The sequence below is a fragment of the Helianthus annuus genome, chromosome 2, assembly GCF_002127325.2.
Source record: "Helianthus annuus cultivar XRQ/B chromosome 2, HanXRQr2.0-SUNRISE, whole genome shotgun sequence".
NCBI lineage: Eukaryota > Viridiplantae > Streptophyta > Magnoliopsida > Asterales > Asteraceae > Helianthus > Helianthus annuus.
Genome location: NC_035434.2, coordinates 34,243,562 through 34,315,650, shown reverse-complemented (window position 1 = coordinate 34,315,650; position 72,089 = coordinate 34,243,562). Strand labels below are relative to the sequence as shown.

At 40.6% G+C, this 72,089-nt stretch overlaps 2 non-coding genes across 2 annotated transcripts; one reads left to right on the top strand and one right to left on the bottom strand.

Annotated features, from left to right (window-relative positions):
- The first annotated feature begins 35,719 nt into the window (after window positions 1-35,719).
- LOC118489884 lies at window positions 35,720-35,826 on the top strand. Its single transcript, XR_004887897.1, has one exon. It is a non-coding gene; the product is annotated as a small nucleolar RNA R71 (small nucleolar RNA).
- Window positions 35,827-40,608: 4,782 nt separating this feature from the next.
- Window positions 40,609-40,715, bottom strand: LOC118489883. The gene has a single exon (XR_004887896.1). It is a non-coding gene; the product is annotated as a small nucleolar RNA R71 (small nucleolar RNA).
- Between the last annotated feature and the right edge of the window lie 31,374 nt (window positions 40,716-72,089).

Genomic DNA, 72,089 nt, shown 5'->3' with positions numbered 1-72,089 from the left:
GCAGAAATGTTTGGATCAAAAGATGAAAATGACGTGAAACTGCTTTTGCTTTTGGACCCAGATGATGAACTTCCAGATGAATTTTTGGCACTGTAGGCAGTCTCAACTTTCGGAGATAGATGCGAAGATTTCTTCTCATTTACCCCTGCTTTATAATATAGTCTGATGTCCTGTTCTCCATCGAAATCTTTCATTCTGATCACTTTACGTTGTTCCATTTCCTGAGCCTCTATCTTTTCAATGAATTTACTGAGCGTCAGATTGCTAAAACCTTTCTTGTTCCTGAGCATCATCAGATATGTGCCCCAAGTCTCATATGGCAACGCATCAGCAAGTTTCTCTATCAACTCATCAGCACTCTTCTCAATACTCAACCTTTTCATGTTGGCAAGCAAATTACAATATCGTTCAATAATCTCTCGAGTACTCTCATTTTTTAACCCTCGGAACAAATCGAACTCCTTTTTTAGAAGTGACTTCTTGCTCTTAACCATTTCTTCACTTCCCCTAAACTTCGATCGCAAAGCTTTCCAAATCGAATAGGATGTTCCATTGTGTTGCAGAAGAACCATGATATCTTCTTTCACTGCTTGTTGAAGAAGACTAAGCATCATCTTCTCATCTTTGTACTTCTTCCTAGCATCAGCAGTTAAGTCTTTAATTGGAACGGGTTCTTCATCATCATTCAAAGGTCGAACATACTTCGTCTCTACACATTCCCAAGCATCAAGATAGTTTGCTTGCACCCAATTCTCAAACCGACCTTCCCAACCTTTAAATTCTTCGATGTTCATTAATTTGGGAGGTTTTTGCATCGTCCCTGTTTCGTTTTCGAGCATTGTGGTTTGAACAGCAGTGATTGGGGTACTCGGAGTAGCGAATGCGTTGTAGAAATCCTCGTCCATTTTCAAAATTTTCGAAATTTGTTCAAATCAGCCTTAAAAGCGAACCAGTTAGTTTTGATGATCACAAAAGCGGATCTCATATGTGACTTAAAAGCAGACCAGATTTTGCAATTCGAGCGAACCAGAATTGCAGTTCGAGCGGACCAGATGTGCACTTCGAGCGGACCAGATTTGCACTACGAGCGGACCAGAATTGCACTATGAGCGGACCAGAATTGCACTATGAGCGGACCAGATTTTGCAGTGGACACAAAAGCGAACCAGAATTGCACCTTCGAGCGAACCTTAAAAGCAGATCTCTTAATTGACCGTAAAAGCAGATCTCAAACGGACATCATTTTAACCTACTTTCAGACTGAATTTTAACACCAAACTTTCCAGGATTTGTTACTATAATATCGTGCACAATCCTTGAAATTTTGAGCAGTTTTTGACCGTTGAAAACGTCTGGAATGATGAAAGAAGGTGTAGAAAGAAGAAAACTTAATGTATTTCAGCTATTCTATGCAGAACTCCTCCTCCTGAAGCTCTGATACCACTTGTAGGATCGTGTTTTGACCTCAATGAGTCGTTCAGAGAAGTTTTCGTCAATTACAGGTGCGGAAAACAAGCAATTAACGTAAGAACAGCTAGTACTTCAGTTTAAACACCTTTCTATTAAGATATAACAGATTACAGGCAAATCTCGATCCGGCAGCACCTCGGTACGAGTTTCAGTCAACGTTACTATGAGATTCGCTGATGTGACCCTTTTATAGGTTGTCAGGTCCGCTCCAAAGGACCATGTCCGTATAAGCGGACCTCCTTTGGACATAAAAGCGGACCTAACAACTTGACATAAAAGCAGACCTAACATGTCCACAAAAGCGAACCTAACTCTAAACTCCTATACAATATCCTATTTTCTTGTACAACGTGCCCTGATCTTACACTATAAAACTATGACTCGATCCAAGACGAAGTCAACAGATGAAATGCACCAACATATATATATATATATTTGATGATGAAGTTGGAAATAAACAAAAAAAGCTCATCAAACAAAGGCTTGTTTGAATAAATACTTCATTGAAAATAAAAAGTCAGAAAAACAAATTTTTTTACGAAAACCGACGCTTTTTACACCTTTCGACCTTTTCTACTAACCACTAACCCAACCACCCACCTTTAGCCCAAGCCTAACCCTTCACCCAAAAAGTCCTCTTGATATCTACGAAGGCATAAAGTTAAAAAGGAGGAGGATTGATTGCTTGGCAAGCTTATGGTAGGAATAAGTGCCATGCCGCTCTCGAGTGATTCACTAAAAATACACCTTCGGCCGAGTGTGAGTGATTTCCCCCGTGAGGTATGTGAACTTGTATATAAATGGAATTTTTAAAGGGGTATGTTATGGCTTAATAAATAATTTATCTTATGAAATGTTTTTAATAATTCATGACGAATAAGATTGTAAATAAATAAAAATAAAACCTAAACAATCTTGGAAAATCCCGACACTCTATGAGAAGTCCAAAAACCTTCTCTTCTACCCATTCCATTTGGGAGTGAATAAAGCCACATTATAAAGAGTTTTGCTTGAGGACAAGCAAAGATTCAAGTGTGGGGGTATTTGATGTGCACAAAATACAACATATAAATTACATCAATAATGGCTTAAAACTAACCCTTTTTAGTACTAATGTTGGAAAAAGTGTGCTTTTGTCCTCCTTTTGCATTTTCAGGATTAAATGAGCTCAAAATAACAAAAGAAGCAAAAAGACAGCAAAATCTAACATAATTACAAGAAAAGGAACAAAAGTGATATGCCGACCCTCCCGACAGCATCTTCCCAAGCAAAACAAAGAAATCAGAAGACTGAACACGCTCCGTGCTCAGCGAGTACGGGGCCGTGCCCAAGAAGCAGCAGAAAAGACAAACCTATAGAAGCTTCTATTGCCCACCACGGGGCCGTGCCCAAGAAGCAGCAGAAAAGACAAACCTATAGAAGCTTCTATTGCCCACCACGGGGCCGTGCCCAGCGGACACAGGGGCATGGTCAGAATGTTGCAGGCGCATTTATTGTAATTGCGAATTACAATTAATGAAGAGAGAGAGTGTTAGACGGACACGGGGCCGTGCCCAGCGGGCACGGTGCCGTGCCCAGGCTTCTGTTCAGCCTATAAATAGGAATGCTTGGAGCCATTTCAACTCATCCATTGGCACACCACCTCTCTCACACTTCACCCACCACCCACCACCATCACAACACCATCATCCACCACCATCATCCATTGTCCATCATAGAGTGTGTGAGTCGTCTCGGGATCCAAGATTGATCGTAAGAGTTCTTGACGATCAAAGGCCATGTTTTCCTAAGTATCTTACATCACTTGGTGAAGACAAGTGTTTAGTGTAATACTTTTTATTTTTAATCTTTTGCACTTTTTAATTGGTTTTGTATTAATGACTTTATTTACTAGTTTCTTATGTTGAAGGTGATTCTTCCTTATCGTTTGTCCGTGGTGTCTTGGCATTATTTTACTGTCTATATAAAATAAAAGATTTTCACCATTCATATCTCCACGGTCTATATGGAGGTATGTTGGCTACCTGGTCGGGGGTTAAGGGAATGGTTTGGTAAGAGTCTTGGCATTGTTCAGTGTATAGATCCTGCAAAGGACCTGGATCAAATTTAGTAGGACCTCCTTCAATACTTAAATGTATTGGATAGCGGGGGTCCAAACTCTTTGATCCCCTCATAAGTTAAACTACTATTAAAACTTTAACCCAGCTACTTAGGACTGTATCCCTGCTGACTCAGACTACTTAGCTGAGGGTAACGTCACCTTCAAAAGAGGGGCCTACAACATTATGCATTAATAACTTAATTAATTATCTTTCAATAATCCGACCCTTTAGGATTGTATCCTTGCTGACTCAAACTACTGGGTTGAGGGTAACGTCACCTTCAAAAGAGGGGCCTACTGCAATAACTAAGATAATCTCTTAAACAAGTGCAAAAGTGCGAAAATAATCAAAGGTTATACTAACACACGAGTCGGATCCAAGTGATTCATCTTGTCTATCTGTTTTTATTTTTATTTTCTTTTTCAGCATTTTAGTTAGTTTTATTTTCCTAGTTTAAAAAAAGAAAGTCTTTTCTAACATTTTGATTTGATTAGACGTTGAGGATAAACCGGTACTAAAAGCTCTTGTGTCCTTGGACGACCTCGGTATCTTACCAACACTATACTACGTCCACGATGGGTGCACTTGCCCATATGTGTGTTTAGTGTTAGTAAATATTGTGTTTTATAAATTTAAAACTTGGCTAAAAAGTGTAAAAAGGGCTTAAAATATATACCTAAAACATATATACACTAACACGCATCATTGCTCAAAGGAGTGGCAATGTTTATGTAGTTGATCTGTCAAAAGAGAGCCCCAGAACTGATGTCTGTCTGTTCTCAGCTGCCTCTAACAAAGAGACAGAACTTTGGCACAGGAGATTGGGGCACACAAATCTCAAGACAATCACTACTTTGTCAAAACAGGGACTTGTAAGAGGTCTTCCTCAAAAACTGTTCACCTGTCCTGAGCATTGTGTTTCCTGCTTAAAAGGAAAACAACATAAAAGCTTATTTAAGCCCACTGAAGAGTCCAAAACAACCAAGTGCTTGCAAATGCTGCACATGGATATGTTTGGCCCAGTAAAAGTCATGAGTCTCAAAAAGAAAAGATATTGTTTGGTTATTGTAGATGACTTTTCTAGGTTTACATGGACTTATTTCTTACATTCTAAAGATGAGACTGCAGGCATTCTGCAAGACTTTGTCAAATAGGTTGAAAAGCAGTTTGACTTGCCAGTAAAAGTCTTTAGGAGTGACAATGTCACAAAATTCAGAAATAGGGAGTTGGATGAGTTTTGTGTATCAAAAGGAATTGTAAGACAGTACAGCATTCCAAGGACACCAGAACAAAATGGAGTTGTTGAGAGAAAGAACAGAACACTGATAGAGGCTGCCAGAACCATGATTCCTGATTCAGGTTTGCCATAACTTTCTGGGCAGAGGCAGTAAACACTGCTTGCTATGTCCAGAACAGAGTTTTGATCAACTCCAGGCATCAAAAGACTGCCTATGAAATTTTGTATAAAATCAAACCACTGATCTCATACTTTAGAGTATTTGGCTGGCCATGCTTTATTTTGAACTTAAAAGACTTAATTTCAAAATTGGCAGCCAAAATAGATTGTGGTTATCACCTGGGATACTTAACCACTGCTTAGGCCTACAAAGTGTTTAACACTAGGACCAAAACAGTGGAAGAGACTTTGAATGTGAAGTTCAATGAACTTTCTTCAATGAAAATCCCTGTAAATCTTGCTGAGTTATTTGATCTTGATAAATTTACCTTTGAAAATGTTTCTGTCAAGACTAACAGTGTAGGTCCATCTCAAACTCCTCCATCAGACTATGGCTATGAAGTGATCATTCCACAACAAAAGTTCGCATCCATGGCCAGAGCAGCAGATGTTCAAAACAGGTGTCAAAGCTCAACCACTGCTACATCAACAGTTGTTGACCAAAGTAGCCCTAAAACCCCTACTTCCACATCATTAAACACTGTTGATAAAAATCTTCAAACAGTGGTAAAAGTCAACATGTTTCCACACCACTTCCTCCAATTCCTTCACCACCATTCCAAGACATTGTTGGATCATCAAAGTCACCAACAGTTGTTAGCTCAGATGATTCACATCTGCAACCTTCACCCTTAAATGCCATTGATCCATACAAAGGAGATTTAATCTTCTTGAAGTCTCATCCACCTGACCAAATCATTGGCAACATCAGTGAAGGGGTGCTCACAAGAAGTCAATCATAAAACATCTGTCTTTTTGCTGGCTTTCTATCTCTCCATCAACCAGTCAAGTACCAAGAGGCACTAAAAGACAACAGTTGGGTAGAGGCAATGCAGGAAGAGCTCCAACAGTTTAAAAGACAACAAGTATGGGAGCTTGTACCACTGCTAGAAGGTGTGAGTCCTATTGGCACAAAGTGGGTCTTTAAAAATAAAACTGATGAAAGGAGCATTGTTATCAAGAATAAAGTAAGGCTAGTGGTTCAAGGCTTCAGACAGGAAGAGGGCATTGAATATGATGAAACTTTTGCCCCTGTAGGGCATTGATTATGATGAAACTTTTGGCCCTGTACCAAGACTAGAAGCTATCAGACTGTTCCTGGCCTTTGCTGTCAACCACAACATAAAGGTGTTTCAAATGGATATCAAATGTGCTTTCCTCTATGGTAAAATTCAAGAAGAGGTATATGTTTGTTAACCTCCTGGCTTTGAGGATCCATTTTATCCAAATCATGTCTACAAGCTAAATAAGGCTTTGTATGGCTTGAAACAAGCACCTAGAGCCTGGTATGAAACTCTTTCCACCTTTCTTCTTTCCATTGGTTTCACAAGAGGTAAAATTGATAAAACTTTGTTTCTTAAATGGAGAAGGAAAGATTTGATGATTGTCTAGATTTATGTGGATGACATCATCGTTGGAAGCTCATGTTCTAAAATGTGTGTAGAGTTCAGACAACTCATGACAGCTGAGTTTGAGATGAGTGTAATGGGTGAACTACAGTGCTTTCTTGGTCTCCAAATAAAGCAACTGCAAAATGGTACTTTCATTCATTAAGGCAAATATGCCAAAGAACTTTTAACAAAATTTGATATGAATGACTGAAAACCATGTAGTACACCCATTGCAACCACTAAGTTAGTCATGTCTGATGAAAAGGATGATTTGGTGGATCAAACTCTTTATAGAAGCATGATTGGGTCTTTATTGTACCTAACCGCATCTAGGTCAGACATTATGTTTGCAACATGTGTTTGTGCAAGATCCCAATCAGCCCCTAGAAAGTCAAACCTTTTTGCTATAAAAAAGATATTCAGATACCTCAAAGGTGCTCCCACACTTGGTATCTGGTATCCAGCTGATGGAAATATCAAGCTTTCAAATTTCTCAGACAGTGACCTTGCTGGATGCAATACAACAAGGAAGTCCACTTCAGGAGGGTGCCAATTCCTAGGCAATTGTTTAGTGTCTTGGCAAAGCAAAAAGCAAGCAGTTGTTTCACCATCCACTGCTGAGGCAGAATATATAGCTGCTGCAAGCTGTACAGCCCAACTGTTATGGCTTCAAAATCAACTGCTGGATTTGTGTATCACTGCCTTGAAGACACCTCTCATGTAGGACAGTTAGGCAGCAGAAAATATCATCAAAAATCCAGTTTCACATTCAACCACCAAGCACATTGACACCAGACATCACTTTGTGAGGGGTTGCTATGAAAAAAGGTTTGATTTCTCTGCACCATGTTCCAACTAAAGATTAGCTGACAGGTGTGCTAACAAAAGCTTTAGACACATCCACCTTTGAAAGCTTGATCTCTAGGATTGGCATACTGAACATGGAATAACAGGCAAAATCTTGTTTTTCTAAGAATAAAAGCATTACAAATGTTTTTAGAAAATCAAAAATTCATCCTTAAAAATAGCTAAAAATGAAAATTTTTCATTAATCCTTAAAGGTATGCCATAACCACTGTTTGGTTCAAACATCTGTTTTGCTAACAGTTTTCCACTTCTGAAAGTCAACCTCTGTTCCTTCATTATCCTTGTTAAAAACTGTTGTCAAACATCAGTGTTTTAATCCACTGATAGGCTATCCACTGATAGTTAAAGTCAGCCACTGTTTTCATATTCACCACTGTAAACCACTGATATTGTTCCATCAGTGGTTCCTAACAACTGTCATCCATTATTCATCAGAGGTTGTCACGTGGACAGTACTTAGCCGTCAGATCTTTTGTAACCACTGCCATGTTAGCATGCACTTTTTGTTAGTGCACTACATCTGTTGATTGCGTCTAGGTGTCTAGGATCAGGTCTTATGTCGTAATGTATAGCATAGGGCACGTAATACGAGAAAACAGGAGTCTGTATAGATTTTATATGCTAGGTCCGCTTATATGGTCTTTACATTCTAGGTTCGCTCATATGGCATGTTGGTCCGCTTATGTGGACTTGCCTGGTCCGCTCTTATGGTCATATGACACATAAGCGGACCCAACTGCCTATATATAGGAGTCGTTTGAGCGGACCTCATAACGTTGTTGTTGGATTCCACGCCGAAGCTCTGCCGGTGTGAAGATTGAGCTGTAAAACGTTTTAAATCAATAAAACAAGCAGTTAGGAGGAAGAACAATCTATATCTACTTGCATTTCTTATTATTCCGCATCTGAAACGCAAGAGACAACCTCTGAACGACTCGTTCGGGTCAGCAAACGATCCTACAAGTGGTATCAGAGCTTGGGAGGAGGTTTTCTGCAGATTGTAGCTGTTTCTCATCGTTTCTTCTTACTTCTACACCTTCTTTTCTTATTTCGAAGAGATTTCACGGTTGAATTTCGGTCAAAAACTCACTGATTGTGCATTACCATACAAAGACAAACCCTTGGAAGTTTCAGGTCAAAATACAGCTTAAAAACAGGTCAAATCATGTTCGTTATGTGGTTCGCTCGTACTGACGTCATCGAGATCCGCTCTTAGATCACAGTCTGGTTCGCTTTTCTGGTCGTGGTTGGTTCGCTTATTTGTACACGTTTAAGTCTGGTTCGCTCCAAATTAGTAGTTTGGTTCGCTCGAGTGTACATTTTTGCTTCTGTTTCGCTCAAAAATCAAGACAGGTCCGCTTATTTCTCAAAACTGGTCCGCTCTAAGGAAGTTTTTTAGGGTCCGCTCCAAAGTACATTGTCGGTTCGCTTTTGTGACAAAGTTAGGGTCCGGTCCAAAGAAATTTGTCTGGTTCGCTTGTGTGTACCTTTCTGGTTCGCTTATTTGATCAGAGTTGGTTCGCTTTTCTGTCATCTGTTTAGTTCACTTATAAGTCAGTATGGATTCAGAGTTTTACAACACTTTTGCTACATCGACTACTCCAGCCGCAATTGCTCAAGCAATGAATTTAGAAAACGAGACGGGAACGACTCAAAAGCCCCCTAGATTGATGAGCATTGAGGAGTATTATGGGTGGAAGGATCGGTTTGAAAACTGGGTTCAGGCCAATCATCTCAGATCATGGGAATGCATATTGAAGAAGTACACTTTGCCTCGAACAGATTTGCAAGTTATTAAAGAGATATCCGAATTCACTGATCAAGAACGAGCAATGTATAGAGCCGAGAAAATGATGATTAGTTTGTTGCAGCAGGCGATAAAGGAAGATATATTCATCTTGTTACAACATGACAAGACTGCTAAATCAATTTGGGATGCTCTTAGGGTTAAATTCGAGGGAAGTGAAAACATGATCAAGAGCAAGAAAGCATTGTTAAAGAAAGAATTTGATTTGTTTAGTAGTTTGCCGGGAGAGGATACTAAAAAGCTAATCGAGAGATACTGTCACTTGGTGTGATCGTTATCGATGTTGGGAGTTGAGAAAGGTCGTGAGGAATGGGTGGATAAATTGGCTGACGCGTTACCTCAGAAAGAGTGGGGAACGTATTTGATGATTTTAAAGAATACTGGTGTGTATGACGGGCTGACTATTTCACAGTTCGTTGAGAAAATAGAAAGTCAGGATCTTGAGCAGCAGAAGATCGCAAGGATGAATAGTCCGAGTGGTCAACAGGATGTGAAGATGTACTATCGGGGTAGTGTTCTAGTCACGGAGTCTGAAAGAAGTCCGAAGATTCAAACTGCGTTCAGTGCTGGTGATTCATCTGAAAAAGCTGATCAGGGATCGAATAAGAGTAACAGCGGGTTTTCATCGTTTCCGAGTGTGAATCCGAAAGAGACTAACATGAGTTTTCAGTCTCAGAGTACAAAAACCGGAAATGGATACATAATTCAGTGCAACATAGCTCTTAATCTTCCAGAAGGTCAAAGTTTCTCTGAAGACACTGCGAAAGACCATATGGCACTTCTTGGTTCCGTACTGTTATCTTATGAGGGTCTTGTTGCTGGTCGGATCAGAAATCCTATGCTTACCAAAGAGGATTACGATCAGATAGACGCCGAAGAAATGGAACTCATGGATATTAAATGGTGTCTTGCTAGTGTTCTTCGACGAGCTGAGAAGTTCAAAACCATTACTGGGAGAAATGACTTTCTTGATGCACATGTCTCTACTTTAGGTTTTGATAAATCTAAAGTTACTTGTTTTCGATGCAGGGAGAAAGGCCATTTCAAGCGGGAGTGCAAAGGAAGAGAAGCTAGTGGAGCACAGAATCCATTCGGGAAAGATGATTATTATCGCAAAGCTATCTATCAGCAAGTTGGTCAATCCCAAGAACCGCAGACAGCTCACGGAAGAAAGATTGAAGATCCCAAAAGAGCATGTTTGGTAGATTTCAGCTGGAGTAATTACATATCATCTGAAGCTACAGCAGCACGCATTATTAATCAAGATGATGAGAAACTACCAGAAGGTTTCAGTTGGGATATGTTTGTGGATGAGAAGGGAGAGTTCAAAGCCTTCATTGCCAAGATCGTCCGAGAGCCAGATCTGTTTGCTACTTGGATGAAATCTATTGGAGAGACTGTGAAAAGTGAAGATGAAAAGTCTGTGTCATCTGAAAGTTCAGATAGTACTGATAAACTTTCAGAACATTCTGGAGAAGTGTCAGAAAGTTCAGATGAAGGTTTACAGGGTTCAGATGAAGATTTACAGAGTTCTAATAAAAGTGTACAAAATGAAAATGTTCAAGAAAAAGAAGTTGTTTTTGATAAAACACCGACTGTTTCTGATGTATCAGATGATGATTCTGATAAATTTGTAAAATTTGATCAATCACCTGATCATAGCAGCAGTGATGATGAGGAAGAAAAACACATAAATATTGCAAAAACTCATCTTTCTCCTGAAAGTTTTCATTTCTATTTTGCAGAAAGAATGGAGAAACTGAAGGAGAAACGAGCTGCTAAAGAACAACAATCCGAATCTGAAGGTGATATTCAAAACGCTGAGAATGTTGCTAAGAAGATTACTGAGGTTGTGAAAGAAGAAGAAAAGGTGATTGAAGTAGAAAAAGTGGTTGAAGTTGTTAAAAAAATCGAAGTTGAGAAGATTATTGAAGTTGTTAAGCCATATGAGAAGTGCTTGGAAGCTTGCAAGAATTGTGCAGCCAAAGACGACATCATAGCTGAGTACGAGAAGAAAAAGGAGCAGTTACTGTTCAATCTCAATTATGTGAAAGAATCATACGATGTCTTGAACAAAACAGTAACTGGTCTTCAAAAGACAAACTCAGAGAGAGAACAAGCACTGACGATGTTGAATGCAGTTTTAATGACAAAACAAAAAGCAATAAATTTTTACATCGAAGAGAGTTCTAAGTGGAAGCAAGAGTTGGAGACAGAGAAAATAGAGAATGAGAGAATTAGACGTTTATTGCAAAGTTATTCTAGTTCTGATTATCTCATTGACCGTATTTACCCAACTGTTGCAGGTATGGAAGCTTTCAAAGATGAGAAGCTGAAAGAGAAGAAAGACTGTGGTAAGAAATCGACTGTTAGTTATAACAAATGTCCGCCTCCGATTTGGGATGGTTATTCACCTAGAAGACCAAATGAGGAGCAATTGGAAAAAGCAGTCAATATAAAGCTTAAAACCGACACAACTGATGTTTTACCAGATAACATTGATGTCACGTATACCTCGTCCGATACTGATCATGAGTCTGAATTAATCAAAAAGGTGGTCGATCAGGTGTTGGATACCGATGAGGAGTCTGAGTCAAAAACTGGGTCTGGAAAGTCAAAGTCGTCAGTCAACAGGCAAAATTCGTCGGATAAACGGTCTTATAGTAAAGAATTTTTATTGTCAAAGGCAGATTTGAATGATGAAACATTCGAAGTTGTGTATACTTTGAATGGTTCGGACAAATTATATTACAATAAAGAGTTCCCAATAATAAGTATTAAAACGGAACTAGTAAACAAAACTTTCAAACTAATAGAAATTAATATTCCAGAATTAAAAGTTTTGAAAAGTTTTGAAAAACCTAAAAAATATACTTCTAGAGTTCAGCAACGTTTAAATAAGAAAAAGGGCAACAATTCTGGTCCTGGTTTTCAAAAGAAATCTAACCAGAATCGTAGCTACAAAAATAAAGGCCTTGGTTTTGTTCCACCAGAAAATGATAAAAATATGAAAAATTCTAAAACAAAATCTGAATTTGTGTCAGGTGGAAGTGCTGAGGAGGAACAGTAGAAACCGTTCTGGAGACAGTCTAATAAAGAGTTTCTTGCTGAGAGAAAGAAGAATGGAGCTGATATATGTTATCTAAGAGAGACTAGAACCTGTTATAGATGCAATGAAACTGGTCACATTGCATGGAATTGCTCAAAAAGTGTCCAATCAAAACAGGGAGTTTCTCAGAAGTTGAAAGAGAAAGTTGTTGATGTTGACACACCAACCAATAGACGTAAATTTTTTGAGAATTCAAAATTCGAGGTTGGTGAGTGTTCAAAGAAGAATAAATATGAGAAGAAAGGAAAAGACAACCAGGTGTGGGTTGCGAAGAAAGGTGAAGTGAATGTCGGCGATGAATCTGGTTCCACAAAGCCAGAAGAGCCACAGGTTGAGGAGAAAATTTCAGTGTATGATGAAGAGTTTCCATCATTGAAGTTTGAAGAAGTGAAAAAGAAAGTTGGAAAAACTGAGATTTCGAATCAGTTCTACAAAGAAAAGAATGATTTTGATGTCGAGAAAACATTCAACGGGAATGTTAAAAAGATTTTTGGGAAAATCTTGAGTGGGAGAGCTAAGGGGGTAAAAGATTTTTATGCAACTAAAAAGGCGACATACAACCCTACTGCGCAAGAGTTGAAAGCCATCAAGTCTGAAAAGACTTGGATGGAAGTCTGCTTCCCATGATAGTCGAAGGACTATGCCGGAGATCCCAAGTTTATATCGTGGATCAGGAATCGGCATCTTTCTAGTGTTTGAACAGTTTGTTTTGAAAGATTTTGAATAGTGTTTTTAATGTTTTGTAGGTTGAAGGACTACGCCGGAGCTTCCAGGTTGTTAATTGAGAAGCAGGAATCGGCATCTTTCTGAATAATTCGACAAAATGGTAAAAAGGTTTCTGTAGAAGTGTTATTCCTACAGCATAACCTACAAATGGTAGTTTTTGAGTATCTTCAAGTGGTAATCTTGATCTTACTAGTGGTATTTGTGGTTATATTTTGAGATGTTTGTATTTTTACAAGTGGTAAAGAAAGTTCTGAAATGCAAATGGTAAATTAGGGACATTAAATTGTACTTGATTTACTATTCATGGCAAGAGAAGCACAAGATGATGAACCACATCCCCGTTTTAAAAATGATAAACCTACAAATGGTTTTTATCAACACAAATTCATTTTCCGGAAAAATCATTTTGATTAAAACAAACTTAAGTGTTTTGAAATCTAAATGAGAAAATGATTTATGATAAGGGGAGTTCAGATTGTTTATGCCTAGTGAATGGCGATTTGATGTGATTCGATGTCAGTTGTCAAGTTTCTGTACAGTTTGTTTTACTTTTCATGTTTCTATTGGGTTAGAGTCTAGTTGTTTTCAAACTTCCTTTGAAATGTGTTTGCATTTTAGGGGGAGTAGAAATTTTAGAAAATCCAAAAACATTTCAAAATTTGGAAAAGCCAAAAACATGATAAAATTCAAAAATGAGTTTCGTTGTGAAAAGAGGAAATGATAGTACATCAGTGGACTATCACGGCACGCTAAAGAAATGTAAAGTTAAAATGTGATAAACAATCTTACTGTGGATGTGTCAGTAGATTTTCGCACATTTAGTAAGTTGAAACGAGATATAAACCTAAATTCAAACTTGCTTGATTCGTGGGTAACTATTCTTGAATATATGGGTAACCCCCGAAATCTTGTTTGAAAGGTCCCATATTCTGAGATACTAGGTCTTTATACTCAGTGATATCTGGGGTATTATTCCGGGACTTCTGCTGAATGGAAGTTCTGACCTAGTCCCTGGATAATACTTTCTGCTAAAGCTTTGAAACATAAGCTTCGCCCTCAGCATGCTGATGAAACAATAAAATTGATGTGTGTAAAATGCAACATATAAATCACATCAATTAAGGCATAAAACTAACCCTTTTTAAGTACTAATGTTGGAAAAAGAGTGTTTTTGTCTTCCTTTTGTATTTTCAGGATGAAATGAGCTCAAATTCACAAAAGAAGCAAAAAGACAACTAATTCTAGCATAAATACAAGAAAAGGAATAAAAGAAGACTGCCCGGACCCTCAACGGCATCCTCCAAAGCAAAGAAGAGAAAACAGAAGCCTGAACACGCCCCGTGCTCAGCCAGCACGGGGCCGTGCCCAAGAAGTAGCATAAAAGACAAACTTGTAGAAGCTTCCATTGCCCACCACGGGGCCGTGTCCAGTGAGCACGGGGGCGTGGTCAAAGTACAGCAGGCGCATTAATTGTAATTGCGAATTACAATTAATGAGGAGAGAGACTGTCAGACGGGCACGGGGGCGTGTCCAGCGGACACGGGGCCGTGCCCAGCCTTCTGTTCAGCCTATAAATAGGGGTTCTTGGTTTCATTCCATCTCATCCCTTGGCACACCACCTCTCTCACACTTCATCCACCACCCACCACCACCATAACACCATCATCTATTGTCCATCGTAGAGTGTGTGAGTCGTCTCGGGATCCAAGATTGATCGTAAGAGTTCTTGACAATCAAGGCCATGTTTGCCTAAGTCTCTTACATCACTTGGTGAAGACAAGTGTTTAGTATAATACTCTATATTTTTAATCTTTTGCACTTTTTATTTGGTTTTGTATTAATGACTTTAATAACTAGTTGCTTATGTTGAAGGTGATCTTTCCTTATCGTTTATCCGTGGTGTCTTGGCATTAGTTACTGTCTATATAAAATAAAAGATTTTCACCATTCATATCTCCACGGTCTATATGGAGGTATGTTCGCTACCCGGTCGGGGGTTAAGGGAACGGTTTGGTAAGGGTCTTGCCCTTGTTCAGCGTTTAGAGGTCCTGCTTGGGACCTGGGTCAAATTTAGTAGGATCTCCTTCAATGCCCATAGGTATTGGATGGCGGGGATCCAAACTCTTTGACCCCCTCATAAGTTAACTACTATTAATACTATAACCCGGCTATTTAGGACTGTATCCCTGCTGACTCAGACTACTTAGTCGAGGGTAACGTCACCGCCAAAAGCGGGGCCTACCATAATTTGCATTAATAACTTAATTCATTATCTTCCAATAATCCGACCCTTTAGGATTGTATCCTTGCTGACTCAAACTACTGGGTTGAGGGTAACATCGCCTTCAAAAGAGGGGCCTACTACAATAACTAAGATAATCTCTTAAACAAGTGCAAAAGTGCGAAAATAATCAAAGGTTATACTAATACACGAGTCAGATCCAAGTGATTCATCTTGTCTATCTGTTTTTATTTTATTTTATTTTTCAGCATTTAGTTAGTTTTTATTTTCTTAGTTTAAAAAACATTTTTCTCACTTTTTGATTTGATTAGACGTTGAGGATAAACCGGTATTAAAAGCTCTTGTGTCCTTGGACGACCTCGGTATCTTTCCAACACTATACTACGTCCACGATGGGTGCACTTGCCCATATGTGTGTTTAGTGTTAGTGAATATCGTGTTTTTATAAATTTAAAACTTGGCTAAAGGTGTAAAAAGGGCTTAATTATACATCTAAATTATATATACACCAACACACATCAAGTTTTTGGCGCCGTTGCCGGGGACACAAGGATTTTAAGAAAGTTAGGAATCAACGGCCTAATCATATTTTTATTTTTCTTTTTAATTTTTAGGATTTTTCTTAGTTTTTCAGCTTCTGCAGAGCTCAGCACGGGCCGTGCCTGGTCGGACACGGGCCGTGCCCAGCGTCGTTACTGGCAGTTTTTAGTTTTCCAAGTTACAGAAGGCTGACCATGGGGGCCGTGTCGGTGCAACACGGGGCCGTGTCCAACTTCCAGTAACTGGGGTCTGGAAAATATTAACTGAAACTCCGACCACGGGCCGTGTTCGCTGATACTATATCTCGCCTCATCTTCGACACTGAAAAGAAAAACTCGGAAAGATTTCTACAATTAGAATCAAATTTTAGAAATCAACAAGCTAGCATTCAAAACATAGAAAAACAATTAAATCAAATATCTCAAAATTTTGCCGAGAGACCGCAAGGCGCATTACCTAGCAATACCGAAACAAACCCAAAAGCGCAAGTTCACCTCATCACGCTACGAAACCGCACCGTAGCACCACCAACAGAAGAAACAGTACCCACACCTCTGCAGGAGAAGAACTCCCCTCCGTCACCAGAGCCTACCAAGGCTCCTCGAGTTCCATACCCCGGTAGGTTAATTCGTCAAAAGACCAATGAGCAATTCGCAAAGTTCGAAAGTCTGTTAAAACAATTGCATGTCAATATTCCTTTTATCGAGGTCCTAACACAAATGCCCAAATACTCTAAATTCATGAGGGACTTCCTTACGCATAAAAAGAAAATTGAAAATTTGCAGTTAGTTAATTTAGGCGAAGAATGCTCTGCACTCGTACTCAATAAACTGCCCCAAAAGAAAATCGATCCCGGAAGCTTCACAATTCCCTGTTCAATAGGGGAATCCCCCGTTCGTAATGCTCTAGCCGACCTTGGGGCTAGCATTAACCTCATGCCCTCATCTATGTTTAAAAGACTCGGCTGGGAACCACGAGTCCCACAAAAATGAGCATACAACTCGCTGATCGCTCCGTCAAATTTCCACAGGGTGTCATCGAAAACGTTTTGGTAAAGGTAAGCAGATTCGTCTATCCAGCCGACTTTGTCATACTAGATATGGAAGAAGACACCGAGGTTCCCCTCATATTAGGAAGACCCTTTCTTGCCACCGCCCAAGCGGTGGTAGATATGAATGACGGAACACTCACTTTGAGATATGGGGATGATGAAGTAAAATTCGGAGTCGGGAAAAGAATAGAGGACGACGACCCGGTCAACTACATGAAGGTTATTGATTCGAGCTTGGATGCTGCTCACCGACGGTGTAACATGGGACGCCAAGCATCCCACTCAGAAAACATATAACCTAGCATTGGGTCTAGCCAAGGACCCTTATAAACGTGGCGCACCATGGAGGCATTCCGCGGAACTATCCTTAGTTTAGTTTAATCTTTTAGTTTTAATTTGCAGGAATAAAACACATTCATGGTGGTAATGGATGAAAAAGGGAACGAGAAAAATGGCCCCATGCACAAAGAACAGAGCAACCCGACACAAATCTCCATCACAGAAGGCTCAACACGGGCCGTGCCCAACCAACACGGTCCCGTGCTGAGCCACCTGCAGAAAAACGCCCAGTTCAGGTAACTGGACACGGGCCGTGTTCACCAGACACGCCCCCGTGTCCAGGCTTCTGTCTCATTTCTTTAATTTCTGTTACTGGCACCTGACCACGGGGCCGCGCCCGGTCACCACGGGGCCGTGTCCAGGCTGCCAGTAACATAAATCTTTGCATTTTAACACCACACCACACATCCAGTTAACCTAAAAATTTATTTTTGGGACACATTGAGGACAATGTGTAATTTAAGTGTGGGGGGGGGGGAAGCTAACACTTTGAAATTTTGCAAGTCCTAACAACAAGCCTTACACAAAACTCTATTGGAACCGCTAAACACCCAAAATTTTTTCAAAAATCCTTTCATTTTTACTTGTCTAAAGTTTAAGTTGGGAATCACAAGATTAATAAGGCTATATTTTTAAAAATTTACAACCGAAAGCGTCGTGATAACAAGAACCAACATAAGAAAATTACAAAACGGCATAACAAGTCTAGTTAAAATTTAATTATATATACTTGATCACATTAAAAACCCATTCCCACAAAAGTGAGTTTTGACCCTTTATTGAGCATACAAATTTACATCTTTAGACTAAATGCTCATTTTTCGTTTCTTGTGTGAATAGCCGCTTGGTTCTTACAACTCTAGAACTTGCCATGACGATTCATTCCCGGTCCTTACCAACTTAAACCCAAGTAAGTAAATGATGGAGGCATTAGGACTAACCATTTTTCTTTCTACACCATTATTTTTCAATTTTTTTTTACCACCTACCCAAAATCCCCCTAGTTAACCCCTTTGAGCCTAAACCTTTCATTTCATTACCCTAAATCTCTTTTTACCCACAAAAAACCTTTTTATTTTTCACCCTTTATTTTAGTATCAAGCTCGGTTTCTCGCAAGCTCGTTCTTTTATGTGACTAATATATATATATATATATATATATATATATATATAGTTAACTGCCATTTTCGTCCCTGTGGTTTGGTCACTTTGGCCATTTCAGTCCATTTTTCAAAAATGCGCCATTTTCGTCCCCCACGTTCTGGAAAGGTGCCATTTCAGTCCAAAAATCATAACCCAGTTAAGTCAGTTAGTAAATAAGGACTGATTGTATAAATTTGTAACATAAGGGACCATTTAAGTAAATATTAAACACCACCACCACTAGCCCTGCCACCACCACCACTCCGCTGCCACCACCACCACCACCACCACCGCCACCACAGCCCTGCCACCACCACCACAGCCCTGCCACCACCGCCACCACAGCCGGTTCATCATCATATCAGACGAGAGAGGGAGAAAGTCGGAGAGAGAGAGAGAGAGAGAGATAACGAGGCGGGAGAGAGAACCGGCGACGGTGGGGCTGCCTTCCCCAGATGATGACGATGATGACGTTGATGGTGGTGGTTCCGGCGGCGGCGGTTCCGGCGGCGGCGGTTCCGGCGGCGGCGGTGGTGACCATGCTACTGTTCATCGTCTTCCCCAAAACGGTCAACAGAAGTCAAACGGCCTAATTCTCGATCAATACCGGATAATATTCAAATTAAACTTGCAGAAACATTGTACAAGTATAAACATACCGATTGGGTGATTAAAACCGACCCGGTATCGCGTGCAACGGCGTGGCGACAGTCTCCGGCGACGGGTTTTCCGGCGAGACTTGCAGACGATGAACAGAGGGTATTTTCGAAGGGGTAAAGGATTTTGAAGGGTGTGAGAGTTTCGTATGGGTTCAGGGACTCTAAATAACACAACAATTTGACACTTAATCGACAAACTTCTGTGGATTAATTCCACTTTGAATTTTTTATAAAAACTCCGATTTCACGTGGTGTCGGGCATGCTTATTGAACAATTACAAAGCGTGGGGAGTTGTTTACGATCTGTGAGAGTGGTGGTGGCAGCGGAGTGGTGGTGGTGGCAGGGCTGTGGTGGCGGTGGTGGCAGGGCTGTGGTGGTGGTGGCAGGGCTGTGGTGGGGGTGGCGGTGGTGGTGGTGGCAGCGGAGTGGTGGTGGTGGCAGGGCTGTGGTGGCGGTGGTGGTGGTGGTGGCAGCGGAGTGGTGGTGGTGGCAGGGCTGTGGTGGCGGTGGTAGTGGTGGTGGCAGCGGAGTGGTGGTGGTTGCAGGGCTAGTGGTGGTGGTGTTTAATATTTACTTAAATGGTCCCTTATGTTACAAATTTACACAATCAGTCCTTATTTACTAACTGACTTAACTAGGTTATGATTTTTGGACTGAAATGGCACCTTTCCAGAACGAGGGGGACGAAAATGGCGCATTTTTAAAAAATGGACTGAAATGGCCAAAGTGACCAAACCACAGGGACGAAAATGGCAGTTAACTCATATATATATATATATATATATATATATATATATATATATATATATATATATATATGAGGATGAAGTTAAAAACAAACAAAGCTATACAAACAAAAGCTTGTTTGGAGAAATACTTCAAAATAAAAAGTCACTAAATTTTTTTTTTCGAAAACCGACGCTTTTTACGCTTTTCGCCCTTTTACTAACCACTAAGCCAACCACCCACCTTTAGCCCAAGCCTAACCCTTCACCCAAAAACTCCTCTTGATATTTACAAAGGTAAAAAGTTAAAAAGGAGGAGGATTGATTGCTTGGCAAGCCTATGGAAGGCGTGAGTTCCATGCCGCTCTCGAGTGATTCACTAAAAATACACCTACGGCCGAGTGTTGAGTGATTTATCCCATGAGGTATGTGAACTTGTATATAAATAGAATTTTAAAAAAGGCATGTTATGCCCGAATAAGTAATTTATCCTATGAGACATTCTCAATAAATCATAACGAATAAAATTGTGAATAAATAAAAATAAAACCTAAAAAGATCTTGGATTCCCGACACTCTATGACAAACCAAAAACATTCTCTTCTACCTATTCCATTTGGGAGTGTAAGCCACATTTAAAGAGTTTTGCTTGAGGACAAGCAAAAGTTCAAGTGTGGGGGAATTTGATGTGTGTAAAATGCAACATATAAATCACATCAATTAAGGCATAAAACTAACCCTTTTTAAGTACTAATGTTGGAAAAAGAGTGTTTTTGTCTTCCTTTTGTATTTTCAGGATGAAATGAGCTCAAATTCACAAAAGAAGTAAAAAGACAACTAATTCTAGCATAAATACAAGAAAAGGAATAAAAGAAGACTGCCCGGACCCTCAACGGCATCCTCCAAAGCAAAGAAGAGAAAACAGAAGCCTGAACACGCCCCGTGCTCAGCCAGCACGGGGCCGTGCCCAAGAAGCAGCATAAAAGACAAACTTGTAGAAGCTTCCATTGCCCACCACGGGGCCGTGTCCAGTGAGCACGGGGGCGTGGTGAAAGTACAGCAGGCGCATTAATTGTAATTGCGAATTACAATTGATGAGGAGAGAGACTGTCAGACGAGCACGGGGGCGTGTCCAGCGGACACGGGGCCGTGCCCAGCCTTCTGTTCAGCCTATAAATAGGGGTGCTTGGTTTCATTCCATCTCATCCCTTGGCACACCACCTCTCTCACACTTCATCCACCACCCACCACCACCATAACACCATCATCCACCACCATCATCCATTGTCCATCGTAGAGTGTGTGAGTCGTCTCGGGATCCAAGATTGATCGTAAGATTTCTTGACAATCAAGGCCATGTTTGCCTAAGTCTCTTACATCACTTGGTGAAGACAAGTGTTTAGTATAATACTTTTTATTTTTAATCTTTTGCACTTTTTATTTGGTTTTGTATTAATGACTTTAATAACTAGTTGCTTATGTTGAAGGTGATCTTTCCTTATCGTTTGTCCGTGGTGTCTTGGCATTATTTTACTGTCTATATAAAATAAAAGATTTTCACCATTCATATCTCCACGGTCTATATGGAGGTATGTTGGCTACCTGGTCGGGGGTTAAGGGAACGGTTTGGTAAGGGTCTTGCCCTTGTTCAGCGTTTAGAGGTCCTGCTTGGGACCTGGGTCAAATTTAGTAGGATCTCCTTCAATGCCCATAGGTATTGGATGGCGGGGATCCAAACTCTTTGACCCCCTCATAAGTTAACTACTATTAATACTATAACCTGGCTATTTAGGACTGTATCCCTGCTGACTCAGGCTACTTAGTCGAGGGTAACGTCACCGCCAAAAGCGGGGCCTACCATAATTTGCATTAATAACTTAATTCATTATCTTCCAATAATCCGACCCTTTAGGATTGTATCCTTGCTGACTCAAACTACTGGGTTGAGGGTAACGTCGCCTTCAAAAGAGGGGCTACTACAATAACTAAGATAATCTCTTAAACAAGTGCAAAAGTGCGAAAATAATCAAAGGTTATACTAATACACGAGTCGGATCCAAGTGATTCATCTTGTCTATCTGTTTTTATTTTATTTTATTTTTCAGCATTTAGTTAGTTTTTATTTTCTTAGTTTAAAAAACATTTTTCTCACTTTTTGATTTGATTAGACGTTGAGGATAAATCGGTATTAAAAGCTCTTGTGTCCTTGGACGACCTCGGTATCTTACCAACACTATACTACGTCCACGATGGGTGCACTTGCCCATATGTGTGTTTAGTGTTAGTGAATATCGTGTTTTTATAAATTTAAAACTTGGCTAAAGGTGTAAAAAGGGCTTAATTATATATCTGAATTATATACACACCAACACACATCAAGTTTTTTGCGCCGTTGCCGTTCACCAAAAGATTCCCTTCTGATCAGAACGTCAGAATACGGACAAACTGTGTCAGAATTTCATCTGCACACGGGGCCGTGTCCAGCGAACACGGGGCCGTGTTCAGAAGGCTGTCGTTTTCTATAAATGCAGCCAAGAATTCTGCACATTTGGACCAACTTGGGACAGAGATTTGAAGGAATCTTCTCTCAAACAATCCTAGGTAAGTCTAAAAGAAGGTTCCAACAATACATCTTGTCCTTTCCTCTTCTAGCCAATTCCTTCTTTTTCATCTTTCCCCAAGAACTACCATCTAAAGTTTGAATTCTTCAACCTTTGTGGTAGGAAACAATGAGTTTTGTTCATGGAATCTTGGTAAAAACATGTTGTGTAACATTGTTTAAAGTTATCTATGTCCAAAAAGCCTACATAAATTCAGAAAATAACTTAAAAGCCCAAGATTCCTTGCTTCAAAACTCTGCAGAAAGATGAACACGGGGCCGTGCTCAATGAGCACGGGGCCGTGTCCAGATACTGTTTCATCACATAAACTGTTTTTCGGTTTATTTTTCGTAGAATGGCGAGTGAAAACAGCGAAACATCATTCGTTCATTCATCAAACAGTCGAAGGGGAAGAAGGCCCTCCGTTGAAGCTACGCTTGTGCACTATGTGATAGCATTGAGGGAAACTCTCGACGAAATGACGTCAGTAGAGGAGGTCCTGATTGACCGTATTAATGATCTTACGGTGGGACTCGAAAGTAGCTTCCAAGAAATTAACCTCTTGCACCAGAGGTTAAATATTCTTGTAGCACCCCCGATGGAACCAATCCTTCCACAACAGGACTGGAACTTGGCACTCGGGGTTAACAACCCTACCGGGTGGGAAGACTTTCCCGCGGAACCTCCCATGGAACAACCACAAGAAATTCCAGCGGAAATCGAAACTCCTCAAACTAATGCAAATGAGCCCTCTTTTCTCCTTCCAAGGGAGGTGGAGGAGTGGCTCGCCGACATATGAGGAGGGCCACGCCCGGAAGAAGGAGTTTCTAAAAGCCTTATCTAACCAAGATTAGTAGCTTCTTGGAAATTTTGCTAATTAAAATAAAACATAGGGCTAGAACTCCATGGTTTAATATTTATGTATTTTTATCTTTAGTTTTATGTTATATCTCTCTATGTTTGCAATGATATGATGGTTTCTAAGATTGATGGTTATTGATGAATAAAACACACTCATGGTGGTAATGGATGAAAAAGGGAACGAGAAAAATGGCCCCATGCACAAAGAACAGAGCAACCCGACACAAATCTCCATCACAGAAGGCTCAACACGGGCCGTGCCCAACCAACATGGCCCCGTGCTGAGCCACCTGCAGAAAAACGCCCAGTTCAGGTAACTGGACACGGGCCGTGTTCACCAGACACGCCCCCGTGTCCAGGCTTCTGTCTCATTTCTTTAATTTCTGTTACTGGCACCTGACCACGGGGCCGTGCCCGGTCACCACGGGGCCGTGTCCAGGCTGCCAGTAACATAAATCTTTGCATTTTAACACCACACCACACATCCAATTAACCTAAAAATTTATTTTTGGGACACATTGAGGACAATGTGTAATTTAAGTGTGGGGGGGAAGCTAACACTTTGAAATTTTGCAAGTCCTAACAACAAGCCTTACACAAAACTCTATTGGAACCGCTAAACACCCAAAATTTTTTCAAAAATCCTTTCATTTTTACTTGTCTAACGTTTAAGTTGGGAATCACAAGATTAATAAGGTTATATTTTTAAAAATTTACAACCGAAAGCGTCGTGATAACAAGAACCAACATAAGAAAATTACGAAACGGCATAACAAGTCTAGTTAAAATTTAATTATATATACTTGATCACATTAAAAACCCATTCCCACAAAAGTGAGTTTTGAGCCTTTATTGAGCATACAAATTTACATCTTTAGACTAAATGCTCATTTTTCGTTTCTTGTGTGAATAGCCGCTTGGTTCTTACAACTCTAGAACTTGCCACGACGATTCATTCCCGGTCCTTACCAACTTAAACCCAAGTAAGTAAATGATGGAGGCATTAGGACTAACCATTTTTCTTTCTACACCATTATTTTTCAATTTTTTTTACCACCTACCCAAAATCCCCCTAGTTAACCCCTTTGAGCCTAAACCTTTCATTTCATTACCCTAAATCCCCTTTTACCCACAAAAAACCTTTTTATTTTTCACCCTTTATTTTAGTATCAAGCTCGGTTTCTCGCAAGCTCGTTCTTTTATGTGACTAAAAAAAATATATATATATAATGATGAAGTTAAAAACAAACAAAGCTATACAAACAAAAGCTTGTTTGGAGAAGTACTTCAAAATAAAAAGTCACTAAAAATTTTTTTTTTTTCGAAAACCGACGCTTTTTACGCTTTTCACCCTTTTACTAACCACTAACCCAACCACCCACCTTTAACCCAAGCCTAACCCTTCACCCAAAAAGTCCTCTTGATATTTACAAAGGTAAAAAGTTAAAAAGGAGGAGGATTGATTGCTTGGCAAGCCTATGGAAGGCGTGAGTTCCATGCCGCTCTCGAGTGATTCACTAAAAATACACCTACGGCCGAGTGTTGAGTGATTTATCCCGTGAGGTATGTGAACTTGTATATAAATAAAATTTTAAAAAAGGCATGTTAAGCCCAAATAAGTAATTTATCCTATGAGACGTTCTCAATAAATCATAACGAATAGGATTGTGAATAAATAAAAATAAAACCTAAAAAGATCTTGGATTCCCGACACTCTATGACAAACCAAAAACATTCTCTTCTACCTATTCCATTTGGAGTGTAAGCCACATTTAAAGAGTTTTGCTTAAGGACAAGCAAAAGTTCAAGTGTGGGGGTATTTGATGTGTGTAAAATGCAACATATAAATCACATCAATTAAGGCATAAAACTAACCCTTTTTAAGTACTAATGTTGGAAAAAGAGTGTTTTTCTCTTCCTTTTGTATTTTCAGGATGAAATGAGCTCTAATTCACAAAAGAAGCAAAAAAGACAACTAATTCTAGCATAAATACAAGAAAAGGAATAAAAGAAGACTGCACGGACCCTCAACGACATCCTCCAAAGCAAAGAAGAGAAAACAGAAGCCTGAACACGCCCTGTGCTCAGCCAGCACGGGGCCGTGCCCAAGAAGCAGCATAAAAGACAAACTTGTAGAAGCTTCCATTGCCCACCACGGGGCCGTGTCCAGTGAGCACGGTGGCGTGGTGAAAGTACAGCAGGCGCATTAATTGTAATTGCGAATTACAATTAATGAGGAGAGAGACTGTCAGACGGGCACGGGGGCGTGTCCAGCGGACAGGGGGCCGTGCCCAGCCTTCTGTTCAGCCTATAAATAGGGGTGCTTGGTTTCATTCCATCTCATCCCTTGGCACACCACCTCTCTCACACTTCATCCACCACCCACCACCACCATAACACCATCATCCACCACCATTATCCATTGTCCATCGTAGAGTGTGTGAGTCGTCTCGGGATCCAAGATTGATCGTAAGAGTTCTTGACAATCAAGGCCATGTTTGCCTAAGTCTCTTACATCACTTGGTGAAGACAAGTGTTTAGTATAATACTTTTTATTTTTAATCTTTTGCACTTTTTATTTGGTTTTGTATTAATGACTTTAATAACTAGTTGCTTATGTTGAAGGTGATCTTTCCTTATCGTTTGTCCGTGGTGTCTTGGCATTATTTTACTGTCTATATAAAATAAAAGATTTTCACCATTCATATCTCCACGGTCTATATGGAGGTATGTTGGCTACCTGGTCGGGGGTTAAGGGAACGGTTTTGTAAGGGTCTTGCCCTTGTTCAGCGTTTAGAGGTCCTGCTTGGGACCTCGGTCAAATTTAGTAGGATCTCCTTCAATGCCCATAGGTATTGGATGGCGGGGATCCAAACTCTTTGACCCCCTCATAAGTTAACTACTATTAATACTATAACCCGGCTATTTAGGATTGTATCCCTGCTGACTCAGACTACTTAGTCGAGGGTAACGTCACCGCCAAAAGCGGGACTTACCATAATTTGCATTAATAACTTAATTCATTATCTTCCAATAATCCGACCCTTTAGGATTGTATCCTTGCTGACTCAAACTACTGGGTTGAGGGTAACGTCGCCTTCAAAAGAGGGGCCTACTACAATAACTAAGATAATCTCTTAAACAAGTGCAAAAGTGCGAAAATAATCAAAGGTTATACTAATACACGAGTCGGATCCAAGTGATTCATCTTGTCTATCTGTTTTTATTTTATTTTATTTTTCAGCATTTAGTTAGTTTTTATTTTCTTAGTTTAAAAAACATTTTTCTCACTTTTTGATTTGATTAGACGTCGAGGATAAACCGGTATTAAAAGCTCTTGTGTCCTTGGACGACCTCAGTATCTTACCAACACTATACTACGTCCACGATGGGTGCACTTGCCCATATGTGCGTTTAGTGTTAGTGAATATCGTGTTTTTATAAATTTAAAACTTGGCTAAAGGTGTAAAAAGGGCTTAATTATATATCTAAATTATATACACACTTACACCTTGGCTAAAGGTTTAAGTGTGGGGGTATTTGATGTGTGTAAAATGCAACATATAAATCACATCAATTAAGGCATAAAACTAACCCTTTTTAAGTACTAATGTTGGAAAAAGAGTGTTTTTGTCTTACTTTTGTATTTTCAGGATGAAATGAGCTCAAATTCACAAAAGAAGCAAAAAGACAACTAATTCTAGCATAAATACAAGAAAAGGAATAAAAGAAGATTGCCCGGACCCTCAACGGCATCCTCCAAAGCAAAGAAGAGAAAACAGAAGCCTGAACACGCCCCGTGCTCAGCCAGCACGGGGCCGTGCCCAAGAAGCAGCATAAAAGACAAACTTGTAGAAGCTTCCATTGCCCACCACGGGGCCGTGTCCAGTGAGCACAGGGGCGTGGTGAAAGTACAGCAGGCGCATTAATTGTAATTGCGAATTACAATTAATGAGGAGTGGGACTGTCAGACGGGCACGGGGGCGTGTCCAGCGGACACGGGGCCGTGCCCAGCCTTCTGTTCAGCCTATAAATAGGGGTGCTTGGTTTCATTCCATCTCATCCCTTGGCACACCACCTCTCTCACACTTCATCCACCACCCACCACCACCATAACACCATCATCCAACACCATCATCCATTGTCCATCGTAGAGTGTGTGAGTCGTCTCGGGATCCAAGATTGATCGTAAGAGTTCTTGACAATCAAGGCCATGTTTGCCTAAGTCTCTTACATCACTTGGTGAAGACAAGTGTTTAGTATAATACTTTTTATTTTTAATCTTTTGCAGTTTTTATTTGGTTTTGTATTAATGACTTTAATAACTAGTTGCTTATGTTGAAGGTGATCTTTCCTTATCGTTTGTCCGTGGTGTCTTGGCATTATTTTACTGTCTATATAAAATAAAAGATTTTCACCATTCATATCTCCACGGTCTATATCGAGGTATGTTGGCTACCTGGTCGAGGGTTTAGGGAACGGTTTGGTAAGGGTCTTGCCCTTGTTCAGCGTTTAGAGGTCCTGCTTGGGACCTGGGTCAAATTTAGTAGGATCTCCTTCAATGCCCATAGGTATTGGATGGCGGGATCCAAACTCTTTGACCCCCTCATAAGTTAACTACTATTAATACTATAGCCCGGCTACTTAGGACTGTATCCCTGCTGACTCAGACTACTTAGTCGAGGGTAACGTCACCGCCAAAAGCGGGGCCTACCATAATTTGCATTAATAACTTAATTCATTATCTTCCAATAATCCGACCCTTTAGGATTGTATCCTTGCTGACTCAAACTACTGGGTTGAGGGTAACGTCGCCTTCAAAAGAGGGGCCTACTACAATAACTAAGATAATCTCTTAAACAAGTGCAAAAGTGTGAAAATAATCAAAGGTTGAACTAATACACGAGTCGGATCCAAGTGATTCATCTTGTCTATCTGTTTTTATTTTATTTTATTTTTCAGCATTTAGTTAGTTTTTATTTTCTTAGTTTAAAAAACATTTTTCTCACTTTTTGATTTGATTAGACGTTGAGGATAAACCAGTATTAAAGGCTCTTGTGTCCTTGGATGACCTCGGTATCTTACCAACACTATACTACGTCCACGATGGGTGCACTTGCCCATATGTGTGTTTAGTGTTAGTGAATATCGTGTTTTTATAAATTTAAAACTTGGCTAAAGGTGTAAAAAGGGCTTAATTATATATCTAAATTATATACACACCAACACACATCAAGTTTTTGGCGCCGCTGCCGGGGACACAAGGATTTTAAGAAAGTTAGGAATCAACGGCCTAATCATATTTTTATTTTTCTTTTTAATTTTTAGGATTTTTCTTAGTTTTTTAGCTTCTGCAGAGCTCAGCACGGGCCGTGCCCGCTGAACACGCCCCCGTGCTCAATCATTGGAACTGGCAATCCTGTTTTAAGTCAGACAGTAAGCTGAACACAGGGCCGTGTCCACTCAACACGCCCCCGTGCCCAAGATTCTCTTACTGAAAATAGAACCGTTAGATCCCGGCGGTTGGTAATTTCTGACACAAACATGAGTGATAGTAATTCTTTTTACTTTCGGAACTCTTATGGTACGTGGTGTCGATTATGTGGAGGCGAACATGAAGAATTAAAATGTTATTTTCTAAATTATAGGCCCCACTATATAGACCCACCGATTCCTTATAACCTTAAGAGGGGCGAAAGTAAAAATAAGCACTATCTCTCCCTCGAATGCGCCCAGCCAGATATTCTAGGGGAAATGCTCCTTGACGAGTTATTTCAACTAGAAGAACTAATTCTAAATTGGTCAAAGGAACTTAGGAAGGATTTTATTGATCCGCCCCAAGACGATGACCATGAGGAAATGTTGGAACCGCATTCCGACAACCTCGTTGCTCCCGAAAATACCTTCATACCTAGAAAAGACTTGGACGGTAGTCGTCCCTGTGCCGATTGTGCCGTGAGGACTCTCCATCGACTTCGTTCGGTGCATACATAGACCTGAGCGATTCGGCATACACCTTCTTTAACGAGAGCCCGGGAAAGGGTTGGACTTGTCCACCTAGAATGAAAATAGGAATTACCCTCACCGATAACCTCTTGCGTTCTCGCCATAGTATAGGACAATTAAGGTATCTTAGGCACTTTGGGGTTGTCCCAACCAATCAAGAGCCACCCGATAACAGATAAGTTCCATAAAAAACTAGACAACTTCATAAAAATATAGAGACCACTCGACACGGGGCCGTGTCCAGCCAACACGCCCCCGTGTTCACCAAAAGATTCCCTTCTGATCAGAACGTCAGAATACGGACAAACTGTGTCAGAATTTCATCTGCACACGGGACCGTGTCCAGCGAACACGGGGCCGTGTTCAGAAGGCTGTCGTTTTCTATAAATGCAGCCAAGAATTCTGCACATTTGGACCAACTTGGGACAGAGATTTGAAGGAATCTTCTCTCAAACAATCCTAGGTAAGTCTAAAAGAAGGTTCCAACAACCCATCTTGTCATTTCCTCTTCTAGCCATTTCCTTCTTTTTCATCTTTCCCCAAGAACTACCATCTAAAGTTCGAATTCTTCAACCTTTGTGGTAGGAAACAATGAGTTTTGTTCATGGAATCTTGGTAAAAACATGTTGTGTAACATTGTTTAAAGTTATCTATGTCCAAAAAGCCTACATAACTTCAGAAAATAACTTTAAAGCCCAAGATTCCTTACTTCAAAACTCTGCAGAAAGATGAACACGGGGCCGTGCTCAATGAGCACGGGGCCGTGTCCAGATACTGTTTCATCACATAAACTGTTTTTCGGTTTATTTTTCGTAGAATGGCGAGTGAAAACAGCGAAACATCATCCGTTCATTCATCAAACAGTCGAAGCGGAAGAAGGCCCTCCGTTGAAGCTACGCTTGTGCACTATGTGATAGCATTGAGGGAAGCTCTCGACGAAATGACGTCAGTATAGGAGGTCCTGATTGACCGTATTAACGATCTTACGGTGGGACTCGAAAGTAGCTTCCAAGAAATTAACCTCTTGCACCAGAGGTTAAATATTCTTGTAGCACCCCCGATGGAACCAATCCTTCCACAACAGGACTGGAACTTGGCACTCGGGGTTAACAACCCTACTGGGTGGGAAGACTTTCCCGCGGAACCTCCCATGGAACAACCACAAGAAATTCCAGCGGAAATCGAAACTCCTCAAACTAATGCAAATGAGCCCTCTTTTCTCCTTCCAAGGGAGGTGGAGGAGTGGCTCGCCGACATATGAGGAGGGCCACGCCCGGAAGAAGGAGTTTCTAAAAGCCTTATCTAACCAAGATTAGTAGCTTCTTGGAAATTTTGCTAATTAAAATAAAACATAGGGCTAGAACTCCATGGTTTAATATTTATGTATTTTTATCTTTAGTTTTATGTTATGTCTCTCTATGTTTGCAATGATATGATGGTTTCTAAGATTGATGGTTATTGATGAATAAAACACACTCATGGTGGTAATGGATGAAAAAGGGAACGAGAAAAATGGCCCCATGCACAAAGAACAGAGCAACCCGACACAAATCTCCATCACAGAAGGCTCAACACGGGCCGTGCCCAACCAACACGGCCCCGTGCTGGGCCACCTGCAGAAAAACGCCAAGTTCAGGTAACTGGACACGGGCCGTGTTCACCAGACACGCCCCCGTGTCCAGGCTTCTTTCTCATTTCTTTAATTTCTTTTACTGGCACCTGACCACGGGGCCGTGCCCGGTCACCACGGGGTCGTGTCCAGGCTGCCAGTAACATAAATCTTTGCATTTTAACACCACACCACACATCCAATTAACCTAAAAATTTATTTTTGGGACACATTGAGGACAATGTGTAATTTAAGTGTGGGGGGGGGGAAGCTAACACTTTGAAATTTTGCAAGTCCTAACAACAAGCCTTACACAAAACTCTATTTGAACCGCTAAACACCCAAAATTTTTTCAAAAATCCTTTCATTTTTACTTGTCTAAAGTTTAAGTTGGGAATCACAAGATTAATAAGGTTATATTTTTAAAAATTTACAACCGAAAGCGTCATGATAACAAGAACCAACATAAGAAAATTACGAAACGGCATAACAAGTCTAGTTAAATTTCAATTATATATACTTGATCACATTAAAAACCCATTCCCACAAAAGTGAGTTTTGAGCCTTTATTGAGCATACAAATTTACATCTTTAGACTAAATGCTCATTTTTCGTTTCTTGTGTGAATAGCCGCTTGGTTCTTACAACTCTAGAACTTGCCACGACGATTCATTCCCGGTCCTTACCAACTTAAACCCAAGTAAGTAAATGATGGAGGCATTAGGACTAACCATTTTTCTTTCTACACCATTATTTTTCAATTTTTTTTACCACCTACCAAAAATCCCCCTAGTTAACACCTTTGAGCCTAAACCTTTCATTTCATTACCCTAAATCCCTTTTTACCCACAAAAAACCTTTTTATTTTTCACCCTTTATTTTAGTATCAAGCTCGGTTTCTCGCAAGCTCGTTCTTTTATGTGACTGAAAATATATATATATATATATATATATATATATATATATATATATATATATATATATATATATAGTTAACTGCCATTTTCGTCCCTGTGGTTTGGTCACTTTGGCCATTTCAGTCCATTTTTCAAAAATGCGCCATTTTCGTCCCCCACGTTCTGGAAAGGTGCCATTTCAGTCCAAAAATCATAACCCAGTTAAGTCAGTTAGTAAATAAGGACTGATTGTATAAATTTGTAACATAAGGGACCATATATATATAAAAGGGTTAGTTTTATGCCTTAATTGATGTGATTTATATGTTGCATTTTACACACATCAAATACCCCCACACTTGAACTTTTGCTTGTCCTCAAGCAAAACTCTTTAAATGTGGCTTACACTCCAAATGGAATAGGTAGAAGAGAATGTTTTTGGTTTGTCATAGAGTGTCGGGAATCCAAGATCTTTTTAGGTTTTATTTTTATTTATTCACAATCCTATTCGTTATGATTTATTGAGAACGTCTCATAGGATAAATTACTTATTTGGGCTGAACATGCCTTTTTTAAAATTTTATTTATATACAAGTTCACATACCTCACGGGATAAATCACTCAACACTCGGTCGTAGGTGTATTTTTAGTGAATCACTCGAGAGCGGCATGGAACTCACGCCTTCCATAGGCTTGCCAAGCAATCAATCCTCCTCCTTTTTAACTTTTTACCTTTGTAAATATCAAGAGGACTTTCTGGGTGAAGGGTTAGGCTTGGGTTAAAGGTGGGTGGTTGGGTTAGTGGTTAGTAAAAGGGCGAAAAGCGTAAAAAGCGTCGGTTTTCGAAAAAAAAAATTTAGTGACTTTTTATTTTGAAGTATTTCTCCAAACAAGCTTTTGTTTGTATAGCTTTGTTGGTTTTTAACTTCATCATTATATATATATATATATATATATATATATATATATATATATATATATATATATATATATATATATATATATATATATATATAGGGTTAGGATCACGTGAGAAGCACTAGGCTAATTGAGAAACTTGAGAAGCATTCTCGACCACACATTTTCCCTAAGCTTTTCGGAATATACACATATGTATAGTTTAAATTTGACTATATACATATGTGTATAATTCAAGATTTGACAATATACATAGATGTATATAGTCACTTTTATACTATACATATGTGTATATTACGAAAAGTTTAGGGTAAATGTGTGGTTCAGAATGCTTCTCAAGTTTCTCAAACAGGGTGGACTTCTCTTAGGATCCCTACCCTATATATATATATATATATATATATATATATTTTAGTCACATAAAAGAACGAGCTTGCGAGAAACCGAGCTTGATACTAAAATAAAGGGTGAAAAATAAAAAGGTTTTTTGTGGGTAAAAAGGGATTTAGGGTAATGAAATGAAAGGTTTAGGCTCAAAGGGGTTAACTAGGGGGATTTTGGGTAGGTGGTAAAAAAAATTGAAAAATAATGGTGTAGAAAGAAAAATGGATAGTCCTAATGCCTCCATCATTTACTTACTTGGGTTTAAGTTGGTAAGGACCGGGAATGAATCGTCGTGGCAAGTTCTAGAGTTGTAAGAACCAAGCGGCTATTCACACAAGAAACGAAAAATGAGCATTTAGTCTAAAGATGTAAATTTGTATGCTCAATAAAGGCTCAAAACTCACTTTTGTGGGAATAGGTTTTTAATGTGATCAAGTATATATAATTAAATTTTAACTAGACTTGTTATGCCGTTTCGTAATTTTCTTATGTTGGTTCTTGTTATCACGACGCTTTCGGTTGTAAATTTTTAAAAATATAACCTTATTAATCTTGTGATTCCCAACTTAAACTTTAGACAAGTAAAAATGAAAGGATTTTTGAAAAAATTTTGGGTATTTCGCGGTTCCAATAGAGTTTTGTGTAAGGCTTGTTGTTAGGACTTGCAAAATTTCAAAGTGTTAGCTTCCCCCCACACTTAAATTACACATTGTCCTCAATGTGTCCCAAAAATAAATTTTTAGGTTAATTGGATGTGTGGTGTGGTGTTAAAATGCAAAGATTTATGTTTCTGGCAGCCTGGACACGGCCCCGTGGTGACCGGGCACGGCCCCGTGGTCAGGTGCCAGTAACAGAAATTAAAGAAATGAGACAGAAGCCTGGACACGGGGGCGTGTCTGGTGAACACGGCCCGTGTCCAGTTACCTGAACTGGGCGTTTTTCTGCAGGTGGCTCAGCACGGGACCGTGTTGATTGGGCACGGCCCGTGTTGAGCCTTCTGTGATGGAGATTTGTGTCGGGTTGCTCTGTTCTTTGTGCATGGGGCCATTTTTCTCGTTCCCTTTTTCATCCATTACCACCATGAGTGTGTTTTATTCCTGCAAATTAAAACTAAAAGATTAAACTAAACTAAGGATAGTTCCGCGGAATGCCTCCGTGGTGCGCCACGTTTATAAGGATCCTTGGCTAGACCCAATGCTAGGTTATATGTTTTCTGAGTGGGATGCTTGGCGTCCCATGTTACACCGTCGGAGAGCAGCATCCAAGCTCGAATCAATAACCTTCATGTAGTTGACCGGGTCATCGTCCTCTATTCTTTTCCCGACTCCGAATTTTACTTCATCATCCCGATATCTCAAAGTGAGTGTTCCGTCATTCATATCTACCACCGCTTGGGTGGTGGCAAGAAAGGGTCTTCCTAATATGAGGGGAACCTCGGTGTCTTCTTCCATATCTAGTATGACAAAGTCGGCTGGATAGACGAATCTGCTTACCTTTACCAAAACGTTTTCGATGACACCCTGTGGAAATTTGACGGAGCGATCAGCGAGTTGTATGCTCATTTTTGTGGGACTCGTGGTTCCCAAGCCGAGTCTTTTAAACATAGATGAGGGCATGAGGTTAATGCTAGCCCCAAGGTCGGCTAGAGCATTACAAACGGGGGATTCCCCTATTGAACAGGGAATTGTGAAGCTTCCGAGATCGATTTTCTTTTGGGGAAGTTTATTGAGTACGAGTGCAGAGCATTCTTCGCCTAAATTGACTAACTGCAAATTTTCAATTTTCTTTTTATGCGTAAGGAAGTCCCTCATGAATTTAGAGTATTTGGGCATTTGTGTTAGGACCTCGATAAAAGGAATATTGACATGCAATTGTTTTAACAGACTTTCGAACTTTGCGAATTGCTCATTGGTCTTTTGACGAATTAACCTACCGGGGTATGGAACTCAAGGAGCCTTGGTAGGCTCTGGTGACGGAGGGGAGTTCTTCTCCTGCAGAGGTGTGGGTACTGTTTCTTCTATTGGTGGTGCTACGGTGCGGTTTCGTAGCGTGATGAGGTGAACTTGCGCTTTTGGGTTTTTTTCGGTATTGCTAGGTAATGCGCCTTGCGGTCTCTCGGCAAAATTTTGAGCTATTTGATTTAATTGTTTTTCTATGTTTTGAATGCTAGCTTGTTGATTTCTAAAATTTGATTCTAATTGTAGAAATATTTCCGAGTTTTTCTTTTCAGTGTCGAAGATGAGGCGAGATATAGTATCTTCGAGCCTTTCTCGTCCACTTTGTTGAGTGAAATTTTGTGACTCATTTTTTTGTTGTTGAAAGTTTGTTCGTTGGGTTTGTTGGTTACTACTATTGCCGGGTTCCCTCCAACCAAGGTTTGGGTGGTTTCGCCATCCTTGGTTGTAAGTTCCCGTTGGGGGACCCGACGGCCTAGGTCTATTATCAATGTAGTTTACCATTTCTTGTTGATCGTCCGTTTCTTTCATACAACTCCAATTTTCATGTGACCCACCACACCCTTCACAAGCCATAACCGAGACTGTTTTTGTCATTTCCAATTTTTTTATCTTTGAAGAAAGGGCCTCGATTTGGGCTTGTAAAGAAGTGCTTTCATCGACCTTATGGGCGCCCGGGGCAATAGATTCATTCCCCCGGGGGGTGTGCCATTGAAAATTGGTTTGAGCAATTTCCTCAATTTGATTATATATTTCGTGTGGGTGTCGATTACCTAAAAGTCCCCCGGAGCTAGAATCAAGTGTCTGCCTTGTGTGTGGCAACAATCCATTATAGAAAGTGGATACTTGTTACCATATCGCAAGGCCGTGATGCGGACACTTGCGTAGTAACTCCTTGAACCTTTCCCAAGTTTCATATAAGGATTCCCCGTCCTCTTGTGAATATGTATTAATTTCAGTCATTAATTTAGCAGTTTTAGCGGGAGGGAAATACTTATATAGAAATTTTTGGGCTAGTTCATCTTAGGTGTTTACCGATCCAGCTGGGAGGGCGTTGAGCCAAGCTTTCGCTCGGTCTTTCAGTGAGAAAGGAAACATACGGAGGCGGATGGCGTCATTTGATGCTCCGTTGATCCGAAAGGTATCACATATTTCTAAGAAATTGGTGATATGTAGATGGGGATCCTCGTCCGCAAGCCCGTGGAAGGTTGCGGAGTTTTGGAGCATTTGTATCAAATGCGGCCGAAGTTCGAAGTTATTAGCTTCGACATTCGGAGCATTGATAGCGGCGCCTAGGTTACCTACGGTAGGTCGTAGATAATCCATAAGGGTACGTTGGTCCGCCATTGGAGGTGGATCACTCGAAACCTTCTCTTGGTTTTTAGCTTTTAACCTTTTTCTGAGAAAGCGTTCGGGTTCTTCTAGTGGTTCTTTTATGTCCTTATTGGAACTGGAGCTCATACACTACGTAAGGTTGACGTCGGGTTCCAAGTCCTGCAATAAAAACAGAAAAGAATGCTGGTCAGAAGGTTCACCACGGCCCCGTGTTCAGCGAACACGGCCCGTGGTCGGAGTTTCAGTTAATATTTTCCAGACCCCAGTTACTGGAAGTTGGACACGGCCCCGTGTTGCACCGACACGGCCCCGTGGTCAGCCTTCTGTAACTTGGAAAACTAAAAACTGCCAGTAACGACGCTGGGCACGACCCGTGTCCGACCAGGCACGGCCCGTGCTGAGCTCTGCGGAAGCTGAAAAACTAAGAAAAATCCTAAAAACTTAAAAAGAAAAATAAAAATATGATTAGGCCGTTGATTCCTAACTTTCTTAAAATCCTTGTGTCCCCGGTAACGGCGCCAAAAACTTGATGTGTGTTGGTGTGTATATAATTTAGATATATAATTAAGCCCTTTTTACACCTTTAGCCAAGTTTTAAATTTATAAAAACACGATATTCACTAACACTAAACACACATATGGGCAAGTGCACCCATCGTGGACGTAGTATAGTGTTGGTAAGATACCGAGGTCGTCCAAGGACAAAAGAGCTTTTAATACCGGTTTATCCTCAACGTCTAATCAAATCAAAAAGTGAGAAAAATGTTTTTTAAACTAAGAAAATAAAAACTAACTAAATGCTGAAAAATAAAATAAAATAAAAACAGATAGACAAGATGAATCACTTGGATCTGACTCGTGTATTAGTATAACCTTTGATTATTTTCGCACTTTTGCACTTGTTTAAGAGATTATCTTAGTTATTGTAGTAGGCCCCTCTTTTGAAGGCGACGTTACCCTCAACCCAGTAGTTTGAGTCAGCAAGGATACAATCCTAAAGGGTCGGATTATTGGAAGATAATGAATTAAGTTATTAATGCAAATTATGGTAGGCCCCGCTTTTGGCGGTGACGTTACCCTCGACTAAGTAGTCTGAGTCAGCAGGGATACAGTCCTAAATAGCCGGGTTATAGTATTAATAGTAGTTAACTTATGAGGGGGTCAAAGAGTTTGGATCCCCGCCATCCAATACCTATGGGCATTGAAGGAGATCCTACTAAATTTCACCCAGGTCCCAAGCAGGACCTCTAAACGCTGAACAAGGGCAAGACCCTTACCAAATCGTTCCCTTAACCCCCGACCAGGTAGCCAACATACCTCCATATAGACCGTGGAGATATGAATGGTGAAAATCTTTTATTTTATATAGACAGTAAGATAATGCCAAGACACCACGGACAAACGATAAGGAAAGATCACCTTCAACATAAGCAACTAGTTATTAAAGTCATTAATACAAAACCAAATAAAAAGTGCAAAAGATTAAAAATAAAAAGTATTATACTAAACACTTGTCTTCACCAAGTGATGTAAGAGACTTAGGCAAACATGGCCTTGATTTTAAAGAACTCTTACGATCAATCTTGGATCCCGAGACGACTCACACACTCTACGATGGACAATGGATGATGGTGGTGGATGATGGTGTTATGGTGGTGGTGGGTGGTGGATGAAGTGTGAGAGAGGTGGTGTGCCAAGGGATGAGATGGAATGAAACCAAACACCCCTATTTATAGGCTGAACAGAAGGTTGGGCACGGCCCCGTGTCCGCTGGACACGCCCCCGTGCCCGTTTGACAGTCTCTCTCCTCATTAATTGTAATTCGCAATTACAATTAATGCGCCTGCTGTACTTTCACCATGCCCCCGTGCTCACTGGACACGGCCCCGTGGTGGGCAATGGAAGCTTCTACAAGTTTGTCTTTTATGCTGCTTCTTGGGCACGGCCCCGTGCTGTTCAGGCTTCTGTTTTCTCTTCTTTGCTTGGAGGATGCCGTTGAGGGTCCGGTCAGTCTTCTTTTATTCCTTTTCTTGTATTTATGCTAGAATTAGTTGTCTTTTTGCTTCTTTTGTGAATTTGAGCTCATTTCATCCTGAAAATACAAAAGGAAGACAAAAACACTCTTTTTCCAACATTAGTAGTTAAAAAGGGTTAGTTTTATGCCTTAATTGATGTGATTTATATGTTGCATTTTACACACATCAGATAATTTAGATATATAATTAAGCCCTTTTTACACCTTGATGTGTATACACACCATATTTATGTGTCCAACACATCATATTTGTGTTGGTTTCATTCCATCTCATCCCTTGGCACACCACCAATTGATTTGGTTTCATTCCATCTCATCCCTTGGCACACCACCTCTCTCACACTTCATCCACCACCCACCACCACCATAACACCATCATCCACCACCATCATCCATTGTCCATCGTAGAGTGTGTGAGTCGTCTCGGGATCCAAGATTGATCGTAAGAGTTCTTGACAATCAAGGCCATGTTTGCCTAAGTCTCTTACATCACTTGGTGAAGACAAGTGTTTAGTATAATACTTTTTATTTTTAATCTTTTGCACTTTTTATTTGGTTTTGTATTAATGACTTTAATAACTAGTTGCTTATGTTGAAGGTGATCTTTCCTTATCGTTTGTCCGTGGTGTCTTGGCATTATTTTACTGTCTATATAAAATAAAAGATTTTCACCATTCATATCTCCACGGTCTATATGGAGGTATGTTGGCTACCTGGTCGGGGGTTAAGGGAACGGTTTGGTAAGGGTCTTGCCCTTGTTCAGCGTTTAGAGGTCCTGCTTGGGACCTGGGTCAAATTTAGTAGGATCTCCTTCAATGCCCATAGGTATTGGATGGCGGGGATCCAAACTCTTTGACCCCCTCATAAGTTAACTACTATTAATACTATAACCCGGCTATTTAGGACTGTATCCCTGCTGACTCAGACTACTTAGTCGAGGGTAACGTCACCGCCAAAAGCGGGGCCTACCATAATTTGCATTAATAACTTAATTCATTATCTTCCAATAAACCGACCCTTTAGGGTTGTATCCTTGCTGACTCAAACTACTGGGTTGAGGGTAACGTCGCCTTCAAAAGAGGGGCCTGCTACAATAACTAAGATAATCTCTTAAACAAGTGCAAAAGTGCGAAAATAATCAAAGGTTATACTAATACACGAGTCGAATCCAAGTGATTCATCTTGTCTATCTGTTTTTATTTTATTTTATTTTTCAGCATTGAGTTAGTTTTTATTTTCTTAGTTTAAAAAACATTTTTCTCACTTTTTGATTTGATTAGACGTTGAGGATAAACCGGTATTAAAAGCTCTTGTGTCCTTGGACGACCTCGGTATCTTACCAACACTATACTACGTCCACGATGGGTGCACTTGCCCATATGTGTGTTTAGTGTTAGTGAATATCGTGTTTTTATAAATTTAAAACTTGGCTAAAGGTGTAAAAAGGGCTTAATTATACATCTAAATTATATATACACCAACACACATCAAGTTTTTGGCGCCGTTGTCGGGGACACAAGGATTTTAAGAAAGTTAGGAATCAACGGCCTAATCATATTTTTGTTTTTCTTTTTAATTTTTAGGATTTTTCTTAGTTTTTCAGCTTCTGCAGAGCTCAGCACGGGCCGTGCCTGGTCGGACACGGGCCGTGCCCAGCGTCGTTACTGGCAGTTTTTAGTTTTCCAAGTTACAGAAGGCTGACCACGGGGCCGTGTCCGTGCAACACGGGGCCGTGTCCAACTTCCAGTAACTGGGCTCTGGAAAATATTAACTGAAACTCCGACCACGGGCCGTGTTCGCTGAACACGGGGCCGTGGTGAACCTTCTGACCAGCATTCTTTTCTGTTTTTATTGCAGGACTTGGAACCCGACGTCAAACTTACGTAGTGTATGAGCTCCAGTTCCAATAAGGACATAAAAGAACCACTAGAAGAACCCGAACGCTTTCTCAGAAAAAGGTTAAAAGCTAAAAACCAAGAGAAGGTTTCGGGTGATCCACCTCCAATGGCGGACCAACGTACCCTTATGGATTATCTACGACCTACCGTAGGTAACCTAGCGCCGCTATCAATGCTCTGAATGTCGAAGCTAATAACTTCGAACTTCGGCCGCATTTGATACAAATGCTCCAAAACTCCGCAACCTTCCACGGGCTTGCGGACGAGGATCCCCATCTACATATCACCAATTTCTTAGAAATATGTGATACCTTTCGGATCAACGGAGCATCAAATGACGCCATCCGCCTCCGTATGTTTCCTTTCTCACTGAAAGACCGAGCGAAAGCTTGGCTCAACGCCCTCCCAGCTGGATCGGTAAACACCTGGGATGAACTAGCCCAAAAATTTCTATATAAGTATTTCCCTCCCGCTAAAACTGCTAAATTAATGACTGAAATTAATACATATTCACAAGAGGACGGGGAATCCTTATATGAAACTTGGGAAAGGTTCAAGGAGTTACTACGCAAGTGTCCGCATCACGGCCTTGCGATATGGCAACAAGTATCCACTTTCTATAATGGATTGTTGCCACACACAAGGCAGACACTTGATTCTAGCTCCGGGGGACTTTTAGGTAATCGACGCCCACACGAAATATATAATCAAATTGAGGAAATTGCTCAAACCAATTTTCAATGGCACACCCCCTGGGGGAATAAATCTATTGCCCCGGGCGCCCACAAGGTCGATGAAAGCACTTCTTTACAAGCCCAAATCGAGGCCCTTTCTTCAAAGATAAAAAAATTGGAAATGACAAAAACAGTATCAGTTATGGCTTGTGAAGGGTGTGGTGGGTCACATGAAAATTGGAGTTGTATGAAAGAAACGGACGATCAACAAGAAATGGTAAACTACATTGATAATAGACCTAGGCCGTCGGGTCCCCCAACGGGAACTTACAACCAAGGATGGCGAAACCACCCAAACCTTGGTTGGAGGGAACCCGACAATAGTAGTAACCAACAAACCCAACGAACAAACTTTCAACAACAAAAAATGAGTCACAAAATTTCACTCAACAACAAGTGGACGAGAAAGGCTCGAAGATACTATATCTCGCCTCATCTCTGACACTGAAAGAAAAACTCGGAAAGATTCCTACAATTAGAATCAAACTTTAGGAATCAACAAGGCTAGCATTCAAAACATAGAAAAACAATTAAATCAAATAGCTCAAATTTTTTCCGAAAGACCACAAGGCGCATTACCCAGCAATACCGAAACAAACCCGAAAGGCGCAAGTTCACCTCATCACGCTACGAAACCGCACCGTAGGGCCTGCAGAAGTACCTCCAGCCGCGGAAGAATCAACGCCAACAAATCTGCAGGAGAAGGACCCTCCCCCATCAACAGAGCCTACCAAGGCTCCTCGGGTTCCGTACCCCGGTAGGTTAATTCGTCAAAAAACCAACGAGCAATTCGCAAAATTCGAAAGTTTGCTAAAACAATTGCATGTCAATATTCCTTTTATCGAAGTCCTAACCCAAATGCCCAAATACTCTAAATTATGAGGGACTTCCTTACACATAAAAAGAAAATTGAAAATTTGCAAGTAGTTAATTTAGGCGAAGAATGCTCTGCCCTCGTGCTCAATAAACTACCCGAAAAAAAGATCGATCCCGGAAGTTTCACGATTCCGTGCTCCATAGGGGAATCTCCCGTTCGCAATGCCTTGGCCGACTTAGGGGCTAGCATTAACCTCATGCCCTCTTCAATGTTCAAAAGGCTTGGCTTGGGAACCACAAGCCCCCACAAAAATAAGCATACAACTCGCGGATCGATCGGTCAAGTTCCCGCAAGGTGTCATCGAGAATGTCTTGGTAAGAGTAAGCAGATTCGTTTATCCTGTTGACTTTGTCATACTCGACATGGAGGAAGACACCGAGGTCCCTCTTATTCTAGGGAGACCTTTCCTTGCCACCGCACAAGCAGTAGTGGACATGAATGACGGGACACTAACTTTGAGATATGGGGACGATGAGGTAAAGTTCGGAGTTGGGAAAAGAATAGAGGATGACGACCCGATCCACTACATGAAGGTTATCGACTCAAGCTTGGATGCCGCTCTCCGACGGTGTAACTTGGGAGGCAAGGCACCCCAATCAAAAGACGTGTGACCGGGAATTGGGTCTAGCCAAGGACCCTTATAAACGTGGCGCACCACGGAGGCATTCCGCGGACCTATCCTTAGTTTAGTTTAATCTTTTAGTTTTTGCAGAATAAATCACACTCGTGGTGGTAATGGATGAAAAAGGGAACGAGAAAAAATGGAACCATGCAGAAGAACAGAACAAACCGACAAAAATCTCCATAACAGAAGGCTCCACACGGGCCGTGCCCAACCAACACGGCCCCGTGCTGAGCCCCCTGCAGGAAATCACCCAGTTCAGGTAACTGGACACGGCCCGTGTTCAGCGAACACGCCCCCGTGTCCAGGCTTCTGTTTCACTTCTATAATTTTTGTTACTGGCACTTGACCACGGGGCCGTGCCCGGTCAACACGGGGCCGTGTCCAGAGTGCCAGTAACACAAATCTTTGTTTTTAAAACACACTTTTACATATTCTAATCAACCAAAAACTTTATTTTTGGACACATTGAGGACAATGTGTAATTTAAGTGTGGGGGGGATGCTAAAACCTTGGAATTTTGCAAAATCCTAAAACAAGCCTTACACAAAACTCTATTGGAACCGCTAAACACCCCAAATTTTTTTCAAAACTTTTTCATTTTTTTTTATTTACTTGTCTTAGTTTAAGTTGGGAATAACAAGTTATAAAAGGGTTATATTTTTACAAACTTACAACCGATAGCGTCGTGATAAAAAGAACTAACATAAGAAAATTATGAACCGGTATAACAAGCCTAGCTAAAATTCGATTATATATGCTTGATCACATTAAAAACCCATTCCCACAAAAAGTGAGTTTTGAGCCTTTATTGAGCATAAAAATACACATATTTAGATTAAATGCTCATTTTTCGTTTCTTGTGTGAATAGCCGCTCGGTCTTTACAAATCTAGAACTTGCCACGACGATACATTCCCGGTCCTTACCAACTTAAACCCAAGTAAGTAAATGATGGAGGCATTAGGACTAACTATTTTCTTTCAAAACCATTATTTTTCAATTTTTTTTTACCTACCCAAAACCCCCTAGAAAACCCCTTTGAGCCTAAACCTTTCATTTCATTACCCCCAAAACAATTTTTTTTTACCCACCAAAAACCTTTTTTATTTTTTTCACCTTTATTTTAGTAACAAACTCGGTTTTTCATAAACATACCCTTTACGTGACCGAAAAAAAAAAAAAAAAATGAATGAAGTCAAAAACAAACATAAGCTACAAAAAGCTTGTTTGGAGAAATACTTCAAAAATAAATGTCACCAAAAAATAAGGTATTTCACGAAAACCGACACTTGTTACGATTTTCGCCCTTTTTACTAACCACTAACCAACCACCCACCTTTAAACCCAACCCTTCACCCCAAAAAGTCCACTTGATATTTACAAAGGTAAAAAGTTAAAAAGGAGGAGGATTGATCGCTTGGCAAGCCTATGGAGAATGTGAGTTCCATGCCGCTCTCGAGTGATTCACTTAAATATACACCTACGGCCGAGTGTTGAGTGATTATCCCGTGAGGTATGTGAACTTGTATATAAATGGAATTTTAATAAGGCATGCTATGCCCAAATAAGTAGTTTATCTATGAAAAGTTCAAAATAAACCATGACGAATAAGATTGTGAATAAATAAAAATAAAACCTATACAAACCTTGGATTCCCGACACTCTATGACAAGTTAAAAACTTCTCTTCTACCTATTCCATTTGGGAGTGTAAGCCACATTAAAAGAGTTTTGCTTGAGGACAAGCAAAAGTTCTAGTGTGGGGGTATTTGATGTGTGTAAAATGCAACATATAAAACACATCAATTAAGGCATAAAACTAACCCTTTTTAAGTACTAATGTTGGAAAAAGAGTGTTTTTGTCTTCCTTTTGTATTTTCAGGATGAAATGAGCTCAAATTCACAAAAGAAGCAAAAAGACAACTAATTCTAGCATAAATACAAGAAAAGGAATAAAAGAAGACTGCCCAGACCCTCAATGGCATCCTTCAAAGCAAAGAAGAGAAAACAGAAGCCTGAACACGCCTCGTGCTCAGCCAGCACGGGGTCGTGCCCAAGAAGCACCATAAAAGACAAACTTGTAGAAGCTTCCATTGCCCACCACGGGGCCGTGTCCAGTGAGCACGGAGGCGTGGTGAAAGTACAGCAGGCGCATTAATTGTAATTGCGAATTACAATTAATGAGGAGAGAGACTGTCAGACAGGCACGGGGGCGTGTCCAGCGGACACGGGGCCGTGCCCAGCCTTCTGTTCAACCTATAAATAGGGGTGCTTGGTTTCATTCCATCTCATCCCTTGGCACACCACCTCTCTCACACTTCATCCACCACCCACCACCACCATAACACCATCATCCACCACCATCATCCATTGTCCATCGTAGAGTGTGTGAGTTGTCTCGGGATCCAAGATTGATCGTAAGAGTTCTTGACAATCAAGGCCATGTTTGCCTAAGTCTCTTACATCACTTGGTGAAGACAAGTGTTTAGTATAATACTTTTTATTTTTAATCTTTTGCACTTTTTATTTGGTTTTGTATTAATGACTTTAATAACTAGTTGCTTATGTTGAAGGTGATCTTTCCTTATCGTTTGTCCGTGGTGTCTTGGCATTATTTTACTGTCTATATAAAATAAAAGATTTTCACCATTCATATCTCCACGGTCTATATGGAGGTATGTTGGCTACCTGGTCGGGGGTTAAGGGAACGGTTTGGTAAGGGTCTTGCCCTTGTTCAGCGTTTAGAGGTCCTGCTTGGGACCTGGGTGAAATTTAGTAGGATCTCCTTCAATGCCCATAGGTATTGGATGGCGGGGATCCAAACTCTTTGACCCCCTCATAAGTTAACTACTATTAATACTATAACCCGGCTATTTAGGACTGTATCCCTGCTGACTCAGACTACTTAGTCGAGGGTAACGTCACCGCCAAAAGCGGGGCCTACCATAATTTGCATTAATAACTTAATTCATTATCTTCCAATAATCCGACCCTTTAGGATTGTATCCTTGCTGACTCAAACTACTGGGTTGAGGGTAACGTCGCCTTCAAAAGAGGGGCCTGCTACAATAACTAAGATAATCTCTTAAACAAGTGCAAAAGTGCGAAAATAATCAAAGGTTATACTAATACACGAGTCGGATCCAAGTGATTCATCTTGTCTATCTGTTTTTATTTTATTTTATTTTATTTTTCAGCATTTAGTTAGTTTTTATTTTCTTAGTTTAAAAAACATTTTTCTCACTTTTTGATTTGATTAGACGTTGAGGATAAACCGGTATTAAAAGCTCCTGTGTCCTTGGACGACCTCGGTATCTTACCAACACTATACTACGTCCACGATGGGTGCACTTGCCCATATGTGTGTTTAGTTTTAGTGAATATCGTGTTTTTATAAATTTAAAACTTGGCTAAAGGTGTAAAAAGGGCTTAATTATACATCTAAATTATATACACACCAACACACATCAAGTTTTTGGCGCCGTAGCCGGGGAACACAAGGATTTTAAGAAAGCTTAAATCGACGGCCTAATCAGTTTTTCAAAACCTTTTTTTAAAACGCGCGCTCATTTTTCTGCATTTTAATTTAGTTTGCATTTACAGTAGCCTGAACACGGGGCCGTGCTCGCTGAACACGCCCCCGTGCTGCATATTTTTAGTTAGATACCCAGATACAGAGTCTGACCACGGGGCCGTGCTCGCTGAACACGCCCCCGTGCTCAACGTGACCAGTAACTTTAATTAAAACGCCCAGATACAGACCCTGAACACGGGGCCGTGTTCACCCAACACGGGGCCGTGTCCAGCTTCTGTTTTCGTCCTTATTTTTGTTTTCTGGTCCCGAGACTCAGTTGTGGTCTGTTGAGTGATTCTTATGGATTAATACTCAAGAGGTTACAACTACACCTATAATGAGGATGATTATAGGGGTAATTATTGCACTAATTGTCGTAACGCACGCTCGGTTCAATATAATACTTCATATCAACCATCCGATTCATACAATTATTATGAGGAGCCCAGGTACGAGCCATCAACTTCATATACATCCTATGAAGACCAAAGGTATGAACCTCCTCCCTCATACTCATATTTTGATGAACCAAGGTATGAGCCTTCATACTCATACTTTGAAGATTCAAGATATGAGCCACCACCTTCATACTCTCATTATGAGGAACCAGGGCGTGAACAACCCACCTCATATGAGTACTATGAAGAACAAAGTTTCAACCCTTATCCATCATATACTTACAATGAAGAACAATGGTGTGTACCATCTACTTCATATGAGTACTATGAGGAGCCAAGGATCGAACAACCGGATTCAAGCTTTGAGGATCCAAATTCTTTTTCTCTCACCGAAGTGACCAATAGGATATTAGAACACATTAAAACTATCGAACGTTACATGAAAGAATCTCGCGCAAGGGTAGAGGAGTCCCGCGCAAGCGAAGAGTTAAATAGTGATAATAACGTAGAGATAGTTGAAAATGTAAAAATGGAAGAACAAGAAAGTGAAAAACCGACACATGAGTTAAACAATGAAAAAGGTGAGTCCGATAATGTTAAAATTCATGAAGAGTCTAATTTTGAAGAAATTAATCTCTTGTCACCTACTTTCGAGAATCATTGTTTAGTAACCCCTCATGCCAAGTTTTTAAAAGAGTTAAACACTAGTGCTAAAATCAAAGAAATAGTAAGTGTTAAGTTAACCCATGATCAAACTTCGCTAATAAAAGAAGACCCTTTTGAAATTAGCATTACACCGGTTCCATGTTTCTTTCAAAATTCATTTATTAGTAATATCACCATTGATAAAGATCTTTGTGTTAACATAATGCCTAACTACATTTTTGAAAAATTAAGTATTAGTGATTTTACTCCACTTCAAATACCCATTTTTCTATCCGATCGAAAAGTGATAAGATCAATCGGTGTAGTTGAAGATGTTTTGGTTCACACAAATCAATTGGTAATCCCAACCGACTTCGTCATCCTTGATGACGCCCCTCTAGTCTTAGGAAAACCTTTTGTACAAACTCATAAAGCATTGAAAAACCGGAAATTCAACAATCTACCTCTTCAATTAGTGGCATTCAAAAGAAGCATAGATCTTGAGCGTTCAATGAAATATCCTTTTGGCAATAATGACCCCCTAATTGAAGATGAAGCTGAACCACCCGATACAACTAAAGAAGATGACCACTTTATCGACGAAGAGATAGCTATAGAACAAACCTTTAAGGTTCTTGATCTAGATGAGCCACAAAATAAGGTGTCTTCTAAAGACCCTCCCATTGAGCTCAAAGAACTTCCTAAAGGTTTGGAATATGCTTTCCTAGGCAAGGATGGTAGTTTACCTGTAATTATTTCTTCCAAATTAAGTAACATAGAAAAAGAGAAATTAGTTAATCTGCTTAAAAAACACAAAAACGCGATCGCTTGGAAGCTTGTAGATATTAAAGGAATAAGCCCTTCCATGTGCACGCACAAAATTTTAATGAATGATGACTACAAAACAGTAATTCAACCACAACGAAGAGTGAATCCCAATGTTCAAGAAGTGGTTAAAAATGAAGTCATCAAGCTGCTTGACGCCGGACTAATCTACCCTATCTCCGATAGTCCGTGGGTAAGTCCCGTCCAAGTAGTCCCAAAGAAAGGAGGTATGACGGTAATAACTAATGAGAAAAATGAATTAATACCAACGAGAACCGTCACAGGATGGAGAGTTTGTATAGATTATAGGCGATTAAATGAAGCAACAAGGAAAGACCACTTTCCTTTACCCTTCATTGATCAAATGTTAGAACGACTATCCGGTCATAAATTTTATTGTTTCTTAGATGGTTTTTCAGGTTACTTTCAAATACCGATAGCACCAGAAGACCAAGAGAAAACAACTTTCACATGTCCCTATGGAACTTTCGCATATCGACGCATGCCATTCGGTCTATGTAATGCGCCCGCAACATTCCAACGTTGTATGGTGGCCATATTCCATGATATGATAGAAAAGACAATCGAAGTCTTCATGGACGACTTTTCCATCTTTGGAGATTCATATGACCAATGCCTCGATCATCTTGAACGAATGCTATCCCGATGTGAGGAAACTAACCTCGCCCTTAACTGGGAAAAATGTCATTTCATGGTAACAGAGGGAATAGTACTCGGTCACAAAATCTCAAGAGAAGGAATGGAAGTTGATCGAGCAAAAATAGAAACTATTTCTCGATTACCTCCACCATCCTCCGTAAGAGCAATCAGAAGTTTCTTAGGACATGCCGGATTTTATAGAAGGTTTATCAAGGACTTTTCAAAAATTTCAAGACCTCTAACAAAATTACTTGAAATAGATGCACCCTTCATCTTTGACAAGGAATGCAATCAAGCATTTCTAACCCTCAAAGAAATGCTAGTCAATGCACCCATCATGATAGCACCCGATTGGAAATTTCCTTTCGAAATCATGTGTGATGCAAGTGACTTTGCTGTTGGAGCAGTCTTGGGACAAAGAAAAGAAAAGCATTTTCACCTAATCTATTATGCTAGTAAAACGCTTAATGATGCACAAGAAAATTATACAACTACAGAAAAAGAATTACTAGCAGTAGTATTTGCTTTTGATAAATTCCGTTCTTACCTTGTTCTTTCTAAAACTGTAGTCTATACAGACCATGCAGCCATCAGGTACCTCTTCAAGAAACAAGACGCAAAACCCCGTTTGATCAGATGGATTCTACTCCTCCAAGAATTCGACATCGAAATCAAGGACAAAAGAGGAGCAGAAAACACTGCTGCAGATCATCTCTCACGCCTAGAAGACCCAGCTTTGGAAACAACCAGGGACGAGCAAATCAATGATAAATTTCCGACAGAATCCTTGGAGATGATGGAGTGTAGACAAGAATCATGGTATGCCGACTATGCTAATTACCTAGCTAGTGGTATAGTCACCAAAGGATGGCCACATCATCAAAGAAAGAAATTCTTTGCTGATGTAAAGCATTACTTTTGGAAAGACCCCTATCTTTTCAAAATGTGTGCCGACCAGCTCATCCGAAGGTGTGTCCATGGTAATGAAGCACGAAGAATTCTCCGTCATTGTCATGAAGGTCCATACGGAGGACATCATGGTGCCGCAAGTACCGCACGAAAGGTATTTGATTCAGGGTTTTATTGGCCAACCATTTACAAGGATGCACAAAACCTTGTAAAGACATGTGATGCTTGCCAAAGATCAGGTAATATTTCTTCCAAAAATGAAATGCCTCAAAATGGCATTCTCGTTTGTGAAATCTTTGATGTGTGGGGACTCGATTTCATGGGACCTTTCCTGCCGTCAAAAGGAAACAAATATATACTTGTGGCAGTCGATTACTTGTCTAAATGGGCAGAGGCCGAGGCTCTCCCAACAAATGATGGAAGAGTAGTGGTAAAATTTCTAAAAAAATTGTTTTCTCGCTTCGGGACACCAAAAGCTTTGATAAGTGATAGAGGTACCCATTTTTGCAATCATCAACTCGAAAAAATATTAACAAGGTATGGGGTCTATCACCGGGTCTCAACAGCATATCACCCTCAAACAAATGGGCAAGCCGAAGTGACTAATCGAGGTTTAAAACGAATACTTGAAAAAATCGTAGGATTAAATAAAAAGGAATGGGCCGACAAATTAGACGATGCTTTATGGGCCTTTCGAACCGCCTATAAAACCACTATAGGCACAACCCCATATAAGCTCGTCTATGGAAAAAGTTGTCACTTGCCAGTAGAAATAGCTCACAAAGCCTACTGGGCAATAAAAAATGTGAACTTAGATTTAGAAACTGCCGGTAAGAATCGATTCTGTCAAATGAATGAATTAGACGAACTAAGGAATTATGCATATTCTAACTCCGAAATTTATAAGGAAAGAATGAAAAATTTACATGATAAATATATTAAGTCTAATGAATTTCGGGTAGGAGATCAGGTTCTATTGTTTAATTCACGACTTCGATTATTTCCTGGTAAGCTAAAATCTAGATGGTCAGGACCTTTTTCCGTCACCCATGTTTTTCCGCACGGTGCAGTAGAAATTAAAACTCGAAATGGGATACCATTTAAAGTCAATGGCCAATGGCTAAAACTCTACCGAGGATCCATTGAGGATGAGGAAGAGGAGATCTCACTTCAAACGGTTAACGAATAAACTCGTACCCGACATGTTACGAACAGGCAAGTGTACGTCAAAAACCGGTAAGTCTTCTAACCATTTTCGGAAAAAGGGGCATGCACACGAGCACGAAAAAAAAATTCAAAAAACTTTGCTCGGCACGAGGCCGTGTCCGCTGGACACGGGGCCGTGTCGAGGCGACTGTCGGGATAAAACCCTATTTTCACAACAGTTACCTCATTCCACACGCCCCGTTTACCCGAAAACGCTCTGGTTCCAGGCGATTTTCCGCAGATTCCCGACGTCACTACCACGTTTAACAACATCAAGGTATGATTCTATCATCTTTAGTAGTTAGATTAATTACTTGCATGTAGTTAAAACATCAAAAATTGGGGAAAAATCTAGGGTTCTTCGTGTTCATCCGGATCGAACTTCAAATTTTTGATGCAATCTGTTAGTAGTAGTTTAGATTAGTATAGTGGAAAGTAAATAAACATGTATTGTTGATAGATTCGTTCGATTTCCCACAAAAACCCCAAACCCTTGTTTGTGAACCGAAAAAGACAAAATTGGAAGGGTAAATGGTTTGTTTTGGGAAAAACGACACTTAGGGTTTCATTTTCGGGGGAAACCGCTGCTATTGGGCTAAAAATTTTCAGGTTTTCGAAACCGGGACGAAAAATGAAGTTTTTGGGTTACAGACGCCTGGACACGGGGCCGTTTCCACTGAACACGGGGCCGTGTCCAGCCCACTGTTTGCAGTTTCGCTCCAAATATCCTATGTTCGTACTAACTTTTGGTATATTCTTTCAGATGTCAAAGTTCACAAGGTTCAACGCAAGCGAACTCGACGCTAGGGCACGATATGAGACACTCCAAACAAGACCCAAAGAGTATCCTAGGCGAGCATGCACGGAACTGTTAACCATGGTGAACCAGCTAAACCGATTCAACAACATCGTGACAGGGCCACTAGCGGTTGCATTGAACACTCGGCTTCGGTCGGTGCATCAATGCACCATGGAGTTCTACAGTACTTTCAATTTCACCTCAAGGTGTGACCCGTTTGACAATGAAGGGGTTGCATTTCGGTGTGGAGGGACAAGGTACTCGATCTCCATGGCACAGTTTGGATCTATAATAGGGCTATACGGTGAAGAGGAATCGGGAAATGAGGAGAATACTGGGGGATTACGAGACTTGGATGCAAATGAACGTCAAGCCGCATGGGCTCAGATCGGTGAAGGAATCTACAACCCTAGTAGCACCAAGAGTACCAAACTGAGGGACCCGCTCTACCGCTACATTCACAGGCTCCTCACCTACTCGCTAAACCAGCGTCACGACAGTAGTGGCGTTGTAGGGTTGAAAGATTTGGTTGTCCTTCACTGCATCCACAACCAGACGCCTCTCGATGTTCCATATCTCTTGTTACGAAACATGCACCTCAATCGCCTTGCTCACGCTCCAACGCCTATCTTCTTCGGGGGATGGGTGTACCGTCTTTTCAAGCATTTCACGAGAATTCCAAGGTCCTTTGAAAGGAGTCCATGGTCGGGACGAGTTGACTACCACATTTGCCGAGCCATGAACTTACTTTATGAGGCGGAAGACGGGACGGTGAGCTTCCAAAGGACACAAGGCTATGCATGGAACCCACAAGAGGCCCTAGTTCTCCACGCACCACCTCCCCACTACCAGTACCAACCCCAGGGTGATCCGGGTCAATCCTCCTCACAAGGAGGCGGTTTTCCTAACTTTCAAAGCTTACATGATCTTTTGCAGGAAAACCTCATGTGTACCAGGAACACCTACAACCTCGCCAACAACACATACCACCGGGTTGGAGCTATTGAGCGAAACATCAACGATATACAAGATGATATCGGTAGCATCCGGGAGTACATGGCGGGGCATGGGGATGGAGGTGATGATAGCGGTGAAGACATGGACGTTTGAAGAGATAAGGGGCGGGATGATGATGAGCCCACAGGTTTAAGTACCCTTTTCTACCGAACAATTTATGGCCTGCGTGCCACTTGTTGAACAATTTACTTTCCTTGACTACTTTTTATTTCCGTTTTATTTTTCTATTTTATGTTTGGAGACAATTAACTGTGGTAATGTAGGATGTTTTATGTTTGCTTGGTGTGGTATTAAGTGATGAAACAGGTACAATGCAAGGGTTAGAGTGCTAAACTTTAGCACTTACAGGCCCAAAATGGAGAAACCGGGAGACGAAACCTGTTTTTTAGGCTCACAGACTGTCCACACGGGGACGTGTCCAGCCAACACGCCCCCGTGTTCATCTCCCAGACCTGCTGTTTGGTTACTGACCTGCAATTATTTGCCAGACACGGGGCCGTGTCCAGCCGACACGCCCCCGTGTTCATCTTCTGTAAGTTTTCAATACTGGCAGTTCACCACGGGGTCGTGTCCAGTGGACACGGGGCCGTGTCCAGACTGCCAGTAACATAAATCTTTGCTTTTTAACACCACACCACACATCCAATCAACCTAAAAATTTATTTTTGGGACACATTGAGGACAATGTGTAATTTAAGTGTGGGGGGGAAGCTAACACTTTGAAATTTTGCAAGTCCTAACAACAAGCCTTACACAAAACTCTATTGGAACCGCTAAACACCCCAAATTTTTTTTTCAAAAATCCTTTCATTTTTACTTGTCTAAAGTTTAAGTTAGGAATCACAAGATTAATAAGGTTATATTTTTAAAAATTAACAACCGAAAGCGTCGTGATACAAGAACCAACATAAGAAAATTACGAAACGGCATAACAAGTCTAGTTAAAATTTAATTATATATACTTGATCACATTAAAAACCCATTCCCACAAAAGTGAGTTTTGAGCCTTTATTGAGCATACAAATTTACATCTTTAGACTAAATGCTCATTTTTCGTTTCTTGTGTGAATAGCCGCTTGGTTCTTACAACTCTAGAACTTGCCACGACGATTCATTCCCGGTCCTTACCAACTTAAACCCAAGTAAGTAAATGATGGAGGCATTAGGACTAACCATTTTTCTTTCTACACCATTATTTTCAATTTTTTTTACCACCTACCCAAAAAAAAAAAATCCCCCTAGTTAACCCCTTTGAGCCTAAACCTTTCATTTCATTACCTTAAAACCCTTTTCACCCACCAAAAACCCTTTTTTATTTTTCACCCTTAATTTTAGTAACAAAGCTCGGTTTCTCGCAAGCTCGTTCTTTTATGTGACTAATATATATATATATATATACATATATATATATATATATAATGATGAAGTTAAAAACAAACAAAGCTATACAAACAAAAGCTTGTTTGGAGAAATACTTCAAAATAAAAAGTCACTAAAATTTTTTTCGAAAACCGACGCTTTTTACGCTTGTCGCCCTTTTACTAACCACTAACCCAACCACCCACCTTTAACCCAAGCCTAACCCTTCACCCAAAAAGTCCTCTTGATATTTACAAAGGTAAAAAGTTAAAAAGGAGGAGGATTGATTGCTTGGCAAGCCTATGGAAGGCGTGAGTTGCATGCCGCTCTCGAGTGATTCACTAAAAATACACCTACGGCCGAGTGTTGAGTGATTTATCCCGTGAGGTATGTGAACTTGTATAAAAATAGAATTTTAAAAAAGGCATGTTATGCCCGAATAAGTAATTTATCCTATGAGACGTTCTCAATAAATCATAACGAATAGGATTGTGAATAAATAAAAATAAAACCTAAAAAGATCTTTGGATTCCCGACACTCTGTGACAAACCAAAAACATTCTCTTCTACCTATTCCATTTGGGAGTGTAAGCCACATTTAAAGAGTTTTGCTTGAGGACAAGCAAAAGTTCAAGTGTGGGGGTATTTGATGTGTGTAAAATGCAACATATAAATCACATCAATTAAGGCATAAAACTAACCCTTTTTAAGTACTAATGTTGGAAAAAGAGTGTTTTTGTCTTCCTTTTGTATTTTCAGGATGAAATGAGCTCAAATTCACAAAAGAAGCAAAAAGACAACTAATTCTAGCATAAATACAAGAAAAGGAATAAAAGTAGATTGCCCGGACCCTCAACGACATCCTCCAAAGCAAAGAAGAGAAAACATAAGCCTGAACACGCCCCGTGCTCAGCCAGCACGGGGCCGTGCCCAAGAAGCAGCATAAAAGACAAACTTGTAGAAGCTTCCATTCCCCACCACGGGGCCGTGTCCAGTGAGCACGGGGGCGTGGTGAAAGTACAGCAGGCGCATTAATTGTTACTGCGAATTACAATTAATGAGGAGAGAGACTGTCAGACGGGCACGGGGGCGTGTCCAGCGGACACGGGGCCGTGCCCAGCCTTCTGTTCAGCCTATAAATAGGGGTGCTTGGTTTCATTCCATCTCATCCCTTGGCACACCACCTCTCTCACACTTCATCCACCACCCACCACCACCATAACACCATCATCCACCACCATCATCCATTGTCCATCGTAGAGTGTGTGAGTCGTCTCGGGATCCAAGATTGATCGTAAGAGTTCTTGACAATCAAGGCCATGTTTGCCTAAGTCTCTTACATCACTTGGTGAAGACAAGTGTTTAGTATAATACTTTTTATTTTTAATCTTTTGCACTTTTTATTTGGTTTTGTATTAATGACTTTAATAACTAGTTGCTTATGTTGAAGGTGATCTTTCCTTATCGTTTGTCCGTGGTGTCTTGGCATTATTTTACTGTCTATATAAAATAAAAGATTTTCACCATTCATATCTCCACGGTCTATATGGAGGTATGTTGGCTACCTGCTCGGGGGTTAAGGGAACGGTTTGGTAAGGGTCTTGCCCTTGTTCAGCGTTTAGAGGTCCTGCTTGGGACCTGGGTCAAATTTAGTAGGATCTCCTTCAATGCCCATAGGTATTGGATGGCAGGGATCCAAACTCTTTGACCCCCTCATAAGTTAACTACTATTAATACTATAACCCGACTATTTAGGACTGTATCCCTGCTGACTCAGACTACTTAGTCGAGGGTAACGTCACCGCCAAAAGCGGGGCCTACCATAATTTGCATTAATAACTTAATTCATTATCTTCCAATAATCCGACCCTTTAGGATTGTATCCTTGCTGACTCAAACTACTGGGTTGAGGGTAACGTCGCCTTCAAAAGAGGGGCCTACTACAATAACTAAGATAATCTCTTAAACAAGTGCAAAAGTGCGAAAATAATCAAAGGTTATACTAATACACGAGTCGGATCCAAGTGATTCATCTTGTCTATCTATTTTTATTTTATTTTATTTTTCAGCATTTAGTTAGTTTTCATTTTCTTAGTTTAAAAAACATTTTTCTCACTTTTTGATTTGATTAGACGTTGAGGATAAACCGGTATTAAAAGCTCTTGTGTACTTGGACGACCTCGGTATCTTACCAACACTATACTACGTCCACGATGGGTGCACTTGCCCATATGTGTGTTTAGTGTTAGTGAATATCGTGTTTTTATAAATTTAAAACTTGGCTAAAGGTGTAAAAAGGGCTTAGTTATATATCTAAATTATATACACACCAATACACATCACTAAAGCTTTGAAACATAAGCTTCGCCCTCAGCATGCTGATGAAACAATAAAATTGATAGTCGCTGCTGTTGAAATTCAAAAGACCCTCTATAGGGGACCCACCAAAAGTCGAGCCGTCATCTCTCTGCTGAACGGAAGTTCTGACCTGAGCTCTCACGGTTTCGCATCTAACCCCTTACAGATATCAGCTGTGGTATACTCACCTGTAAGACTGAATATTTGGGATCTGGATACAGGAGTATATTCAAGTGGAGTGATACACAATTAAGTATAAGTCTCTAAAACATTAATATCGTATCTCGAATCAATTGAAATTTGTGTTGAGAATTTAAGAGGACAAACATACTGACAATTTAGGTAAATTGTTTAAAGCTTAAAATGAAATCAAGCTTAACGGTGTTGGTGATAGGTCTCATAAGCTGATATGATCCTCTTGCATGAACTCACAAAAAATATTGTTTGTAAATATTACATTTCTGTATGTTTTTGTTTACGAGTAGTGTCAGGTTCGTTTTCTCTGAAAATCCAAAAAGATTTTGTGTGTGTTTTAGCATAATTTTTGAAAAAGTCAAAAAGATTTTCGACAGCTGATGTTGGAGAACTGATTTTCAAAATTCCGAGTGCTAAACATGATGAGCAGCATTTGAGGGGGAGTGTTTGTGTAAATCTAATTGTTTTTGTTAATCTAACCTTCTTCAAGTGGTTCATCATAGTCATATAAGAGTAGTCATGTGTTGGTGCACAGTGGTTTGAAATGTTTGTGAATGAAAGTTTATTTCGGGGTTGAGATTGTGCAGGTAGCCAGGTTTCAATATCTGAAGATCTCAGATGGAGGAAAGTCAAGTTTCTATTCTGGAAATCAATCCTGAAAGAATGAGTAGAGTCAGATTCTGATCCTGAAGATCACGTCTATCGTTAATGCTGATGAACTTAAGGAATCAAGAGATCTGATCAAGAGAATTAGAGTGTTTTAAAGCCAGACAACGATCCTGAAGATGTTACTGAAGAACAAAAGAATGCCAGTAAATCGAAAGGGGGAGTCTGAAGATTGAAAAAAGGAGAAAGCCCAGAGACTGATCTAGACTGAAGATATGTAAACATAGTTTCGCTGTCAAGGTGTATTGGCGACTCCATCAACATCTGAGGGGGAGTCTGTTAGTGCACTACATCTGTTGATTGTGTCTAGGTGTCTAGGATCAGGTATTATGTCGTAATGTATAGCATAGGGCACGTAATACGAGAAAACAGGAGTCTGCATAGATTTTATATGCTAGGTCCGCTTATATGGTCTTTACATTCTAGGTTCGCTCATATGGCATGTTGGTCCGCTTATGTGGACTTGCCTGGTCCGCTCTTATGGTCATATAACACATAAGCGGACCCAACTGCCTATATATAGGAGTCGTTTGAGCGGACCTCATAACGTTGTTGTTGGATTCCACGCCGAAGCTCTGCCGGTGTGAAGATTGAGCTGTAAAACGTTTTAAATCAATAAAACAAGCAGTTAGGAGGAAGAACAAGCTATATCTACTTGCATTTCTTATTATTCTGCATCTGAAACGCAAGAGACAACCTCTGAACGACTCGTTCGGGTCAGCAAACGATCCTACACTTTTTCACCCTATAAAACCCTGATCAAAACCCCAAACAGGGTTTTCACTGTCGAATCGAATTCAAAATTCCTTTCAAAACCAGTTTCCATCAATTTCTCTCTAATCATTCATCTTCTTCATTCGCTCTCAACCACCTTCGATTCACCATGGCTCTCCCGTTCAAAACCCCTCATAACTACCTGTGTATACTTGAAAAACTAAGTCAAAACACAACCTTCAACTCCGTGATTGATGCACTCTCGTCTTCAAAGTACAAAACTTTATTGACCTGTAATGCACCCATCTATCTGGATACCCAACAAGAGTTCTGGAAAAATGCAAAGCTTCAAGTTAAGGACAAAAAGCCCTTAGTTATTACTTCATCAATAAAGGGAATTCCGGTTACTATCACACCTCAAACCATTTCGGAGGTGTTTGAAATCAATGATCTTACAGGTAAAACCTCTTTCCCAAAGGCTGATTACCAAACTGATTTCATTGAGAGAGGGTATGAAGATGAAATGAAAAAGGATACTTTACAAAAGGGCAGTTTTCCACCTGCCATGAGATTTTTATTTCATACCCTCCTCATGTGTGTTACAAGCAAAACTACAACCTTTAATGAAATTCCATTGAAAATCCAATACTTGGGCAATGCTATTTTGACAGAAGAAACTTTTAATTACTCCCAAGAGATTTTCAATGATATGGTCAAAAATGTCAATAAAAATCATTTTTATTATTTTCAAGATTTTTAAGTTTTTATCTGCAAAAGAAATTTTCAAAGGATAACGCACATGTGCTTATCCAAGGAAATCCTTTTCAAATAAACAACCTAACTTCTGAAACATTCACAAGGCTGTCAAAACCTTCAAAAACACAAACAGAGGCTCCTAAGCAGAATTTAGCAGTAACAACTGCTCCTCAAGACCCTGCTGTTGAGCCCACTGCTCTTGGTGATCACAATAGCAGACCCACTACTATGAAACCCACACCAAAACCCACCAAAAAGCCAACAAAGAAAAATCCCAAAAGCCCCCCAAACCCTCCAAAAAGGTAACTCTGGAAGATGAGATCCCAGAGATAATACCCGTGACAACACAAAAGTCCCCTGAAACCACTGCTGCTACTTCCTCACATCAGTTGGGAGAAAGATCTCAACCCGAGCCTCAAACTCCTCCTGCATCCTCTCAAAAGGATCAGGTTGTATCCACAAGGACACCAAATTATGAAGCTCTGTAATCACTTGATTCCATCTTCACATCCCTCCTCCCGGGGCAAATTCTCTTTCTACTCCCATACTCACTGCACAACTTCCACCATCCATTATACCTCTGTTGAATGCTTTGGATATGGATCAGGCACAAATCAGTTCTTCTCAACAACCTATCACTGAGAACATAACTCAACAAGTGGCTGAGTCTGATTCCTCTACAATTGCTACCCCATCAACAGTTGAGGAGGTTACACCCCATGAGTTACAAGTAACTCTTGGTGGTAGTTCAAGTGCAACAACTACTACAGGTGTTGAATCAACTGATTTGCACCTGGCCAGTAGTTTCATAAGTCAGACTCCCTTGAAGGGAATTTCTTCTTTGGGAACCAAGGTAACCACTGGTGTGTTTCCATGATACACTGGTGTGTTTACTAAGGTAACCTTTGCTGAGGAAAGAAGTCCCCAGAACCAAGAAACAGGGGCATCGGTGGATGATTTTTGGGAGACTTTTCCTAAGACAACCACTGATACAACCACCACTGGTGGGAAATCAGATGATCCTATTAACTAGGGTGATGGTTTAAAATACAAAGAATTGACGGAGAGGGTTGATAAACTTGACACATCTGTTGCAGATATAAAAATATGCTGCAACAGTTGTTACAAGCTAAAAAGGCTACACCCACTGCTGCAACATCTGCAACATCTGCTCCATCCCCTGCTGAGCTATGGCATCTGTTTCAACCTCTGCTTCACAAACAAAGACAGTATGCAGATCAACAGCATGAAGTTCAACTTCAAATGGTCAAAAATATCATGGAAGCTAGGCACAAAGATACTCAAGCAGATTACAAAGCCATTAAAGCTCATCTGCTCCAAACCACTGGCACTGCTCCTCTTTCAATCATCTTTGTTGAACACCCTAATGATGCCAAAAAGGGGGAGAAAGGTAAAAAAGGAAAAGAAGGCCTATATATTAAACCAGATCCAATGTCTAAACTTGTGGTGGAAATCCCAAGGCCAGATGGTTCCAAAAAGGTTGATGAGACTCAAAATGCGTTTGCTGGTCTAAAGGCAAACATGAAAGAGTCTATGGAAATAAAAGGGTCAAACAGATTTGAGCAAGAGAAGAAAGTTTTGATGGAGAAGAAAGAGCAGGGTACTTCTAAAACTAAAAGAAGACAGCCTACCAGAAAGGTTAGCCAACCCAAAACCACACCTTCCAAAACCACCAAACATATTCCTCAAATCCACAAAAATTTCTCTCATCAAACCTCCAAACCAACAGATGTCAAGACACCTGTTGTATCAACAGTTGTTGGTACTTCAGTGGTTTCAACAGATGTTATCCCAACCACTGTCATCACCACTTCATCAACCAATACTCAATCAACTGCCATACCAAAAATAACATAACCACCACAAAAACCACCTGCCAAAAAGCAGAAGACAACAGTTGACACATCAACTGTTGTAGTGACAACAGTGGTTGAAACACCAGTTGTTTCAACAACTGTTAGTCAGTCACCCATCACTCAAATATCACCACTCAACCCACAAACACACCACCAACTTCTCCAAAACACAAAAGGAGAAGGGTAACAAACATTATACTGGAAGATGAAACTTCCCCACCTCCAACATCTTCATAAACTCTGACCCTAGCCACTATTCCTAACCCTGTTCCAATCTCTTCAGCTCAAGTTCTGAATCCAAACACTGCCATTGTTCCTGTGGGAGTACAATATCCATTAGATCTTCCAGCAGTGAAGGAGGGGATCAAATCCTTCTACTCTGAAGATGACCCTGCAAAAAGGAAACTCCCATCTATTCAAGGTTATCCTTTCCAAAGAAACATAGAAGAGTATCTCAAAATAAAGGCCAAACAAGCAGAGGATATTTCTCAAAGAGATACAGAGGGAAAATCTGACAAAGAGATTAAGAGAAATCTGCAAACCTGCTCACCAAGGTCGGAACTTTAGAACAGTTCTCAAAAGACCTTTGCCAAAAATTGTCTGAAAAGGATGATGAAAGTATGAGGCAAGACTACATAGAACACATCATGGCATACAAGAAATACAGAGCAGAAAAGCATCAGTACAAAAATGGACCATAAGTGAACTACAACAAGAAATTGCTAGAATATAAAAGATGCTTGAAGACAAAGTAAAACAAACTCCTCCAATCTGGGCCAATTACAAAAAGAATGTACCAAAAAAGGCTTTGAGGCTGAAAAGAATGAAAGAGGAGCTTATAGCTGCTGATTATGGGTCAAGGAATCAGGTTACAAGGTGGTCAGAGGTAAAAGTGCTAGATACCTATGACAACCCTCACAATTCCAGGTATCCGTACAATTAATTAATATTTAATTTGTGCTTGATTACCACTGTGATTAAACTGCTTTCTGGTTTCTGTTAAATACATACACATGCATCACATTTTATATTGTCACTCTATTTATTACACACAAACATTAGTGACAAACTTGATGCACAAAGCACAGTTAGCCTAGTGAGCGGATAACCCATAGACATGCTGACAATGCCAGCACCTAAACAGACAATGTTTTTGAGACCAGTATGAGCCAGAGATAGAATGCTACACTAGTAGGCAGTGTAGGGAAGTGAGGACCATAAAACTGCGTCACTAGGTGATAGTTATAGTGCTGGAAAGTGCCTAAAACATACTTTAAATGCAGAATTCTGCACTAAATAACCAAAATTCAGCATTTAATAATGCTAGTAAAGTGCAAAAACTTGGCAAAAAAATCCTAGATACTTTCCAAAGTGTTGGGAATTAAATGTGTCACTAAAAGTAACATAAAAGACACCTTATGGATTAATTAAGCACTTTAACGGATCAACATCCAACTGAACAACCGAACTTTACCCAGAACACAAAAATATTGCCAAACACATTGTTTTTACTTTTCTGAGTTAGTTAGGGTCCCCGAACACCCTAACACACTTTATATTGTGTTACACATCATAACACACTAACTTAACCTTTAAATCCAAACTAGATTAGTAAACACCCATTGAAACCCAACCCCATACCCCCCCCCCCTTTCGAACCGGTTACATGGGAACACCCCCCCCCCCCATAAATTCTTTTCATTTTTATATTGGAAGATGTTAGTGGATAATGAAACATTATTTTCAATGGTTAATGGTGAACTTGGGTTATATAATGACACAAAGGTTAAGACTCCTCATTCACAAATCAACAACACTTGCAAACTCTCTATTCTTCTTCTCCTCTTGTGTTCGGCCGACCCCAACAACACCCACCATCATCTTCATTCAAGCTTTTCCAAGCAATCTAAAGGCATCCAAAGGTGTAAGTGATCCTACAAGTAAGCTTGGTGTGTTCGGAAGCTCAAGGACCACTCTCGTTCGGAAGCTCAAGGACCAGTCTTGTGCTAGTAGTAAGTGTCTTAGATCTTCATACTCTTCATATTTTTGTTGGTTAATAGTAAAAAGAATGGTGGAATATTAAGAAACTCTAAGAACATAATCAAGTCTTGAACCTAAACTAACAAAGTGATGAAGTATGGTTAAAGTAATGATGACATCATGTTATTCTTATGTTGTTATGTTTGTTGATTGTTGTTTACTAGATAAAATGATATGGTTCATCATATGGACTTGCTAGATCATGTTTAAAGACATGAACTAGCAAGATGTGAAAGTTAGTGGTATGTGGATGATGAAATCATCCACACATAAACAATGAACTTGGATAAATAAAATGTTTTCTTGAAAAATAAAGATCAAAGTGGGTTACAATCTTATAGATCTAAAGATCTATGAGTGGCTTTTCGAAAGAACCAAGTAAAAAGTATAAGTCTTGCTAAAACTTGGATCTTACATAAATTAATCGTATTTTTAGTGGATAAACAAGTGTAGAAACGCTTGTGTAACAAGAAAATTTCACAAAGAAATATTTTTAGAAAATATGACTAGAAGTTGCGAAAATACAAACTCTCAAAAAAAATGAAGTTTTAAAGGAACTAATCACATTTTGGAAGGTAACAAGACTTACTAAGTGTGCTAGTAAGTTACTACTTGTTTTTATAAATTTTCAAGTTCATGAATTTATGGTTTATGCTTATTTTTGCAAAGTTTGATAAGTAGAGGTTGTATGTTGATGATTGATAATTGTTTGAATGATTTTACAAAAGAAAATGATATGCTAGTAAGCATGGACACCTCCATTTACAAAGAAAACTCTGGCGAAATTTTTCTAAAATTTCAACACTTAGGAAATATTTTTCTAGTAAGTGTTTACAAATATATTTTTAACTTGGTTTTCAAAATAAACTTTGCCATGATTTTTATTACAAAAATACTTAGTGCCGGAGGTTGATTTTCGTAAATAAAATTCGATAAATATATAATTAGAGTATGTATTTTATACTAAAACTCTTGTGTGATTATTAGTTTATTTTTGTGAACTAGTTATATTATTTTTAGGATAAAATAATATAACTACTATATACCATAAAATAAATATTTAAGTTACACAATTTTCTTGCGATACGCGAACGCTAAAAACATAACTTATGTATATTTCGGAAAAATACTCTTATTCGTATATTTTTGGTAAAATATTATTTTGGAGAAATTTATGAAGTAAAATATAATATTTTTGGTAAAAATATATATATTTTGAATTAAGATGTTTTAAGTCAAGTAAATTAAATATATTTTCTAAGTGGGACTTAAAATATATTTTTCGGATATTACAAAGTGTGCATGTAAAAATACCCCCATCCTTGGGAAGGAAATACACATATAAAATAATTAAGAAGTGTGAACACGAAATAGTTGCCTAACTATTTTTCCTAAAAACATTAAACCCTAAGCCAAGGCACGGCCCGTTCGTCTAATAGACATTAGTATGTGTAGGTCGTCACGCAGCAGATCGAGTTTGAGGTTGACGTTACAGACTACGCACTATTTGGGTGTAGCGAGCCCACACCCGTGAGGCCGGGGCGGCCCATAGAGGTGACTGTGTCTTACAACCGAAGCTTGGTAACAAATTTGCTAGGTTTGAGTTTTCCTGCACTTTCTCACACATACCAGTGGCTTTGCAACCCATTGGTGATCTCTTTTTCCTTATTGCTACATACCAGGGACTTTTATTTATACATGAAAGGTTTATACATACTCACTTTTACATGAACTCGCTCAACTTTTGTTGATTTTTCAAACTACATGTATTTCAGGAAATTAGTGGATCTGGCAAGGTATGCAATCACGTCAAGCTGCGTAGGGAATAATGATGTCATCCAGGTTTTGGAGGTGTGACCCTTGCCTGGACGGGTTACAAGTCTTAAACCATGTTTTTATTCAAGTCTTTTGTTGTGTCGTATGAACATGTTTCAGTTATGTCATGGTTGTATTTTATTTTATGTGTCGACTTTTAAAAACAATGTTGTTGTGGTAACTTTTAAAACTTAATGAATGGATGACTATCATGTGTTTTATTTCATATAGCATTGCTGTGATTGTGCTATGGTATTAAGAAGTCACACCAAATAAACCCACGCTTCCGCAAAAGCCAGGGTGTGACAGCTTGGTATCAGAGCTTCGATCATAGCGAACTAGGATTTTTTCTCGAGTCTAAACTATGATCACTAGGGCTCTCATGAAAACATTTTTACATTGCATACACTAAAATGTCCAGATCCAGGATACAAAACATTTTTACAAATAAAAAGCATAAATACACTTTTTTCAAAAATTATATTTCAGTCTTAGAGACTGAGGGAGGTTCAGCCTTAGGGGCTGGGGAGGTTCAGCCTTAGAGGCTGGGAAGGTTCAGTCTTAGAGGCTGAGGGAGGTTCAGTCTTAGAGACTGAAGGGTTCAATCTTGGAGATTGGGGAGGTTTAGTCTTAGAGACTGGGAGGTTGGTCTAAGAGACCAGGGAGTTAGTCTGAGAGGTTAGGAAGTTCAGTCTGAGAGGCTGGGAGGGTAGTCTAGGGAGACTAGGGGAATTCCTTGTTTGCTTTATTGTGACTTACATGTTTATTTGACTTCATGATTGATATATGTGCATATATGTGATTGTGTTACAGACACCATGGTTTCTTCTTCCGACACAGGAGTATTGGACACAGTGGACCCCATGGCAGTAGTGTCAGACGATGAGATACCATCAGAGGGAGTCGTATACACCTCAGACACCACGAGTACATATGACGATGATTTTCAGCCCTTCGCGCTGCCAGACATCAGAGTTGAGATACAGCCTGCTGATGGCATTCCTGCTGGGGATCTACCTCTTGCGGTAATCCCTGCTCCTGTTCCGCTTGCTGCTTTCCCCATGGTGGATGTGCCACTCGATGTCGTATCTGATGACGAAATTGATCTGTTTGAGGAGGGTCCGCCTGAGGACGGCTATGAGGGCGGGGCCCTGATCGATGTTGATGTTGTCCTTCCTATTGCTGAGGCCCCTGTAGAGGAGGCCCCTCTTGGTTCACCTGTCCCAGACTCATTGGAGTCTGTGGCATCCGCGTCCCTGCACGACCAGGGTGTGCAGTATCACTTTCCTGACGCCAACCCCGACATGGCGATGTCAGCTGCACCTGGTCCATCACACGAGTTCGAGTTTGACCATGAGGTTGTTGATGATTTTGATCCAGTTTTTCCCCCTGATTTCGATCCTGACCATGATATCGAGTTTATTCATATGGACCAGCCCATAGAGGCGCTAGTGGCTCCCATTTATCCGTTGTTTGACGTTCCTGCTGATTTTGATATGGATCTTGTTGACCCCGAGCCCGTCATGGCCCCAGAGCCTGTTGTTGACCATGACCCCATTATTGATGATGCCCCAGCCGTTGCACCGCTTGATATGGGTGCACCAGCCATTGCACCTCTTGTTGATGATATACCCATTGTTGACCTTCCCGTTGTTGCTCCACCATTGGTGGATGATCCTATTGTTGCTGCACCTTTACCTGATCCTGTGCCGGTATTGCTTGACCGTGCACCTTTCGCCGCACACATAGATCCTCGTTATGCCGATACCCGCAACGGGTGGATCGAGGATGATGACGATTACCCACCGTTTGTGCTACCTGTCACTCCTCCAGTAGCACCCGTTTCTGCACCTATTGATATTCCATTGTTTCCCCCACACACCACTGACGTTCATCGTACTGATCTTCCCATTACGTTCCTCCAGGACATACCGCCACCTCGTCCTGGAGAGGGGTCATCGAGGCAGCCGCCTGTTTCTGTTCCACTCGTACTGTCATCATCTTTTCCGTTCACGTCTCAGTTTCCTCATGTTGCACCACCTACTGCACCATCTTTCATACCATCGAGCGAGCCATTTTTATGGACTACGCCCTCTGTTATGCCATTGTCTGACCCGTACCATCCATTTCATATAGGGTACACCACGGAGGATATATTTGCATTGCTGCAGCTACAGCAGGACGCGCTGAGCCGTCGTATTTAGGAGTTGGAGAGAGCTCCACGTCCGTCATGTCGCTGTCAGACCCCCTTTGCAGTACCACACACTCCATGTCCGCTTTCCCCTGATTCAGACGTTCGTTTCTTGACATCTGAGCAGCAGATTGCATATTTGCTGCGCGTTTGTCGTGCCTTAGAGGAGGACTGGTTACACATGCGTCGCTTGCTTTTCTCTCGTTTTCCTCCTCCTCCTCCGCCATCAGCATAGGTATTTTTGGTTTGATGCAGGTCGATCTTTTTGGTTAGAAAGTCGCGATTGAGCCAGTTTATGAAGACTTTTGAGAGATCACACTTTTTGTATATGATATGTGTAGACAGATTTGTATTTTTGAGGGTGATGTGACCCTATGATATCATTGGATGTATGATGTACTATTAAACATGTAAAACAATATTGTGGTCGTGATTAATGAAGCTCAATGGCAACGTTCTCACTACATGCTTTGTTGAGTTATATGTTTTAATCTTATAACATGTGATGTTATGTGATTGATGAATGTTATTACGTACGCATATTACTTACTTACTATGACCTGACTTACATGATCATCTTTTAGAAGATGCCACTAAGACGTGACCCTCGCATGCCCACTACTGAGGCAGAACTCCAAGGGATAATCGCCGCGGCTATAGCCCAGTATGCGGCCTCTCATGCAGAGACAAGCGGAAATGTCTCAAACAACAACGGCAATAACAATCCACCCAATGGTAATGTTAAGTCGTTTGAGATATATTACGATACATTTGGATATTTATAGCATGACCGCTCATACCATTTGTAAATTCTAACGTATGTGCAGAGTGCACCTACAAGCAATTCCTCGACTGTATGCCCGTAAATTTCGACGGTACAGGAGGTGCTGTTGCGTTTGTTAGGTGGGCTGAAAAGACAGACTCTGTCCTAAGGATGAGCAAGTGCGCTCCCGAGCAACAAGTGACCTACATCTCAGGGCTGTTTCTGGATGGTGCCCTATCGTGGTGGAATCTGCAAGTGCAAACTTTAGGAGAAGCGGCAGCGTATGCGTTATCATGGAATGAGCTGAAGGAGCTCATGAGAAGGAAGTATTGTTCGCGTGCTGAAATACAGAAGCTAGAGACTGAGTTCTGGCACCTAAGGATGGAAGGTCCTAAGATTGCAGAATATGTACAAAGGTTCAACGATTTGTCTCATGTAGTGCCGTATATGGTCACGCCCGAGTTTAAATGTGTTGAGCGCTTCATCTGGGGATTGGCACCCCAGACCATGAGTAAGGTTACCACGTCCAAGCCTGCAACGATCACGGAAGCCATCAATCTCAGTGTGGCACTTACTGAGGAAGCTATCAGATTGAACAAGTTCTCAGTATCTGAACCAAAGAAGAAAGAGACTCATGTGGAGTCGTCTGGTGAAAATAAACGAAAGTTTTCCAACTTCAAGCAAGGTACCAGTAATGTGAACAAGAAGGGTGAATCAAGCACACCGGCCAGAGCCACAACTGGTGTCGAACACAAAGGAAAGGGTTACATGGGCACTCTACCAAAGTGTAATATGTGCCAGCGCCATCATTCTGGTCAGTGTAGATTGAGGAAGTGCGAATCATGTGGAAAGAACGGCCACACGAAGGATACATGTTGGGCCGGAACTGGTGCTGGGCGTGTTGGTAATCGAGGTAATGGGAATGGTAATGGAAACCACCAACAAGGAGGAAATGGCGGAAATGGAAACCGTGGAAATGTTGCGAATCAAGCTGGGAATGGAAATCGCAACCAAAACAACACAAAAGGTGGAAATGGAAATGGAAATGGTCGAGGCCGGGATGCTTCAATTGTGGAGACGTTGGGCACTTTAAGAGGGAATGCCCAAAACTGAATCAAGCCCGTGGAAGAGTGTTCAACATAGGCGCAAGGGAAGCGCGCCAGGATCCAAACATTGTCACTGGTACGTTCCCTATAAATCAACGCTTTGCATCTGTTCTGTTTGATACTGGTGCCGATTATAGTTTCGTATCGTTAGAATTTAAGAATATGCTTGGGTTAACCGCTAGTAAGTTAGATATTCCGTACTCAATTGAACTGGCTAATGAAAAGCTAGTTGAAGCGAATGAAGTTGTCCGAGGATGCGTAATTGAGCTGGGAGAACGCGAGTTCACCTTGGATCTACTACTAGTCGAGTTGGGAAGTTTCGACGTGGTAGTAGGGATGGATTGGTTGTCAAGCAACAAAGCCGAGATTGTTTGTCACGAAAAGACCATTCGCATCCCAATAGAAGATGGAGAGACGATCGTAGTCCATGGAGAAAAGCGCGATACGCCTTTGAGAATCATTAGCTGTCTGAAAGCTAGAAAGTGTTTATAGAAGGGATGTGTTGCCTTCTTGGCACACATCGTGGATAAGGAAGCTGCTGAGCCAAAGATCGAAGACATTCAAGTCGTAAAGGAGTATCCAGCAGTCTTTCCAGAAGACTTGCCAGGATTACCGCCGCAGAGACAAGTCGAGTTCCACATTGACTTAGTTCCAGGCGCCGCACCTGTGGCTAAGGAACCCTACCGACTTGCGCCTTCAGAGATGCAGGAGTTGTCAACGCAGCTCCAGGAGTTGTTAGACAAAGGATTCATCAGACCAAGCTTCTCGCCTTGGGGAGCTCCAGTTTTGTTTGTTAAGAATAAGGATGGTAGTTTTCGTATGTGTATCGACTACCGAGAATTGAACAAGTTGACAATCAAGAATAGATATCCTCTGCCGAGAATTGATGACCTATTAGATCAGCTGCAAGGTTCAAGCTACTACTCAAAGATCGATTTGCGATCAGGATATCATCAGTTGAGAATACAAGAGGAAAGTATTCCCAAGACTTCTTTTAGAACTCATGGACATTACGAGTTTCTGGTTATGCCGTTTGGATTGACAAATGCGCCAGCCATTTTTATGGATTTGATGAAGCGAGTTTGTAAGTCGTACCTCGACAAGTTCGTGATTTTGTTCATCGACGACATTTTGATCTACTCAAAGACGAAGGATGAACACGAACAACATTTAAGATCCAGTTTGGAGCTACTTAAAAAGGAGAAATTGTATGCCAAGTTCTCGAAGTGCGAGTTCTGGTTACGCGAAGTCCAATTTCTTGGACATGTGGTTAATGGAGATGGAATCCATGTGGATCCAACAAAGATCGAAGCGATAAAGAACTGGGAAACTCCAAAAACGCCAACCGAGATTCGACAGTTCTTAGGTTTGGCTGGCTATTATCGAAGGTTCATCGAGGATTTCTCAAAAATCACTCAACCTTTGACTTCCCTTACCCAGAAAGACAAGAAGTTTGATTTGGGAGTGAAACAAGAAGAAGCGTTTCAGTTGCTAAAGAACAAGCTTTGTAATGCACCAATCTTATCGCTACCCGAAGGAACGGAAGATTTCGTGGTGTATTGTGACGCCTCGCGTCAAGGTTTGGGTTGCGTATTGATGCAACGATAGAAAGTTATAGCATATGCTTCTCGCCAGTTAAAAGTTCATGAAAAAAACTATACCACGCATGATTTGGAGTTAGGCGCAGTGGTATTTGCGTTGAAGATTTGGCGACATTATTTTTATGGTACGCGATGTACAATCTTCACTGATCATAAGAGCCTACAGCACATATTTGACCAGAAGGAGCTTAACATGAGGCAAAGACGCTGGGTTGAGCTGTTGAACGATTATGATTGTGAGATCAAGTATCATCCAGGGAAGGCGAATGTGGTCGCCGATGCCCTAAGTCGAAAGGAAAGGATCAAGCCCATAAGGGTTAGGGCTTTGGAAATGATTGTCCAGACAGATCTCTCACTGCGCATTCGTGCCGCACAGAGAGAAGCTCTCAAAGAAAGGAATTTTGAGGACGAGTATCTCCGTGGGATGGAGAAGCAGTTGGTGCCAAACGAGGAAGGAACTTTATGCTTCATGAAACGAATTTGGGTTCCTCTGTTTGGTGGATTGAGAAAGGTCATTTTCGATGAAGCTCACAAATCGCGGTACTCAATTCATCCAGGAGCAGATAAGATGTACCAAGATCTTAAGGATTTCTACTGGTGGCCTAGGATGAAAGGCGATGTTGCAGTATATGTTAGCAAGTGTTTAACGTGCGCCAAGGTAAAAGTCGAATACCAAAAGCCTTCAGGTCTTCTACAGCAACCTGAAATACCCAAATGGAAATGGGAACATATTTCCATGGATTTCATAAAGAAATTGCCAAGGACACCCAAAGGTCACGATACAATTTGGGTAAAAGTGGATCGTTTAACGAAATCTGTGCATTTCTTGCCAATCAGGGAAAAAGGCAACACGAGTAAACTAGCCGAGATATACATGAGAGAGATCGTTGCACGACATGGAGTGCCTCTCTCAATTATCTCTGATAGGGATGGAAGATTTTTGTCAAGGATTTGGTAGTCCTTTCAAGAAGCATTTGGTTCTCAGCTGAATCTAAGCACAACATTTCACCCGCAAACTGATGGACAGAGTGAACGAACGATTCAGGCATTATAAGACATGCTGCGAGCTTGCGTAATGGATTTAGGTGGAAGTTGGGACACTCACCTACCATTAGTCGAATTTTCATACAATAACAGTTATCATGCAAGTATTCAAGCCGCACCGTTCGAAGCTCTGTATGGACGCAAATGTCGATCACCGATTTGTTGGGCTGACGTAGGTGATAGGCAACTAGTTAGTCCGGAACTGGTCCAAGAGACAACAGACAAGATTGCACAGATCCGAGAACGCATCAAGGCGGCTTGCGATCGACAAAAGTGTTATGCGGACCGAAGAAGGAAACCTCTGGAATTCGAGGTGGGAGATATGGTTTTATTGAAAGTTTCACCCTGGAAGGGTGTGGCACGCTTTGGAAAGCTTGGGAAGTTGAATCCACGTTACATTGGCCCATTCAGAATCCTGCAAAGGATTGGGTTTGTAGCATACAAGTTGGACCTACCTGCTGAACTTATTGGTGTTCATGATACATTCCATGTATCAAACCTGAAAAAAAGTCCGACTCAAGAGACAGTTGTCATTCCTGCTGACGAAGTTCATATCGACGACACGCTCCACTTTGTCGAAGAACCAGTTGAGGTTACTGATTGGAAGATTAACAAGACACGCAGGAGTAGTGTCAAGCTTGTCAAAGTCGATGGAATGCACGACACGACCCAGAATTCATGTGGGAACGTGAGGACCGTATGAAGGAGAAATACCCCCATTTATTTCCCAAGACCCCTGCAACTATAAGGAGAACCTAAAATTTCGGGACGAAATTTTCTTAACGGGGGGAGAATGTGACAACCCTCACAATTCCAGGTATCCGTACAATTAGTTAATATTTAATTTGTACTTAATGACTGTGCTAGATTACCACTGTGATTAAACTGCTTTCTGGTTTCTGTTAAATACATACACATGCATCACATTTTATATTGTCACACTATTTATTACACACAAACATTAGTGACAAACTTGATGCACAAAGCATAGTTAGCACACTGAGCGGATAACCCAGAGACATGCTGACAATGCCAGCACCTAGACAGACAATGCTTTTGAGGCCAGTATGAGCCAGAGATAGAATGCTACACTAGTAGGGAGTGTAGGAAAGTGAGAACCATAAAACTGCGTCACTGGGTGATAGTTATAGTGCCGGAAAGTGCCTAAAACATACTTTAAATGCAGAATTCTGCACTAAATAACCAAAATTC